At 44.4% G+C, this 71244-nt stretch overlaps 5 protein-coding genes across 8 annotated transcripts; 3 read left to right on the top strand and 2 right to left on the bottom strand.

Moving 5' to 3' along the window:
- Positions 1-287: 287 nt before the first annotated feature.
- On the top strand, positions 288-2477 carry LOC130380303 (E3 ubiquitin-protein ligase TRIM41-like). 2 transcript variants are annotated; one of them, XM_056587470.1, is made up of 2 exons: positions 288-499; positions 666-2477. In XM_056587470.1, the coding sequence occupies exon 2, from the start codon at positions 811-813 to the stop codon at positions 1909-1911; it is 1101 nt and encodes a 366-aa protein (XP_056443445.1). In that variant the 5' UTR covers positions 288-499; positions 666-810; the 3' UTR covers positions 1912-2477. The 2 variants fall into 2 exon arrangements, with proteins under 2 accessions (XP_056443445.1, XP_056443444.1); XM_056587469.1 differs by having other exon boundaries at positions 594-2477.
- A 13441-nt stretch (positions 2478-15918) lies between these two features.
- On the top strand, positions 15919-18207 carry LOC130380301 (E3 ubiquitin-protein ligase TRIM39-like). 2 transcript variants are annotated; one of them, XM_056587468.1, is made up of 2 exons: positions 15919-16102; positions 16210-18207. In XM_056587468.1, the coding sequence occupies exon 2, from the start codon at positions 16212-16214 to the stop codon at positions 17820-17822; it is 1611 nt and encodes a 536-aa protein (XP_056443443.1). In that variant the 5' UTR covers positions 15919-16102; positions 16210-16211; the 3' UTR covers positions 17823-18207. The 2 variants fall into 2 exon arrangements, with proteins under 2 accessions (XP_056443443.1, XP_056443442.1); XM_056587467.1 differs by having other exon boundaries at positions 16199-18207.
- Positions 18208-29059: 10852 nt separating this feature from the next.
- Positions 29060-31723, top strand: LOC130380299 (E3 ubiquitin-protein ligase TRIM39-like). The gene is made up of 2 exons (XM_056587465.1): positions 29060-29147; positions 29257-31723. The coding sequence occupies exon 2, from the start codon at positions 29259-29261 to the stop codon at positions 30882-30884; it is 1626 nt and encodes a 541-aa protein (XP_056443440.1). The 5' UTR covers positions 29060-29147; positions 29257-29258; the 3' UTR covers positions 30885-31723.
- A 10447-nt stretch (positions 31724-42170) lies between these two features.
- LOC130380974 (tripartite motif-containing protein 16-like) lies at positions 42171-45501 on the bottom strand. The gene is made up of 3 exons (XM_056588395.1): positions 45438-45501; positions 44374-45354; positions 42171-43451 (listed from the first exon to the last, which is right to left on the bottom strand). Exons 1-3 carry the CDS (start codon positions 45499-45501, stop codon positions 42892-42894), a joined length of 1605 nt encoding a protein of 534 aa, XP_056444370.1. The 3' UTR covers positions 42171-42891.
- A 3118-nt stretch (positions 45502-48619) lies between these two features.
- On the bottom strand, positions 48620-71000 carry LOC130380296 (uncharacterized). 2 transcript variants are annotated; one of them, XM_056587460.1, is made up of 18 exons: positions 70737-71000; positions 70510-70642; positions 70278-70349; positions 70102-70187; positions 69458-69597; positions 64069-64204; positions 61679-61811; positions 61427-61498; positions 61255-61340; positions 60668-60807; positions 60106-60241; positions 58260-58392; positions 58008-58079; positions 57836-57921; positions 57162-57301; positions 56598-56733; positions 50349-50441; positions 48620-49284 (listed from the first exon to the last, which is right to left on the bottom strand). In XM_056587460.1, exons 1-18 carry the CDS (start codon positions 70807-70809, stop codon positions 49253-49255), a joined length of 1899 nt encoding a protein of 632 aa, XP_056443435.1. In that variant the 5' UTR covers positions 70810-71000; the 3' UTR covers positions 48620-49252. The 2 variants fall into 2 exon arrangements, with proteins under 2 accessions (XP_056443435.1, XP_056443437.1); XM_056587462.1 differs by having other exon boundaries at positions 58260-58386.
- Between the last annotated feature and the right edge of the window lie 244 nt (positions 71001-71244).

The raw sequence follows: 71244 nt of genomic DNA, 5'->3' as shown, positions 1-71244 counted from the left end.
GGAAAAGTAAATAAAAGTCTATTTTTTTGCATAGCTCTTACTCAGTGTGACAGTGACGAATCACCATTTAATCACTACAATGTCTCTGATTTTGCCCCTGCTCTCGGCCTTTGTTATGTCTTTGAAATATTGAAAGTATTTGAACATATATGAAAACGGATCAGGACATTTGAAGTAGCCTACAAAGTAAGACACAGTGTAAAGATGTGAACGTCAGTGAACTGTTTACCCCTGGGGGCGGGGCCAGGTGTTAGGGGAGGACCCAGATGTTAGGGGAGGAACCGGGTGTTAGGGGAGGAACCAGGTGTTAGGGGAGGTACCAGGCGTTAGGGGAGGAACCAGGTGTTAGGGGAAGAGAGGAGAGGACGTATTGTTCAGGAAACTAAACTTAAGGTTCATAGAAACCAAACCAACCGACGTGCAGGCAGTTCTCCTGTTCAGGAGAAAAATAAAAACGCATTTTGGAACCAATAGTCTGAAAGACAGAAACAACAACAAGGTGAGTAAAACAGCACAACTTTGAGAGAATAATTCGGTAATAGAATAGTAACATAATAGAATTGCTTTTCTTAAACCAAGTCTTCTTTGTCTAGAATGGCCTCTGTTAAACGTTCCTGGTCTAAAGAGAACTTTTCATGTTCCATCTGTCTGGGTGTGTTCAGCAGCCCAGTTTCCACACCATGTGGACACAACTTCTGCAGAACCTGTATTAATAAGTTCTGGGATGGACAAGATCAGTACAAATGTCCAGTTTGCAACAAGATTTACCACACTAGACCTGATCTACAGGTCAATAACCTTTTATCAGGGATGGCTGCTCAGTTTAGACCGTCCATACGAATAAAAAAGCAGCGATGTGTTGAACCAGGAGAAGTTCCCTGTGACATCTGTACTGGGACCCAGCTAAAGTCTGTGAAGTCCTGCCTAGTGTGTTTCACCTCTTACTGCCAAACACACCTGGAGCCACATCAGAGAGTTGCACACCTGAAGAAACATCGGCTGGTCAAGCCTGTGGTCTGTCTGGAAGACAGGATGTGTAGGAAACACAATCAATTACTTGAGCTCTTCTGCAAGACTGACCAGGTGTGTGTGTGTCAGTTCTGCACAGAGGGTGACCACAGGTCCCATTCTGTTGTACCTCTAAAGGAGGAATATGAAGTGAAGATGGCCCAGCTGGGGAAGTTAGAGGCTGAAGTTCATCAGATGATCAAGGAGAGAAAACCTAAGATTAAGGAGATAAAAGAAACAGTCAAATTGAGCAAGGAAGACGCAAACAGAGAGGGAGCCGATGGTGTGCAGGTCCTCACTGCTTTTATGCATCGCGTTAAAAAGTGCAGAGATGATTTTAACCAAACAGTTAAAGAGAAACTGAAAACCACAGAGAAACAAGCTGAAGACCTCATCAAAGAGCTGGAGCAGGAGAGAGAAGATCTGACCAATAGAAGCTTAGAGATGAAGCAGCTCTCACAGACTAAAGACCCCCTCCACTTCCTCCAGGCCTTCAGATCCCTGAAGGATCCTCCAACCACCAGGGACTGGACGACGGTGGAGGTCCGTCCTCAGTCATACGTAGGGACCTTGAGGAGATCCCTGGATCAGCTGGAGGAGACACTGAACATGGAGATGAAGAAGCTGTGTGATGCTGCTGAACTGAAGAGGGTCCAGCAGTATGAAGTAAATGTGACTCTGGATCCTGATACAGCTCATCCCAACCTCATCCTGTCTGAGGATGGGAAACAAGTACATGATGGAGATGAAGAGAAGGAACTCCCGGACAACCCTAAGAGATTTACAGAGTATCTAGATGTCCTCACGAGGCAGAGCTTCTCCTCAGGGAGATTTTACTTTGAGGTCCAGGTTAAAGACAAGGCTGGATGGTGTTTCGGAGTGGCCAGAGAGTCCATCAACTGATACGGTGAGATCATAGGGACCCCTGAGAATGCAGGTTACTGGACTCTTTACTACGATAAGGATGGGTTGATATTTAATGATGACCCTGTTGTCCGTCTCCCTCTGAGAGCTGAGCTCCAGAAGGTGGGGGTGTTTGTTGATCATGATGAGGGTGTGGTCTCCTTCTATGATGTGGAAGCCAGGGTTCATATCTACTCTGCTACTGGCTGCACCTTTAGTGAGCCTCTCTATCCAATCCTCAATCCATTGTTACATGAAGAAGGTATAAACTCTGCCCCCCTGATCATCTCACCTGTCAATCAAACAGACTAGGACTTTGTTTGATAATATAATAATCAAACATCCAAAACAACTGTTGTTTCCTGAATTACAATCTCTACTATGTGAAATCTGAGAGAACTGTATTCGTATCGTACTTTTCACTGTAATTTAACAAGGACCAATACATTAAGCCACTAACACTGTGTACTATAAACAATATTACCCATTATGACTTCTAAGACTACAATATATTGTTTAATGTCTTTTTATCGGAATTGTTTTGATACTTTAAATGATAAAAATAATGTGTAAGTACATAATGTGAAATGTTAATTTTGATAAAATTATCAAGTCGTTTTTTTAACCAAATATATTCCTTTATTATTTTGAATCATGTTTGACAACACAATACAACGTTTGTAAACTTTTGAGATTTGAATAAAAATGTACTTAAAGCAGAATGGGGACATTTTCTGTGGAATAGGTACGTTCTCAGTACAATATGTATTCAGTGGAATAGGTACATTCTCAGTACAATATGTATTCAGTGGAATAGGTACATTCTCATTACAATATGTATTCAGTGGAATAGGTATATTCTCAGTACAATATGTATTCAGTGGAACAGGTATATTCTCAGTACAATATGTATTCAATGGAATAGATTCATTACTAGTACAATGTGTATTCAGTGGAATAGGTACATTCACAGTCAAATATGTATTCAGTGGAATAGGTATATTTTCAGTGGAATAGGTACAAACTCGGTACAATATGTACTGAGTGGAATAGGTACAGTTTCTGTAAAATATTGTGGGTTTTATGCTGATGTGTGGTTGAGGCATCCTCACCTGGCCGAGTCAGACTGATTGGACTCTGGGGCTGGGTGAGGCTGCACACTTGTTGTCCATTGAGTAATCAATGTCTCAACCACCAGGGGGTGCCCTTGTTCTGTAAATGCTGCAAACCTTTCAAAATAAAATCCCTGAAAAAGTCGCTGGCCAGAGGCGTACTCCTATTCACTCTGTCGGCCGGTTTATTTTAGTCTTTATAGCATATTTAGAAACATATATTTATGTTATAAGTAAAGGTATATATATATATATACGATAATTCAAAACATTTATTTCGAAAAATGTAAAAAAAAAATATATAGACTTCAAGCATAAGGATGGATGATAACGGCCTTCTGTACCTCCTTGGAGGTAAAGTAGGCCTCTACTAACCCATAGCTATGGGGCTGATAACATCCATTCAATCGAGTGAAAAAGTTGAACCCACACCTCTCTCTCTCTCTCTCTCTCTCTCTCTCTCTCTCTCTCTCTCTCTCTCTCTCTCTCTCTCTCTCTCTCTCTCTCTCTCTCTCTCTCTCTCATATATAACGTGAAGGTGTTAAATGAATGCAACGTGTATATGGCGTCGGCTCTGGCTGGTGTGTCGAGGATAGCCGCAGCAGACAGAGTGGGAGACGTCTTCCGCTGTCGCTCTCCAAGGTGCTGAACTTTGGTCCCCGATGGACATACTCCACTTAAAACGATAGTTACGAATGTAACTACGGTTCTATGAATCCTGGATGACCGGTGCTTAAAGCACTGGATCTCCACCTCGCGCATGCGCATTTCGAGTACCTAATACCAACATAGTCACCTGTGACCCCCACGTGACACCGGGAAGGCTATATCTTCCGGTGTCATTAGGGGATCTGTTCCTAGAATCTTCTTGCGAGAACACAAGGATTCTGAGTGACTGAACGCTCTGGCGGTCATCCAGGATTCATAGAACCGTAGTTACATTCGTAACTATCGTTCTATTTCATCCTTACTGACCGCCAGAGGCGGTGCTTAAAGCACTGGATGACCCATACCAAAAAGGTCACAAAGAATCCAACACCCACCTCACTCATTGGAGGTAGCAGAGCTTGGCAGAAGGACCACACTCATCGGGTGGGGACTGGCGACGTTGACGCGGTAAAACCTTGTAAAGGTGCCCGGTGACGTCCATGATGCCGCGGCACAGATCGACTCGAGGGGTACACCTCTTAGTGCGGCCCACGATGTCGACACGCTTCTGGTGGAGTGGCACCTCAACCCGGATGGCGGGGGGCGGCCACTGGCCACATAGGCGTGTTTAATGGTGTCGACGACCCAGTGGGACAGCCTCTGCTTAGACAAGGCAGAACCTCTGTTAGGGCCACTGTGACACACAAACAGTTGCTCGGACTGCCGTATACCGGCCGTAGCAGCAATGTAAGCCCTAAGCGCCCGTACCGGGCTCAGCATCTCGGACTCATTCCCCTCAGATGGGGAGTTAAAACGTGCCAGCTGGATAGACTGGTTAAAATAGGTGCGTGAAAGCACCTTGGGCAGGAACGCAACATTGGGCCATAAAACCACACCTGAGCCATCAGGGTTCCACCGCAGGCATGTATCTGCCACGGATAGGGCGTGCAACTCCCCGACCCGCTTCGCAGTGGTAATGGCGAGCAGAAAAGCCACCTTCATGGACAGCCACTTCAACCCTATCTGGGTCAGAGGCTCAAAAGGAGATGATGACATGGCCTCCAGCACCAGGGGCAGGTCCCAAGCTGGAATCCTCAGAGTCCTAGGGGGACGCAGCCTCAGGGCCCCCCTAAGGAAGAGGGACACCAACCTGTGGCAACCCATTGTGGCTCCGTCGACCATCTCATGTCGGGAAGAGATAGCAGCCAGATAGACCCTCAAGGTGGAATGAGAGCGACCATCATCCAGGAGGGACTGCAAAAACTCCAGAACGGTGGCCACGGAGCAACGTGCTGGGTCTACTGTCTTACCCCTACACCAGTCAGAGAATAACTTCCATCTGTTGGCATACTGTGCTCTGGTAGATGGTGCCATGGCACTCAGAATAGTATTCCTGACGGTCTCAGTGCAAACATTCAGCAGTGAGTCGGGCCCTGCAGCGGCCAGGCCCAGAGCTGGAGGCGACGGGGATCTGGGTGCCAAATCTGGCCCCCCAGCTGCGAAAGGAGGTCCTTCCTGCAGGGGAGGCGCCATGGAGAGCTGCAGCAGAGCCTGCGTAGCAGTGGAAACCAGAGTCTCCCTGGCCAGTAGGGGGCCACCAGAAGTAACCTGTGGCCCCGCAGAAACACCCTCTGTAGTGTGGGGAGAATCAGGGGCAGCGGTGGGAAGGCATACAGAGGACTCTGTGGCCAGTCGTGAGCTAAGGCATCCTGTCCGAGGGGGCCGGTCACCTCCGTCCAGGAGAACCAGAGGGGGCAATGTGCGGATTCCTCTGATGCAAAGAGGTCCACCTCCGCCCTGCCAAAGAGACCCCACATCGTCTCCACCACCTCCGGATGAAGCCGCCACTCCCCCGGTGGGGGCTTCTGCCGCGATAGAAAATCTGCGACCTGGTTCCGTTGCCCCGGTATGAAGACCGCCCGCACGCTTGCCAGGCGGGGATATGCCCAGGCCAACAAGTTCTGAGATACCCGGAGTAGCCGTGAAGACCGGGTCCCCCCTTGGTGGTTGATCTGGGCTACAGCTGACATGTTGTCGGATCGAACCAGCACACGCTTGCCTCTCAAATGAGGCAGAAAATGATTGAGTGCTAGCTGTACCGTCCTGAGCTCTAGCACATTGATGTGAGCGTGGTTCTGGGCCGGCCACTGCCCTTGGGCAGTCCTGCCCTGCCAAACCGCGCCCCATCCCGATAGGCAGGCGTCTGTCGTGACCAGCTCCCGACGGGATGGAATGGTGCCCATGGGTACACCCACAGACATATACGACCTCTTTCTCCATGGGGACAGAGAGAAGAGGCACTGCCGAGACACTCTGACCTTTCGGTGCCTGTGCCACTTGGGGTCCAAGTGGAGGCTGTTCAGCCACATCTGCATAGGGCGCAGAGACAGCAAGCCGAGGGGCACCACAGCTGAGGCAGCTGTCAGCTTGCCCAAGAGCTGCAGGCAAAGAATGAATGGTACCATCCTGCCATACCCGAAGCGGGGGAGGCAGAGGATGTCGGTCACACGCTGAGGTGACAGATAGGCCCTCATAGCGTCCGAGTCTAGGACCATCCCCAGGTATGCGACCCGTTGGGATGGGTCCAGGCGACTCTTCACAAAGTTCACCGTCAGGCCAAGCCGGGCCACGTGCAAGAGCAGCCGAGCCGTGTCCCGGGCCACCTGAGACTGGGAAGGTGCACAGATCAGCCAGTCGTCCAAATAAGGCAGGACCTTCGTGCCCTTCTTCTGCAGGGGTGCGAGAGCTGCCGCCACCACCCTGGTGAAAACCCTCGGAGAGAGGGAGAGATCAAAGGGAAGTACCCTGAATTGAAAGTGCCGGCCGCGAAAGGCGAACCGGAGGAAGTGCTGATGGCGGGGTGCAATTGGGACGTGGAAGTATGCGTCCCTTAGTGTGGCGCCCCTTGCGACCACCCGCAGCGTGTCGGATGCGGTGAGCATGTGGAATGGCAGGACCTTCAGGAACCTGTTGAGTCCCCTCAGGTCGAGAATTGGGCGAAATCTGCCATCTTTCTTTTTTACGAGAAAGGATCTCTAGTAGAATCCTCTGGGGTGCAGCAGAGGATCCACTGGCTCGATTGCCCCTTTGGCCAGGAGGGTGGACAACTCCTGGACCAGAGCTAAGGCCTCTGCCGGGTCGTTGAAGACAGTCATTTTGACCCGGCTGAAGGCTAGGGGCCGGCGTCGGAACTGTAACTCGTACCCTTGGGTCAAGGTGGAAACCACCCAAGGGTCTGAAGTACAGGCAGCCCAGTAACTGAGCTGCTGATGGGAAAAACTCCCGACGACCGGCCCCGAGGGCCTAGCGCCTACCCCCCCGGCCTCCTGAGGCTCTGGGGGGGCGTCGGTTGGGTTGTGGGGCACGGGGCTGCCAGGAGGGTAGGCGTTCGGGGGCCCGAAAGCCGCCACCACCCTGGTGAAAACCCTCGGAGAGAGGGAGAGATCAAAGGGAAGTACCCTGAATTGAAAGTGCTGGCCGCGAAAGGCGAACCGGAGGAAGTGCTGATGGCGGGGTGCAATTGGGACGTGGAAGTATGCGCCTCAGCGGGCTGTTGCGCAGCCCGCTGAGACCTTCGTAGGCCACCAGAGTAATCAGGTGGCTGAAAGCGCCGCTGGGGGACTGCCGAGGGGCCCCCAGGCCTGCTAGGAGCGGACACACTCCTATTTAGGCCTGACAGTTGCTGCCTGGTCTGCCTAGCTCGGGCAGCCCCCTCCAGTGCTTCCAGGGCAGCTGACTCAAAGAGCTCCCCTGGTTCCACCAGCACCGCACGAAGGACCCTCCTACATGTCTCCGTCAAGGGCGACTGCGCAAGCCACACCTGGCGGTGAGTCTGCACGAGGGTGGACATAGTGCGCCCTAACTCCCTCGACATGAGGGCAAAAGCCTGCAATGAGGCGTCACTCAGACTCCGCAGCGACGGCTCGACCTGGGCCTGCTGCAGAGAGGTCGAAAGACCCAGCAGCAGGGGGGAAAGGGAGTTCCCAATACGACCCATGCGCGCCGCTGCGTCGTAGGCCTTTGACAGGAGGTCGTCTGTGACCCTGCACTGTGGCCGAGGGCACCTGGCATTTGGCCTCAGAGCCTCATCAGGAGCCAGAATTAGGGAGGCGATGGCAGGCTCGACTGCTGGCATGCGGCCCAGCCCAACCTGTGCAGCATTCTGCTTGGCAGCCAAGGTCCGGGCGTCCGACGTCGAGTGGGATAGGGCCCTAGTGTCCCTCCAGCAAGCATGGAGCTCCTTCAGATACTCCTCTGAAGGAGGGACGGAGAATGTGGCCGGGACAGGGTTGCGCCTGAAGAAGGCGCTGGCCTGGGCTGACTCCGTCTGCGCCGCGTCAAGCTGCAGGCGAGCCAGAGCGGTCCGCAGGACGGCCGCCATGGAGGTGTCTGCTGCCCCCTGCCGAGGAGCAGGAGGCCTCATCCCACGTGTGGGAGGCATCGCCCTCGGTCATAGCCTCATTAAAGAGGTTAGCCGAAGCCGCCAGAGAGAGGGCGTCGCTTTCAAATTGGGAGGAGGGAGGGCCGGGCTGTAGCCCCGCCAGCCCCTGACCAGTCCCAGGCTGAAGGGCCAGGAGGAGGGACCGGATTTGCTCCATGTCGGACGCCAATCCGTCCACCCTAGCAGCAAGCCCGCCCCTTGCCTTCTTTTTGGGGGGGGCACCCATAGCCGCAGCCCCATCATTCCGCTGCCGCCCCGAACGACCGGGCTGATTGGGAGGGATGCTCATTAAAGCAGAGGGGTCGTTGGCTGCTGCCCGATTCTCCAGCTCTGCTAGCCTAGCCACTCTGAGCACCCAAGGCAGGAGGCTGCAGTTCATGCAGGCGCTGTCCGTGAGGCTCTCCCTCAGATGCTCGAGACCGAGGCAAGGAGGGCAACTGTCGTGGCCGTCCTCAGGCTCAAGAGGAGCCGCACAGGCGACACATAGGTGGGCCATTATAGAGGCAGCCACCGGCAGCGTACTGGGAGCGGAAGCGAGAGCACTTCCCTCGCCAGAAAAAATGAAAAACCGAAACGAATTAGCCTGAGCGTGATCGCTGCTACTAATTATCAACCAAACAAGGGCCAAATGCGGCGTTAACGGGAGCGGGAGCGAGAACACTGCCTTCACCAGAAAATTAAATCGACCGATATTAATTAGCTTGAGCGTAAGTGCTGCTGCTAAACAAGGGAGAAACCAAACAAAAACGTTACTGGGAGCGGGAGCGGGAGCGGGAGCGAGAGCACTGCCTTCACTGGTAAGTTGTAAGGGAAAAATAAATTGATGGTTAGAACAGAGCAAAGCTAACGGCTAACACAACAAACAATAACAGAGCAAGAGGCGAACGAGTGCTGGGAGCGGGAGCGAGCACACTGCCCTCCCAAACAAACGCCGGCCACTCTTCTTATAGTTACTTTCACTAAGTATCTGTATGAACTAGCCACAGCCTCTGGAGGACGGGTTACCCGCAGCTCCGGCCTTGGTCACGAGGCTGCACGTAGCCAGTTGTAACAGCTTCCTTCCTTTCTCAAACAAAGGTTCAATACGGTACCTGCGCAGCGAGAAGATGTAAGAAACAGATCCCCTAATGACACCGGAAGATATAGCCTTCCCGGTGTCACGTGGGGGTCACAGGTGACTATGTTGGTATTAGGTACTCGAAATCCGCATGCGCGAGGTGGAGATCCAGTGCTTTAAGCACCGCCTCTGGCAGTCAGTAAGGATGAAATAGAAAGAAGTACAAATGTGAAACACTTTGCAGGTAGTACTACCTGTCCAAAATGTGATGAGATAAGTAAGAGAAAGCTTAGAATTGTTGACAGATTTTTTGTGCCATACAAAACCTCAATAGTTTTAATGACAAGACTCGTATGTGGCAATTCTTTCCGGTTCCTAAACCACCTCTCACCTACAATTATAGAAGATAATGTTAGCCAAATTATAACTCACAATATGACCATTAGCAGGTGTTTGTATCCAGAGCGTCCAGTGAGATGAAGGCCCAGGTCTGGGCTGCTCAGGGAGGACATTGGGGATCCTTTGGACGAGGAGTCTAAACAAACCACCGATCTATAAATGGTGTAGAAAAGATGTCTGCTTGAATTATCGATTAAAAGCCCTAAATTAATTAATGAATTCAGTTCCTCCCTGCAGTACGGGCGTTCTGAGTTTCTTTGAGGGTGCGGCACCAACTGCCAAGCTCTACCGGTCGGGCCACCAGGGACTAGAGATTCAAATCACCCAAAGGATTCCTGGAATGGTTGAGTCACCGTTTATTAAAAGAAAAAACAAACAAAATCATAAGTAGCGTATCCAGCGCAGCACACCGCCAGCAGACATGGCCTTTTTAGTGAGCTCAAAGCGAAAAATAATAATGTTTGGGAGAATTTGGCAGGAGCGGCACCTAAAGGAAACCCACACAACCCATTAAGGAGCAACATCCTTGCTAACCATCTAACCCTCGTTTGAGTTAAATGTTGTGTCCTCTAAAGCGTTTTAACGTCCACTGAGGTATTTCATTATCGGTCGGTCCAGGGTTCCTTCCCTCTGGGCTTTTAGGGGTTGTTTTCTTGTCCTGTAGAGGGCTTAGGATCTAGAGGGCTTAAATACTAGCCTAGCTATTAATCTTAAAGGTCATGTCAATGATTTATCTGATTTGATTCATCTCTCCCTCTCTCTTTCTGTCTGTGTGTCCCTCTTTCTCTACATTTTTTGCTCCCACCACTTGTCGCAATATACTGTTCTGTTTAACATGTCATGTAAGGTTACACTCTTATCTTTATTAATAAATTAATAATCTATATTAATCAACAAAATAGAACATAAAGGCGCAATGCGTTTTAAGCACCCTTAAGACGCACTTCACGATCTCTCTCTCTCTCTCTCTCTCTCTCTCTCTCTCCCTCTTGCGCACGGAGCACTAGCACACGCTGTCTCCCAGCCATTATTTGCACTGACGTACTGCATTGTCCATTGCACTATATAGGCCTATGTTCAGAGACTAATTAATCAAACCTGTCAACGATTGTTAATTTGATGCGTCATGCCTACAACACTACACTATCAACACATGATTAACAATAAATCAGACAATCTGTAATATTAAACAGCTAATTTGTTAAGGGTAGGCCTATATCAAACATCATTGCCTATTTTAAATTTTTTGTCATATGGAATTATTTCAGGGGGGAAAATGCCGTGAAACGCACAGTGCATTCAGGATTAGGACTGATATATGTCGGCTTAAGCCTGATCAATTGTGTTTTAATGTCTTTAGCATTCATAAAATTGCAGTCTATTTTTTTCGTAGGCTACTCTGCTGTTGTCCTTGATGGGGAGATACTTTAACCCTTTTTAACACAATTTTCTTGCGACATTCCTGCGTCTCCCCCTCCTACGGAGCCCATTTCAGCACGGTGTCAGTAGACAGTTATAATCCTACGACGTCGTGAGTGCAGCGAATGCGCGTTCACGTTAAGAGGAGTGTCGGGAAACGCGACAAAGAAATTATCGATGGTTCGAAAGATCCATCGGGAGAATGATCTTACGAGCGAAGATCCATCGTTATCGGGAAACGGGGCCCTGACCTGTCTGACTTTTGTTTCATGCTGAGTTTTTGGGATGGTGACACCTGTTTGTGTGTGTGTATCCTGTGTTGTTGTGTGTATAACGGGGAAATAAAGAACCTTATGTGATGACCAGTTTTGGGAACGTTACTTTAAAAAAGTAATTATTAGTTATAGTTACTCACTACTTGTTTCAAAAAGTAACTGAGTTAGTAACTGAATTACTCTATAATAAAAGTAACTAGTTACCAGGGATGGTAACTATTTGCGTTACTGTAAAAAAAATAAGTTGCTAAACGTCAAAGAATTTGGATTTTGGATTTGGATTTTTTAAATGGTTGAACTGCCCATTCAAGGCCCTGATATACTTCCGACTGAATTCTAATTTGCTTGGCTGCAAAGGCTCTGGAACATCTGCCGAATACTACAGAAATTGCCAACTTTTCATCGGATTGCCCTGGACTCGCCATTTCTTAAGCTCGAGGGTCCCCATATTTGGGGACCCTCGATCACTCTCGAAGCAAAAGGCATACAACACTGCCCTTATTGTGTGGAAATAGTCATAGGCCTACTGCACATCAAATTAAACATGAGAAACTCCGCTACAAGCACATACAAGTCATTTTTATGCACACCAAACACAACTCAAACGCAAATGATCATCTCGAATGAAAGCTAAGACCATGACGAGTTCAACAGTACTACTGTCAAGTGCCTACGATAAAAACTCAGTGAACCAGCAGCCAAAGAACACAAAGGTATACAACCACTTATTTACAGCGACTAACATAAATTCTGTCTTACCTTTGCGATTTTTTGATGAAAAGTTGTACTTGAGAGCAATAAACACCGGTTTTAGTATGTCCAATATGTCTGCATTTGTTTACAACCAGTTTTAATGTGAACCTCACTTATTTTAAGTGTAAAATGGCTTCCTTTCATGACGCATGCATCGAAGTTGGTTTCGCGCTAGTTGTATTCGCTTCCTTACTGTTAGCCAATCATGTGTCTGTCACACATTTCGATACTGCCCCTAGAATATATTGGCTCTTACGGTTAAAACGAGGTGTCAATCATCTAAATCGACCAATCCCCGGCCGAATTATTAGCCTGCGTAACAGGATGTAGCACAGGAGAGCTACATCAGGAGAGTTACCTCCGGTAGTGGCCTCTTTACGCACGCATTCTGACGAGTAGGCCTACTGAGAAAAATTAAAAATCAAAAGAAAAATCTAAAACTGTTAAATGTATGTGATGATCACAGATTACGACATAAAAGTGAAATATATAGTTCAGTACATCAAAAACTTCAAATGGCAAAGATGGTGCCAAAATGTGCCAAAATGACCAATTTAGAGAGTCCGCCTAAATAGTCATTACTAAAACCTTTGTAATTTTGCTCTGCTTAACTTTATGATGATCAAACTTTGCAGAGATAATGTTGACACCTTGTGCTAGATTTGATTTTGAATTTTAGTAGTATGATTCTTTTTTGGGCGGAAATGAAATCTGTCATTCATGCTTGTGTGCCAACTTAATTTACTCTGAGCCAGTGACATAAATACAGATACTTAAATCTGAACACATTTCACAAGTGTTCCCTTTATAATGACACCATAATTATTCAAATAGACCTTGTAGATGCAGAGATATTCTCTTTTCATTTTGGGTATGTCATTTTCGAGCAGAAACCTAAAAAATAGGCTGGAGCTTAAAGGTACGGCCACACCAAACGCGTTACCCGTGTAAGACACGTATAAAATCGGCAATTTTTCCATAGGGAACCATTGGTTTACGCGCGTATGAGCTGCGTAGATGCGTTACATGCGCTAAAGCAACATTTTAGCCGCGTTAGCCGCGTATGAGCTGCGTATATACGCACCTACGCGCCTACGCCCGGAGTTCAAAAAATGTAACTTTCAACGCTCATACGCGTGATGCTTAGCCGCGATAGCCAATCAGCGTGGAGCTTGACCCGACGTCACTGGCAGAGAGTAGTGACACTTGCACAGAAGCATACGGCCGACATCTTTCTTTATTCTGGGTGGAAATAGTAACATAGTTACGCCATTAAATGCGTTTATGGAAACATTTTTAGCGAGAAATGTGCATTTTACTTTCATAATGTTCGCTCGGTGAATGTGAAGGGTGTTTGGTTTGATAGTTATGACGAAGAGTGAACGCTCCGTTCACTTGCATGGACAGAGTCTCTGGTTGCTAAGCAACCTCAACGTCTTGGCGGACTATTTCTCTGCTGATCAACACTACGAATGCTGGAAACACACCAGACACACCATGTGAAGTTATTTAACCCGATTATTGTTATTTATATCCGAGATTATTTAATCTAACCCGATCTAAACTCTATCATGCACCCAAACACGGCGGCGTTTGGGTTTCCTACCTCGGACTCCTAAATCCAGCCACAGGCGCGTAGCTGCGTAGGACCATTTTTGACACAAAATGGTCAAGCAACATTTTAGCTGCGTTACGCGCGTAAATCTTACGCGGGTTACGCGTTTGGTGTGGCCGCGGCTTAACAGGTTAATCGAATCAGTTTTGTGTGTGCGTGTGCGTTGCACGCATGTCCAGGCTTGTGTGTAAAAACACTGGATCCGATTGGCTACCATGAAACATGACTCTGCTTTAGCCAATCATAATCGCTTATCTCGTTGTTAACCCATCCGGTCTCCTCCCGAGCAGTTTGTGTGTGGAGCCAGGGGTGTGTTTGGATTACGCAGTTCAATTCAATCAATTCATAGGAACGCATCGCATTCAACGTACAGTAACGGTAACGGTGTTGTAACGACAGAAACAGTAATAAGTTCGATTACACCGTTACCGAGAAAATAACGGCGTTACCTAACCCCATTCTTTTAAACGGTGTTATTACAAACACTGATGATGACAAATCTAAAAACGCATGTAAATATGCCCTCAAATGGCCCTCTATTAAACACATGCTACTGTACTATGGAGCCAGTTTCCTGCCATAATTCAAACCTGAAAAAAAAAAAATTCAAACATCTGTAAACATGATTTTGTGTTCTATTTTATCTTCTTCATCATTTTCACCAACACATTTTCAAAGTTGAAACAATTTCACCAGCGCATTTGCAGAGTTTCAATCTGGCACTGTTCTAACCGTGTATTTCATTGTTTCCCGGTTTTGAAACCCTTGTAAATGTGATTGTGCAAACAGGTGTTCATACATTGAGAAATTAGTTTTGAAAGGTTGAATATTTAGTTTTAAAAACTTGTAAAGATGTACGTTTACGACATTGCAACGTATTTTTTCAGAACTGACTTTTCAGCACTGACTTTTCAGAGATTTGACCACACCGGCGCAAGCGCACAGCCCGGTGCCGTTCACCGGGCTGTGTGTGATTGACAGTGCTCTGCCGATGAAAAGAATGTGATTGGAATGAACGTCAGTACATTCCAAGGGGTCAGACAACTATCATACCGTCGCAGTCCACCGCCCAGACTCCCCCATCCGCCAACACCCGCATGGGGATAAGGGATGGACGAAGGATGTACACGTGCCGTTCACCGGGCTGTGCGTGATTGACAGTGCTCTGCCGATAACAAGAATGTGATTGGAATGTACGTCAGCCGAGAGCAACCAATAGGTTTAAAGCTAAATGGACCCGTTAAGCTAAACGTTTTTTTTTTTCTTCAGACTTGACTGTCAGGAGTTACAAAACATATGCGCGACAGAACACTGCCAATATTCACGTGACTCAAAGCTTGCGCCTGTGTGGTCAAATCTCTGAAAAGTCAATGCTGAAAAGTCAGTTCTGAAAAATACATTGCAATGGCGTAAACGTACACCTTTACAAGTTTTTAAAAATAAATATTCAACCTTGCAAAACTTATTTCTCAATGTATGAACACCTGTTTGCAGAATCCCATTTACAAGGTTTCAAAACCGGGAAACAATGAAATACACTGTTAGAACAGTGCCTGATTTGAAACTCTGCAAATGCGCTGGTGAAATTGTTTCAACTTTGAAAATGTGTTGGTGAAAATGATGAAGAAGATAAAATAGAACACAAAATCATGTTTACAGATATTTGAATTTTTGTTTGAATTTTTTTCAAAAAAAAAAGGTGTTCCAAAACCTTTTTTACAAGGTGTTGAGTTTTCAAACCCAGACTTACAAGCCGTTGAATTTTTTTTTTCAGGTTTTAATTATGGCAGGAAACTGGCTCCATACTGTACTTGTTAACATTTACCGACAATTCTGGGTTATCAGGTTACCTCAAGCAAATGTTCTGGCTGACCCCATAGTCGGTGAAAACCGGATCTGCAATCAAGCCCTGCCCATCGATGGAAAACCACCGTCTCCTCCAGACGTCAGCCAGAATGCATTTTTTACATTCTTACAGTGGGTTGGGACCAGCTCATACAGCATGCTGGGTTTCCCTTCAAAACTTTACTGCAAGTTACTTTATGACTGTAACCCTATTGTCTAAAATGTGATTCTTATTCTCTAATTTTTTCTCTGCAGGGTTATTGTGTTTAGAAAGGAACAAAAGGCCTTGCTCGAATAAGAGGTAATTTGATCTCAAGCAATTCTTTCGGTTAAATAAAGGTTAACAAATAAATAAATAAATAAAAATGATTCTGCTTGATTAAGTCGTGGATGGATGGGTCTTGACCGTGGAGTCGGAGCCAGGTGTTAGGGGAGGGGCCAGGTGTTAGGGGAGGAGCCAGGTGTTATGGGAGGAGAGCAGAGGATGTCTTTATCAGGAAAAAAACATAACATTCCCATAAAGCAAATCCATCCGACCGTTCCAACGTGGAAGCAGTTCTCTCTTTCAGGAGGAAAAAAAGAACGCATTTTGCAACAAATAGTCTGACAGACAGAAATAACAACAAGGTGAGTAAAGCAGCACAACTTTGAGAAAAGTTAAAACCTTTCTTCCTGTTATGGAATTAAAAACGAATGCACTTGCTAAATACATAACCCTTGTAGTCTGTGTCTAGGAATGGCCTCTGCTAACCCTTCCTGGTCCGAAGAGAACTTTTCATGTTCCATCTGTCTGGATTCATTCAGCAGTCCAGTCACCACACCATGTGGACACAACTTCTGCAGAACCTGTATTACAGAGTTCTGGAATGAACACGTCAAGTACAAATGTCCTCTTTGCAACATGCTTTTCAACACAAGACCTGATTTATGGATCAATACCCTCTTATCAGAGCTGGCCGCTCAGTTTCGAAAATCTGTACGAGTAAAAGAGCAGCCTTTTGTTAAACCAGGAGAAGTTCCATGTGACGTCTGTACTGGGACCCAGCTGAAGGCCGTGAAGTCCTGCCTAGTGTGTCTTATCTCTTACTGCCAAACCCACCTGGAGCCACATCAGAGAGTCGCAGGCCTGAAGAAACATCAGTTGGTCGAGCCTATGGACCGTCTGGAAGACAGAATGTGTAAGAAACACAATCAACTACTGGAGCTCTTTTGCATGATTGAACAGGTGTGTGTGTGTCAGTTCTGCACAGCGACCACCCACAGGTTCCATCCTGTTGTACCACTAAAAGAGGAATATGAAGTGAAGACAGCCCAGCTGGGGAAGATGGAGGCTGAAGTTCATCAGATGATCCAGGAGAGAAAACAAAAGATTAAGGAAATTAAAGACACAGCTAAACGCAGCAAAGCAGACGCAGACAGAGAGATAGCCGATGGTGTGCAGGTCCTCACTGCACTGAAGCGCTGCATTGAAAAGTGCCAGGATGATCTCAACCGGATGGTTAAAGAGAGACTGAAATCCACAGAGAAACAAGCTGAAGACCTCATCAAAGAGCTGGAGCAGGAAATAGAAGACCTGACCAATAGAAGCTCAGAGGTGAAGCAGCTCTCACAGACTAAAGACCACCTCCACTTCCTCGAAGCCTTCAAATCCCTGAAGGATCCTCCACACACCAGGGATTGGATGACGGTGGAGATCCGTCCTCCGTCTTATGTAGGGACCTTGAGGAGATCCCTGGATCAGCTGGAGGAGACACTGAACATGGAGATGGAGAAGCTGTGTGAGGATGCTGAACTGAAGAGGGTCCAGCAGTATGAAGTAGATGTGACTCTGGATCCTGATACAGCTCATCCCTGTCTCACCCTCTCTGAGGATGGGAAACAAGTACATGATGAAGATGAGGAGAAGGAACTCCCAGACAACCCGAAGAGATTTACACAGTGTGTATGTGTTCTCACGAGGCAGAGCTTCTCCTCAGGGAGATTTTACTTTGAGGTCCAGGTTAAAGACAAGACTAAATGGTCTTTCGGAGTTGCCAGAGAGTCCATCGACAGAAAAGATCGGATCATAGAGACCCCTGAGACGGGTTTATGGACACTTTACTACGACAATGATGGGTTGGTATTCAATGACGACCCTGATGTCTGTCTCCCTCTGAGAGCTGAGCTCCAGAAGGTGGGGGTGTTTGTTGATTATGATGAGGGTGTGGTCTCCTTCTACGATGTAGAAGCCAGGGTTCATATCTACTCTGCTACTGGCTACACCTTCAGCGAGCCTCTCTATCCATTCCTCTGTCCGTGTGACAACCCTGCGCCCCTGATCATCTCACCTGTCAATATAATAGACTAGGACCTTTGTTTCATGATAAAATGATCAAGCAACCAAAACAAATAATGTGGTTTCCTAAATAAGAATCTCTACTATCTTAGAAAAATGTATTTCTATTATAATGTACTGTTCATTTGACAAGGAGAATTCTATTAAGAGACTAACATAAAACAAAGTTAATGTAACTCATTATTAAATAACTTACTGTGGTTCAATGTCTGTTTTCTCCTGGATGATTATGACATGTTTATTGATGTAAAATGGTTAAAGGTTGCAGTCAAGAAAAAAATTGTAAGTGAAATGTTCATTTTGATCAAATAATCTATTTATTTTTAAGGAAACCATTCAAGAAGTTAATTTTCGTAGTCACACTTTTCCGATTTTAATAAAAATGTACAAAAGTGGAATGGGGACATTTTCTGTGAAATAGTTACATTCTCAGTAAACTATACATTCTTTAGGTATGTATTCAGTAGAATAGCTACATTCTCAGTACAATATATATTCCTGTCCTACTAAGAATGTAGCTACATTCTCAGTACAGTATATAGAATATATAAAGTATCTGTACAATATGTATTTAGTGGAATATGTTACGTGTTAAAATGGCAGCAAAGGCAGAGTCATGGATGAGTTTCGAAAATGTATCTACAACTTCAGCATCAAGGTTTGTTATTATTTACAAAGTTACACCATTTTCCCCCTCTTCCCTAAAAACAATGTCCATCGCGACCACGGAGCGTCGGAGAGCGTCCAAACGATAGGGCATCACGAGGGAGGAAGTGAAGAGCGTCCAAACGATCCAAAAAATATGGCGTCCACGAGAACGGAGGGAGTGAAGAGAGTGTGTGTGTGTGTGTGTGTGTGTGTGTGTGTGTGTGTGTGTGTGTGTGTGTGTGTGTGTGTGTGTGTGTGTGTGTGTGTGTGTGTGTGTGTGTGTGTGTGTGTTCGCAGACACTAGGTTATAACTGCTGCCATGTTGTTGGATGAGGGGGTGTTGTTTTTTGGTTTAACTCTCGCTACGACATGGGGAGTCTGGACATTGAGCTGTAACGTGGCTTGAAGACCTGGATTGTCATTGGTCGACTTTATCAGAGCGTGGTCTCTTTCGATTTATTGATATCTATATACAGTATATATAGATAATCTCTCTATCGATATCTTGTATCTTGTTTTATTTTGATCAGCAGTTCTCGTAAGAGTCGTCTGCAGACTTGTACTCAAACACATTAAGTCTTGGAGATAAGCCTCATATAACTACAGTGACTCAATATCAAATCACAAACCATAATAGCACCTAGAGAGAGGGTTGCTTTTATTAAGACTGTGGTGAAATATATCAGCCTCAGGTGATGGAGGATCCCTGTTCTGGGCTCTCCCCTTCTCTGTTTCAGGCTCTCCCCTTCTTTCTGCCTACCTGCCTGTCTGTCTGTCTCTCCGTCTGTCTATACATCTAATCTGAAAATATCATAGTTTATTTGTTTTTCTCTTTTCTTCTTGTCTTCTCTTAACGTGTTATGTTATTTTAAAGTGTGGTGACGCTTGTCGACCGTTGGAGTTTCAAGAAAAGCACGAGCCAAGAAAAAACAAAAAATTGACATAAGTGAAAGTTTCCAGGCAGGTAGGCAGGTAGATGAATAACATGAAGGTGTTAAATTAGTGCAACATGTATATGGCGTTGGCTTGGTGGCTTGTAAGGATAGCCGCAGCAGACAGACTGGAAGACGTCTTCCGCTGTCGCTCTACAAGGTGCTGAACTCCGGCTGAGAGATGACGTCACAAGCTTTGAACAAGCCTACCTTTACCGAATGAGACGAGATAAGAAAAATAAATTATAGAATTGTAGAAAGATTTTTGCGCAAAAAAAAAAGAAGAAAGAAAAAAAAAAATAGAATCGTTGTGTGAGGCTATTCTGTCAGGTTCCTAAACCATCTCTCATCCACAATTATAGAAGATAATGTTAGCCAAATTATAACTCGAAATATGACCAGTAGTAGGTGTTTGTATCCAGAGCGTCCAGTGAGATGAAGGCCCAGGTCTGGGCTGCTCAGGGAGGACATTGGGGATCCTTCGGACGAGGAGTCTAAACAAACCAACCAACGGGGTCCCCTGAGCCCCTCAACAGTCCTGGTTCATTGTGGGGCTGCAGGGCTGCCGGCTCCCCTGTGAACACCCCTTCAGTTCAGCTTCAATAAGAGGAGGACAGGTGTGTCGCATCAGCGTCTAATCAACAGGGGACCGGGATAACACCTAAATCAGCCAATCAGAGTTGATGTCTGCAACAGCAGGTGACCCGGTCATCCTATCAGCCAATCAGAGGTGCTGCCTGAACCAGCAGGTGTTTCACCTAGAGGGGGAGTCAGGGAATATAAATAATGGAAACCGATCTATAAATGGTGTAGAACATATGTCTTCTTGAATTATCGATTAAAAGCCCTGAATTCATTTATGAATTCAGTTCCTTCCCTGAACTACGGGCCGTGCTGTGGTTCTCTGAGGGCGCGGCAGCAACTGCCATGCTCTACCGGTCGGGCCACCAGGGACTAGAGATTCAAATCACCCAAAGGATTCCTGGAATCGTTGAGTCAACGTTTATTAAAACTGTTCATGAACCATTTATAAAAAAAGAGAGAGAGAGAGAGAGAGAGAGAGAGAGAGAGAGAGAGAGAGAGAGAGAGAGAGAGAGAGAGAGAGAGAGAGAGAGAGAGAGAGAGTTGGTTTCATGCCCACTTGTTGGTGTGGTTGGTATGTATGTGTGTGTGTGTGTGTGTGTGTGTCCTGTGTTTGTGTGTATAAGAGTAAAATAAAATACATTATATGATGACATCATACAGCCATCGTACCCAAAAAGTGCTCTCTTGTTTTTTGTTGTTTGTTTGATGAAAGGTGATGCAGTGGGTCACATAGTAGTGATGTGGATTCATCCAGGGCAAAATCTCAATTTAGTGAATAACATTATAAAAACGTAGGTAAATATGCACTCAAATGACCCTCTATTAAACACTTGCCACTGCACGCCTTAACCTGAACTGACAGTTCTTGGTTATCAGATTACGGCAATCAAAAGTTCTGGCTCCACCTCAGAGACGGCGAAAACCTGACCTGCAATCAAGCACCGCCCCTCAATGGAAAACTACTGTCAGACGTCAGCCAGAATGCACCATAAGGTGAGCGTTCAGTGATTGGTCACCTGCTTGGCTATGGAGCCTGGATGGAAACCAGACTCACCCATTCAGTTTGCTTGAAGGAATAGAAGGAAATCCATGGACTGAAACACATAAAACTGTTAATGGATAAATGTAACATAATTTTCAGATAATCAGTGCACACCTTGATAACCCTAAATAACAACTAGAACTAAACTACGATACCAGTTGTCCGTCATTTCAGATTTACACACTGTTTGTCCCTGACACGTAAAAGCTACCCATAAAATGCAAGTACATTTTAGGTTTGTTTTGCTGTCCCTGCCATGGCAATGACTGTGTTGTCTCTGAATAGTGAACTTGTTGGTCTGGTTTGTCTGCCCTACCCTGAGTCACATGATGCAGCTGTTTTATGAGGTTAGACTCTGGGAGGTGAGCTTTATGTGACTACCAGTGTTAAGTCAATGTAAAAGGTCCCATGGCATGCTACTTTATGGATGCTCTAATATAGATATTAGTGGACCCCTAACACAGTATTTGAAGACGTTCCCGAATTTCAGCCGTGGTGCAGAAATACAGCCACTACGAGCCAGTCGCACATTGAGCTTTCCCCAAACGCTCCGTTTCGGTGTCTGTAGCTTTGATGCAAATGAGGAGGAGAGAGGCGGGTCAATGAGGAGGGTGGGGGTGTGACCCTGAGCAGCTTGCGGCCACGGTACATGGCACAGTACCATGTGCTCTGTTTGCAGTCGATGTATCGCAATGGCGAGGCGCACACAGCCCTTGGCCGTGTTCCCGGAGTGTTCTAATATTTTAGAACACTCCGGGTGCTCCGCCTCGGCAACGGTCAGGCACCACCGCCCAGACCTCTCGCTTATAATGCTACAATGCTAACAATGCTACAGAAAGAGAATATTTCTTCATCCGGAACGTCATGCACTAGGGCGTGGCTAGGCTCCCATGATGCGGAAGAAAATCTCTCCTTGATGTTGCCCTGCGCCATTGAGCAGTTTTCATAGGAATGAGTGGGCGCCATTTTTTAATCTGCTGTCCTTTCTTTAATAGGTCCATGGCGTGTGGTGGGCCGTTCGGCCATCTTTCTAGTCCACACACTGACTTTAGGAACACACTCGTTAAGATGTGTTGTTACATGTCATTAAGGGTCTGGTGTCTCACCATTTCCAAATCATAGTAGATATTATTTATATAGTTTGATATGTTTTGATGTTGTATTATTTCTGCCCCCTGCATAACATGTTCGTTGTTAGTAGACTTATGGTGCAATCCATTTTTATGGTACGCCGGTAGGCCTGCCTGCTAGTGGTAAATTGTAAATCTCCCAGCTTTCTTACAGCATTTCTGTAAGAAAGGAAATGACGTCACGTTCTCGCTAGAGCAGGTTGTACGTACCAGCATACAAAAGGATTGCACCATAAGCCACATCTAGATCGTCTCAACCCCAGCCAACAACTTCACATGCACACTCACCCGCACCCGCACCCGCACCCGCACCCGCACCCGCACCCGCACCCGCACACCAGGGGTTTCCATCCTGTATCACTGTCTGCGACTCTCAGCTATGCTGCTCGTGTGTGCACTGTGCACGTGGACATCGGGGAGAGTTCCCGCAGCAGCATAGTGCCAAAAAACGGCTCTTTGCTCTCTGTCTGTGGTTGTTGAAGGTCGGATCGGGGTTGGATAGAAAGTATTCGGGGAAGCCCCGGAAACCCGGATCGATGAACACCGATAACTCCCAGTTACATTTGCAAATCACCACAAAATCACCACAATTTCTCTCGCTTAGCACCGGCTCTCTTTTAACTCAAGAAAGTAGAGAACACACATCAACTAATTTGAAGAGGCCACACAGTGGGCATTAATGCAGTGCACTCATGTGCCGTGGGGGCAGAGCCAGGCGTTAGGGGAGGAGCCAGGCGTTAGGGGAGGAGCCAGGAGTTAGGGGAGGGGGTGAGAGGACTTCATGTTGAGGAAACGAAACCTAAAAAATAGAGAAAAAAAAAAGCACCACGACATTGAACCAGTTCTTTCTTTCAGGAGAAAAATAACACGCATTAAATAGTCTTAAAGACAGAATCAACAACAAGGTGAGTAAAGCAGCACAACTTTGAGAGACGTTAAATGTCTTTTCCGGTTATGGAATTAGAACAATAATGGACTTGCTCAATACATAAACCTTGTCGTCTGCCTCTAGGAATGGCCTCTGCTAAGACTTCCTGGTCTGAGGAGAACTTTACATGTTCCATCTGGATGTGTTCAAGAGTCCAGTTTCCACACCATGTGGACACAACTTCTGCATGTATTACAAACTTCTGGGATGGACAAGTCAAGCACAAATGTCCTGTTTGCAACAAGCTTTTCCACAGAAGACATTTACCTTAACATTTAGGGCATTTAGCAGACACTTTTATCCAAAGCGACTTACAATAAGCACATTTGTCATAAGAAGTGCATCAATATATCGCTGTCGGTACAGAAAGGATGTTCATAGAACCAAGTGCAAGTACAACAATCGCTAGGCTAACCAATTCCCTGTGTTACATGAATGATAGCAGCTACTGCAGTTGCTACACAGTAGGGATGGGCACGAGTAGTAAATTCCAAACTCGAGTGATCGAAGGAATTCCTTGAGGATCAATCGAGTACTCGTTTGATCGAATCTATTTTTAGAATGCAACGCATCTGCAGCAGGAATGGGCCTAATGATGAACTGCAATATTACCAACCAAACATGTAAGGCTTATTCTCCATCAAAACAGTCAGAGTCATCAGAGTATTCATTATTTATTTTTGCAAACGTTCAAAACATATTTTCCTTACAAAAATAAATATGCGTCTCACAATTTAAATCACGTCGAACCAAGGCCTGTATCGGTTTAAAAAAAACGAAAACAAAACAAGTAGCCTTACCATTGCAAATAATTTAAATCTGCAAATAAAACGGCAGCAAATGGACTATGGAAATACTCAGCGTTGTGATCTTCTCTACACGGCCGGGATTACAGCTGCGTCTTGCGGCGGTGAAAATAGCCGACACACTTGGTTGCTGCGGGTCTGCTTTCCCGAACTCGCCAGTGTGTTTCAGGAGCATGTTGCCGCATAGTACTTGTAGTACTCTGGTAGCTCGATTTCGCTTGGCATATTTTACATTTCACCTTATGATCTCCTATTTCTTTAAAGTATTTCAATTCTTTGCTGCGCTTTGCTTTAACCGCCATCTCTTAACTTTTTGAATTCTGGCGCGCCTGCACACGGCACGGCACGCGCCGTGCATTTCATTTGCTTTGTGCCCACGGCATGCGTTAGTTGCGCCGCACAGAAAATTGATACATTTGCTTCAGAAAACTTTGTTTGTGTGTGTATATGCAAACTCGAGTTTGCTTGTCCACCCACCGCGCTGAAAAGGTTTAATCGCAGAGGCAGGAAGTCCATCCAGGAGTGAGTTGCAGTAGTCAAGGCGGGAGATGACCAGTGATTGGACTAGAAGCTGAGCTGCTTCCCTTGTGAGAAAGGGCCGGATTCTGCGGATGTTGTAAAGTGCAAATCTGCAGGATCGGGCCACCGCAGTGATGTTTGCGGTGCAGTATATCTGATTGTCCAATACCACACCGAGGTTTCTGGCAGTTGGGGAAGGAGATATAGTGATGTTCTCAACGGTGACCAGTAAGTCCATGTGTGGGCAATCTTTCCCTGGGATTAGGAGGAGCTCGGTTTTGTTGAGGTTAAGCCTCAAGTTGTCCAAATGCTGACGTCCGCCAGACATCCCGATATGCGTGTTGCAATCAGGGCTTTATCAGATGACGGGAAAGAGAGAAAAAGCTGAGTGTCGTCAGCATAGCAGTGATAGGAAAAGATGTGTGATGTAATTACAGAGTCCAGAGATCTGGTATAGAGGGAGAACAGAAGAGGCCCCAGTATAGAGCCTTGAGGGACACCAGTTTCAAGCGTGCAAGGTTTGGACAAGGAGCCATTCCATATAACATGATAGGTGCGGTTCATCAGGTAGGATGTGAACCAGGAAAGAGCAGATTCAGCAATGCCAAGTTCGGCAAGAGTGGCAAGGAGGATCTGGTGGTTCACTGTGTCAAATGCTGCGGACAGATCGAGGAGAATGAGAACCGTTGAGAGGGACGAGGCTCTGGCAGCAGTGCCTCAGTCACCGCGAGGCGAGCCGTCTCAGTGGTGTTGATATAATAAAATCAAATGATTCAATTGCTCTCGTGTGAGAGGTGGTTTTCGTGCTGCATTTACTGTTTCCCTCTGAATTCAACCATCATGGTTAAAATGTCCTCATATTGATCAATGACAGAAGACGTAGGCTACTAGACATAAATCATGCTGAGACCAGCGGGTGTCTGAGAATTTCTGCAGGCGTTTATTGATGCGATTGTTTGCATTAAGCACTGTAGGCGCTTCGGTGAGGCTGTGAGGAAGTTCACTATTTATTGTACCCTGTCTAGACAGTAACGAACATCCCTGACCATAGTTATTTGCGTTTGTAGTCTACACTCAGACGTGAACTCTTTATTGCATGCGGGTGTCTTCATAAAAAACATTCGGGAGTATGCGATAATACAAATTATTCTAAAGAGTACTAGACTCCTCTAGACCGCCTTCCCCAGTGAACCAAGAAAGCCCGCGCCGTGACGAACGGGGGATTTGACCCCCTCGGTTTTACACAGTTTTACGCCGGGGCAGTGGAAAAAGACCTATAGCCAGGGTTCGAGTAAGGTGGGAGCCAGTGGGAGCTGAGCTCCCATAGAGAGAGGTCTGGCTTCCATGAAAACAGCAAACTCAAATATCTGTGGGGGTCTCAGCAGCATAATATTGTAATTACAAATAAAGCTATTTTCCCTTCCACATGCAGAGTAATATTGACGTTAAGTGGCATAATAGAACACCGGTCATTATCGGGAAAATAAGCCCAGACAGGGCAAACCGGACACTGACGCGAAACGGAGGTGCTTCGACCTGAAGGGGGTTATTTTCAATTATGAGCGGCTACTTGCCAAACGAAAAAAATGACTTCACAAGGTGTCTTTTTACAATTTATTTGTTACCATTTGTAGTGTTGATCAGCAGAGAAATAGTTGGCCAAAGACGTTGAGGTCGCTAAGGAACCGAAGACGCTGGCGTGGTTGTGAAGGGCCCATGCAAGTGAACGGAGCATTCCACGGCATTGAGAAGAACCGTGTCATAATAGCCCATATTTCCCTCCTATACCCCCCCCCCACCCTGTCAAAATTCTGCGCAAGGCCGGAACGGTCTCCCCCCCCCCATTTTTAATGTCTACAAATATTCTATGCTAGAGAGCCAATCAATGAAACAATGCGGATCAGATAAAGTCGGCTCTTTGCTGCGAAAAGTATGTTTCAGAAATCAGCACATGCTATTTTGGATTTTTGTAATATCGAATTATTTCAGGGGGGGATATGCCATAAAAAGGAATGCACAGTGCGTTCAGGATTAGGACTGATATATATGTCGGCCTAGGCCTAATCAATTGTGTTTTAATATCTTTAGCATTCATATTATTGCAGTCCATTCTTTTCGTAGGCTACTCTGCTGTTGGCCTTGATGGGGAGATATTTTAACCATTTTTAACCCCATTTTCCTGCAACATACCTTCTTCTCCCCCTGCGTCATAGCCCGTTTCAGCACCGTGTCAGTGGACAGGTACAAGAACGTCGTGAGTGGAGTGAATGTGCGCTCATGTTTCGGGAAACAAGGCCCTGGTCTCCTTCTATGATGTGGAAGCCAGGGTTCATATCTACTCTGCTACTGGCAGCACCTTAATGAGCTTCTCTATCCATTCCTCAGCCCAGGTCCCCACAAATATGAAAGTGGAAACTCTGCCCCCCTGATCATCTCACCTGTCAATCAAATAGACTAGGACCTTTGTTTGATAATAAAATAATCAAACAATCAAAACAACTAATGTTGCATCATGAATTAGAATCTCTACTATGTGAGATCTGAGAGAACTCCATTAATGTTGTACTGCTGTCATTTAACAAGGAGAAATTCAGTACTGAAGCCTGACTATTATAAATGATTACCCATTGTAACCCACATTATATACCCAACATTATACTGCTATAAAATTGTTAATGGTTGCAGCTCCGTCTAACATGTTTTGAGGTGTATATGTGTATGTGTATATCATAATCATCTCAACATTACTAGTAGTTTATACTTCAGAATCATGAATGAAAACACAATCAAATGTAAAATTACTTTTTCATTTAAAAAAAATGGAAAACAGCTGATGTGGCATTTACTTTTAATGTCCACCCTACAACAACCCGACATGTGTTCCACACTAACACAAAGGTCACAGTGCCTACATGTAAAGATTCCCCCCATGTGTGTGAGTACCGTGACTTTGTCTCGTCATCTCTCCTCCTCTCCCTCCTCTCATCTTAGTTTCTCCTCTCTTTCCCTGTTCCTCCCTCCCTCACCACCTCCTCCCTCCCCCTCCCCATCCTTTATTTTTCCTTCACCCCTCCTTCTGCCTCCAACTCCACCCTTTTTCCTCCCCTTCCTCTTCCTACCCCTCCCGTCCCTCAATGCCTCCACTCACACCCTTCCTCTCCTCCTCCTCCCCTACATACCTCCTCCACCTCCTCCTCTTCCCCCTCCTCCTCTCACCTCCTCTACATTTTCCCCCTCCCTCTCCTCCCCCTCTTCTACCTCCTTCCCCTCTTCCTCTCTTCTCCTCCTCAGAAGCTGGCCCCCATGGTGCTCTCCAAGATGCCCAACAACGTGTGCTCGACCGGGGTCAACTACACCCCCGACCTCACCTGTCCTCCCCCCTCTTCACCTTTCCACACACACACACACACACACACACACACACACACACACACACACACACACACCAACACAAACACACACACACACCAACGCAAACACACACAGGTGCACGCGCGGGTACGCAGACACACACACACACCCACACACACACACACACACACCCAAAGTGCGCATACGTGTCCCTTTGTTAGTCTGTGTGCCCTGTGTGTTAGTATGTGAGTGTGTGTGTGTGTGTGTGTGTGTGTGTGTGTGTGTGTGTGTGTGTGTGTGTGTGTGTGTGTGTGTGTGTGTGTGTGTGTGTGTGTGTGTATGTGTGTGTGTGTGTCTGTGTCTAACAGTTATAGAGAGATGAGGGGGAGATAATGTGTCTTGTTTAACTAAAGCTAGCTCCCTGAAGGTGGAACCGAACAGTTTCTTTATTTAGTTCATGTTTTAGTTTTGTTCCTGTATGTTTTGTCCCTATTACGGGGAACAAGGCGCTGAACGGTGGTCCTCGTTCCTCTGTATACGGTGATTCGATTGGCTCATCTTCTCCTGGACCTTTCTGTTTGAAGGTCCAGGTTTTATTAAGTTGTTTTTTATTAAGTTGTGGCAAAAACATGTTGAACAACAAGGAATGTTGATTGAATACGTGTCAAAACTAATGCCCTGTGTGTGTGTGTGTGTGTGTGTGTGTGTGTGTGTGTGTGTGTGTGTGTGTGTGTGTGTGTGTGTGTGTGTGTGTGTGTGTGTGTGTGTGTGTGTGTGCGTGCGTGCGTGCGTGCGTGCGTGTGTGTGCGCGTGTGCGTGTGTGAGTAAGAAAAACACTAACCAACAGGGGGTGCACTAGTACTTCAAACGGGGCAAACTTTCCAAAAGCAAAAGGAAATCCCCCACTGACCAGACTGTCTAGTGCTCTCAGCTTTGCTGCTCGTGTGTGCAATGTGCGCGTGCACGTCGGGGAGAATTCCTAGCGCCATTAAACAGCTCTTTGCTCTCTGTCTGTTTCTGTCGAAAATCGGATCGGGGTTGGAGAAAAAGTATTGGGGGAAGCCCCGGAAACCCGAATAGCTCTACAAAGATTATCCCAGTTACAGTTTTACTTGCAAATAACCACTAAATCACCACAATGTCTGTCGTTCGGCACAGGCTCTCTTTTAACTCCAGAAAGAAGACAACGCACATCAACGCATTTGAAGAGGCTAACGCGGAGAATGAATGCAGTGCACTCACGTACCGTGGGGGGGAGCCAGGAGGGGAGCCAGGAGGGGAGAGGACGTCATGTTGAGGAAACGAAACCTAAAGCACCCCGACGTGGAAGCAGTTCTCTCTTTCAGGAGAATAATAACACGCATTAAATAGTCTGAAAGACAGAAACAACAACAAGGTGAGTAAAGCAGCAATAACTATGAAATAAGTTAAAACCGCTTTTGCCGTTATGGAATAACAAAAATAATGGGATTGTTCTATACATAAACCTTGTCGTCTGTGTTTAGGAATGGCCTCTGCTATCGCTTCCTGGTCTGGAGAGAACTTTTCATGTCCCATCTGTCTGGAGGTGTTCAGCAGTCCAGTCACCACACCATGTGGACACAACTTCTGCAGAACCTGTCTAACAAAGTTCTGGGATGAACAAGTCCAGTTCAAATGTCCTGTTTGCAATGAGCTTTTCGACGCAAGACCTGATCCACGGGTCAATACCCTGTTATCAGAGTTGGCCGCTCAGTTTAGAACTAATGTAAAAGTAAAAGAGCAGCCTTGTGTTGAACCAGCAGAAGTTCCCTGTGACGTCTGTACCGGGACCCAGCTGAAGGCGCTGAAGTCCTGCCTAGTGTGTCTTATCTCTTATTGCCAAACCCACCTGGAGCAACATCAGAGAGTCGCAGGCCTGAAGAAACATCGGCTGGTCGAGCCAATGGACCGTCTGGAAGACAGGATGTGTAAGAAACACAACCGACTTCTGGAGCTCTTCTGCAAGACTGAACAGGTGTGTGTGTGTCAGTTCTGCACAGAGACAGACCACAAGTTCCACCCTTTTGTACCTCTAAAGGAAGAATATGAAGTGAAGATGGCCCAGCTGGGGAAGATAGAGGCTGAAGTTCCGCAGATGATCCAGGAGAGACAACAAAAGATAACGGAGATCAAAGACACAGTAGAATTGAGCAAGAAAGATGCAAACAGAGACATTGCAGATGGTTTGCAGATCATCACTGCTCTGATGCGCTGCATTGAAAAGTGGCAGGATGATTTCAACGAAACGGTTAAAGAAAAACTGAAATCCAAAGAGAAACAAGCTGAAGATCTCATCAAAGAGCTGGAGCAGGAAATAGAAGATCTGACCAATAGAACCTTAAAGGTGAAGCCACTCTCACACACTAAAGACCACCTCCACTTCCTCCAGGCCTTCAGATCCCTGAAGAATCCTCCACACATCAGGGACTGGACGACGGTGGAGGTCCGTCCTTCGTCATACGTGACCTTGAGGAGATCTGTGGATCAGCTGGAGGAGACACTGAACATGGAGATGAAGAAGCTGTGTGATGCTGCTGAACTGAAGAGGGTCCAGCAGTATGAAGTAGATGTGACTCTGGATCCTGATACAGCTCATCCCAATCTCATCCTGTCTGAGGATGGGAAACAAGTACATGATGGAGGTGTAGGGAAGATACTCCCAGACAACCCTAAGAGATTTACAAAGTATATGTATGTTCTCACAAGGCAGAGCTTTTCCTCAGGGAGATTTTACTTTGAGGTCCAGGTTAAAGACAAGACGTCATGGTGGTTAGGAGTGGCCAGAGAGTCCATCAACAGAAAAGGTCAGAAAATATTGACCCCTGAGAATGCTTTATGGACTCTTCACTCATATAAGGATGGGTTTATATTCCAGGATGACCCTGTTGTCCGTCTCCCTCTGAGAGCTAAGCTCCAGAAGGTGGGGGTGTTTGTTGATTATGATGAGGGTCTGGTCTCCTTCTATGATGTGGAAGCCAGGGTTCATATCTACTCTGTTACTGGCTGCACCTTTACTGACCCTCTGTATCCAATCCTCTGCCCAGGTCTTAAGGATTATAACGGTAACAACTCTGCCCCCCTGATCATTTCACCTGTCAATCAAAGAGACTAGGACCTTTGTTTGAGAATAAAATAATCAAAATTCCAAAACAGCCAAGGTTGTTTCTTGAATTAGATTCTCTACTATGTGAGATCTGAGAGAACTGTATTCATATCATACTTTTCACCGTTTTAACAAGGATCAATACATTAAGCCACTAACACTGTGTACTTTAACAAATATATAACCCATTATATCATAAGACTACACTATAATTGTCATGTCACGCAAAGTTTGTTAATTCTGTTGAGCCAAGTTAATATCACTCATGTATTGTCATTCACTTTCTGTTTTATTTTGTAGTTCCCTTTTCCCTCTCGTTTCAGGCACTTGACTTTCTCAACTGTGATTGCCTCCCCGGTCTCTGATTCGTCTCACCTGTGTTCCCCTCCCTCATGTATAAATAGCCCTTGTTTTCCATTGTCTAATGTCAGTTCGTCTTGCGTCCCCAGCGTATTGTCAAGCCTCAGGATTTGTTAGTTTTTGACACTTGCAGATACTACTGTATTTAACTGTGTTTTGTATACTCCTAAGCGAGCACCTTTTGGTTATAGTTTTGTATCCTCCATGAGAGCGTTTTTTGTTACCTTTTTCTAGTAAAGCGTTTTTGGTTTAAACATACTGCCGTCCTGAGTCCTTGTCCCTGAGTCAAGTCGTGACAATAATGTTCCATGTTTTTCTATCAGAATGCTTTTTATATTTTTAATGAGAAAAAAAATGTCTAGGTAGATGTGAACATTTTTATAACATTATCAATAGGTTTTTTTTAACCAAATAGTTACATTCCTTTGTTATTTTCAATCATCAACTTTTGAGATTTTAATAAAAATTTAGAACGGGGACATCTTCTGTTGAATAGGTACATTCTCAGTGCAATATGTATTCAGTAAAATAGGTACATTCTCAGTACAATATGTATTCAGTAGAATAGGTACATTCTCAGTAAGAAATGAAAATGCAGACTTCACATTTAAGAAAGACTACTGGGGGCAGTACATTTCCACACCAACATAACTTTTTTTTCACATGTGAATTGGGAAAAACCTGATTGAAATCAATACGACAAGAACGCATGGATCGAAAGAGTGTGTTGCAAGTGAAGGTGCATAGAATAATACACGGAGTCGGGCTGTGTCTCCTAGTAACATGTATTAACGTGCTGGCACATAACTGACTCGTGTTGACTACCCGAGTCCATACACCCACGAGCCCACCAGAGGGAGCTGTCGGCTTGCATAACACTACCCTACAACAGAGCGTTTGTTGTAGTCCAACTTCGGATAACTGTAGTTCCACGCTAGAGACGCTAGCGGTCGAATTCATTTTAAACAGTGCTGTCTTTTCCTATGTTCGAAAGGAAGCACCTTTTCATCTCTCCTTGACCCGATGACGTTTTCCACAAAGGTTAATGAACGGAGGCATAAAGTTTAGGAGAATTGACTATTCGTTGAGGCCCTGGGGCTTTGTGAGGCTGCACACCTGTTGTGCATTGAGTAATTAATGGCTCAATGGAATCGTGTGTGTGTGTGTGTGTGTGTGTGTGTGTGTGTGTGTGTGTGTGTGTGTGTGTGTGTGTGTGTGTGTGTGTGTGTGTGTGTGTGTGTGTGTGTGTGTGAAAAAGCCGGAAGCGGGAGAGGTACTCCCATTCACTCCCTCGACTGGTTAATTTACTTTTAATTTGATTAGTCTTTACAACATAAATAGAGATATATAACTTTCGATTTTTCAACATGAATGTTTTGAATTGTCGTAAATATATATAAATGTCAAGCTTAAGGGTCGATGATAACGGCGTTCTGAACCTCCTGGGAGGTAGAGCAGCCTCTACTGATCCATAGTAATGGGGCTGTTAACCTCATAAAGTGTCCATTCAGTCAAGTGATTACGTTTTACCCGCACACCACTATCTTTCAATTCTCTCTCTCTCTCTCTCTCTCTCTCTCTCTCTCTCTCTCTCTCTCTCTCTCTCTCTCTGATAACATGAAGGTGTTAAATTAGTTCAATGTGTATATGGCGTTGGTTTGGTGTGTCGAGGATAACCGCAGCAGACAGAGTGGAAGACGTATTCCGCTGTCGCTCTCCAAGGTGCTGATCTCTGGCTGGGTGATGACGTCACACGCTTTGGCCAAGCCACCAACCACGTGGTTTAGGGAATCACCCCCGGCGATTTGGGAATCACTCCATTTTAAAAAGAAGTTCAAATGTGAAACACTTTTCACGAAGAAATACTTGCACCGATGAGATGGGATCAGAAACAACATTTAAAAAAACAGAATTGTTGACAGATTTTTGGTGTCAGAAAAAATCTAAATCGCATTAAAAACAAGACTCGTTGTATGTGGCAATTTTGTCTGGTTCCTGAACCTTCTCTCCCCTACAACAAAAGAAGATCATGTTAGCCAAACTATAACTCACAATATGACCATTAGCAGGTGTTTGTATCCAGAGCGTCCAGTGAGATGAAGGCCCAGGTCTGGGCTGCTCAGAGAGGACATTGGGGATCCTTTGGACGAGGAGTCTAAACAAACCAACCAACGGGGTCCCCTGAGCCCCTCAACAGTCCTGGTTCATTGTGGGGCTGCAGGGCTGCCGGCTCCCCTGTGAACGCCCCTTCAGTTCAGCTTCAATAAGCAGAGGACAGGTGTGTCGCATCAGCGCCTAATCAGCAAATCAGAGGTGATGCCTGCAACAGTGGGTGTTTCACCTGGAGAGGGAGTCAAATATAAATGATGCCAACTGATCTTGAATTTATGAATTCAGTTCCTTTCTGAACTACGGGCCATTCCACTGTGTGAATGGAAGACACAGGCCCAATGCTGTTGATATAGAAACACACATTGATGAATGTCTGCTTCACTGTAGTGGAGAGAGGGGGGGGAGGGGGATAGAGAGAGGGGAGGAGAGAGTGAAGATGGGAGAGAGGGGAGGAAGAGAAAAAGGGAGAGAGAGAGAGCGGAAGTGTGAGATAGAGAGAGGAGAGGGAAGGAGGCATAGGGAAGGAGCCGGAGGGAGAGGGAGAGAGAAGAGAGAGAGAATTTGGTTTCATGCCCAGTTGTAGGTGTGGGGACCCCTGTTTGTGTGTGTGAATGTGTGTTTCCCGTATTTCTGTGTGAATAACAGGGAAACAAAATACTGTATATACTGATATCATACAGCCATCGTCAGTGTTTGTAATAACACTTTTTTTTCTGTAACGGGGTAATCTAACTAATTACTGTTTTGGTCGTTACAATGCCGTTACCGTACGTTAAATGCGGTGCGTTACTATGGCTGTGTCTCAATTCAGGGGCCGCATCCTTTGTAGGATGCGTCCCCTGAATTGAGACCAGCGTTGGGGGTAACGCGTTACAAAGTAACACGTTACAGTAGCGATATACTTTTTTTGGGTAACGGAGTAAAGTAACGCATTACATTTAAAATATCAGTAGCTAGCTACACTACTTTACTAGACTATAGCAACGCGCTTTCGTGCGTTACCCAAGCCGTGTTTGCCTGCGTGTAAAGTTCTGATCTGTTGTGGTGCGTGTATGCGCGCTGCCTGTGTGTCTGCAGCGCCTGCTTGCTAGTGCTAGGTCGGCCGCAAACGAGCCACGGCTCTTTGAAGTGAACGATGGGAGTCGTCTTTTTTATATCTACAAAGTTTGCTGGGCAGAATGATATGAAGATCTCTCTACGTGCTCTACGTGTGCTCCGTGCATGCTATGCGTGTGTGCAGTGACTGACGGTCAGGTTCATGCTTGCAACCAATAAAGTGTGGATAGACAAGGATCATACCCAGGGCTCTAAATTAACTTTTTTGATCACCAGCCAATGTGGCTGGTAAGTTTCTGAAGTTACCAGCCAATCAGAATTTCCACTAGCCACATTTTTTCCGTGCAAAGAATCCTGACAGAACATTACGCTGTTTTCGTGATCATACACGAGCCACTCACGACCAGTTAGCCATTTACAGTTAAATTTCCTTCTTTTTTTTTCGCGAGGTCCAATATCCTCCTCCTCCCCTACCTCTTTGGTAGGAATATCCTTTCTCTTGATGGCCGGCTGTCCCAACCATCGCCACATCTTGTTTGTGTTTGCGTCTGTATTTGTATTTGTACCGGCGTCTATCGTTTTTTCCAACCCAAGAGTGACCTACGCCCCCTCCCCTAGTACGGCAGCCTCGACGGATGCGTTCCCATAGAAACCGTGCTCACGCGTCCCGCGAAATAGATGGTAAAGTTACTCATTTATCACCGGCCAAGCCGGCTAGTGAGTTTTTTTTAATACACGCCAAAAGGAATTTTCACCCGCATTTGGCGGTTGGCGGGTGTTAATTTAGAGCCCTGATCATACCATTAACAATCTCCTATTATACTACTTTTCTGGTCTTAATTTCTTATTAATGACTCCTATAGAGCTACCTGACACGAATCACAGCACAAAAAAATATGTAGATTTTCGTGAAACTCTTCCTCTCATCTGGCACTTTCAGCATTCTCTGTCAACACGACCTTCTCCACCCCCTCGCCCCCCTTCTGTCAACCCCACTCCGTTGTGATTGGTTACCTTCCGGAAGAGCATGTTGCAGCATTACCATACATGGAAAATCCGGATTGTTCTACGTAGGTAAATCCCGGAAATTTGAACAAGTGAATCGCGACCGGCGTCCCTAGTGTTTAGCGCTCTGCACAGCCACCCCAGACGGTCAGCAGGGAACACGTCTAAATGCATGTACGTCATTATTTGACACTTTAGTATGGTTAAACATGACTATAAATCATTATAACAACGTTTATAGGTCATAAAAGTCGAAAAAGCATAATAGGTGCTCTTTAAGCAAGCAGCGAGGGGTGGGGATGCGCGCTGCGCTCATATTCAATGAAAACAATCGGCTACAGCCATTCATTTATATTAGAAAATGTAATTTTTACTTTTGAATACCAATAGAATTTATTGATTGATAATTTAAGAGATATATAGGACTACATAGGTAACACTTTATAATAAGGTGCCATCAAAAATAGCAAACTAGTCATTCCCTAATTCTTTGTTAATATTTGTTAATTGTTACTCAAATATATATTTGGCAAGTTAATAGTTATTTTTCACTGACCACAGAGTGTCGCTGGTTAGGGTTAGGGTTAGGATTGTGTGTTAGGGTTAGGGCCGTGTGTTATGGTTAGGGTTAGGGCCGTGTGTTCGGGTTAGGGCTGTGTGTTAGGGTTAGGGTCGTGTGTTAGGGTTGGGTTGGGTTAGGGTTATGCAAACTAATATTTATTTAATGATGAAAAAACTATTAAATTGTGCCAAATAGATATTTTAGTAAAAATTAACAAATATTAACAAAGGGCTAGGTAATGACAAGTTTAAAATTGATTATGGCACCTAATTATAAATTGTTACCAATAACTTCACACGGTGTGTCTTTTTACAATTTATTTGTTACCAGCAGTGGCGTCTGGTGATCAAAAATGTTGATGGGGCACAGTAATAGACAAGGGGCCTGGGGTCCCCCCCCCCCCCCCCCCCCCATAATCTCTTTTTAATTTAATAGATTTGATTTCCTGTATTCTGGTGCATTTTGGGGATGGCCACTGTCTATTTACCTAGTATTCATGTTGTTGTTGTTGTTATTGTTGTTATTCTGATATTGAAACAAATCATGATCACTGTCCTATAGCGTCCATTTTTTCTCAAAGTCTCAATGTCTACCTCAAATGCAGTTAGAAATATGGGACAGTTGCTTCATTTTGTTTATATGCAACAGGCCGAAGACAAAATAAATATGTAACTTACTTGCTCCTTTTAAGTATAACATTGCTTGGGGAGTCCAATTCCTCCACTGAAAAGGGTGGAAAGTGCTTACAAGTTACAACTCTCTGCTAGTTAGCGATCTATCTCTTCTCATGTAGTTGTGTTGCGCGAATGCTGCGGGAGGTAGGCTATTTGATTGATTCGCTGAATTGTCCAATCATGTGGTGATAACAATAAAGAAAAGCGATACCATTGGCCTGGGGCGCACTGGTGCGAGCCGAGGGCAAATTTTCTTGCGCCAATGAAAAGCTGTCTCTGCTTGATAGACAGCAAAAAGTTAGCGAGCTTACATTGACTTCAACGTGGCCGGCGCCCCTGACTTGGTTGCTGGTAGTGACAAGTATGTCACAGTCACACAAATGCTATGTCTTTTTTGTTGATTTATTTCATATTGATAATAGTTGATTAATAGTTGGCAGATATATTCAAGTGAATATTTCACGGCCCACCGCCACTGGTTAGCAGCATTCGCAGTGTTGATCAGCAGAGAAATAGTCCACCAAAGACGTTGACGTCGCTTTGCAACTGAGGACCGATAAAACAACAAATACGTTTTGAAAAGCATTGGAAGTTTATTTACAACACTGCCTACATGGTTTTTAGTCAACATATAAGATATATTGGGCGGCAAATTGCATTGCGTATCCGACATCCCAACGGAGAGCTGCTGAGGGGTCTCCGCAAGTAGGGAGCGCCGGGTCGATTGAAATACTTTTCAGTTAATCGTCTTTTCAAAGATGACGTTACGCAGACAAATAATTTCAACCTGTGATCAACAACTCACATGTGCGTTATCTTAGTTACAAGTGTAATTTAATACATATGTTTGATCGAGCTATTTTTTTTTTAACTTTGAACGTAAGTTGACATCTGTTTCAAACGCCCCGCCTAGTCGGGACGTTTGAAACACACGTGCGGGACGAATGAAACAGCATATTTTAAAAATAAACTATTGACCGTACTCTTGTTTTTATGCAACATACCGGACAACATAGTAGTGTACTCGTCATTGCTAAAATTTCACATAATTCTGCATAATATAAATAGTGAAAATATATTTTTGGCCCGTGCGTAATTGTGCGTAATTGTCAAGATGCACATTTAGATTAAAACTCACCTTTCTTCTTTTGGACGACTACATTTGCATGTTTAGGGATACACAGTTGAACATCCTTTTATGTATTTTAAACAAAAACTACCACGTCAACCGGATAACATGACTCCTGTTGCGTTTGAAACAAGTGGTTCAATCGTCCCGACAGCGACTACTGACACACAACATTCACCTGTTGTATAGTCATATTATTATGGCATGAAACAAAAAACACAACTATTTATTGCAAAAAAACTACCGCAGGAAGGATTTTACTTAGCACTCTCGAAAACAGGTTCGGGGGATAACATTTGAACGGTGGGACGTCATTACACGCGGGGTTGGTCAGTCTTGCTTGCTGAACGTAGTGACGGAATTTGACGTGAAAGCCTTGCATGGTTTTTGAGGAAATCGCTGTGTTTCAATCGTCCCGTGTTTCAATCGCCCCGGCTCTCCCTACGGAGTCGGATTACAGAGTCGGAGTAGTAGACTTTGGCTAAACGGTCCGGGTGGAACTCCGACTTCAAGTTTACTTTAACATGTTCTAACTGTGTTAACACCCGAAATGAAATCAAATTTTGACAACCAAGCCTTACTTCAATAAACTACCATCATATGTGTATCGTAATGCAATGATTAAAATCGGATTAAGATTATTAAGATATGAATATTAAGTGTGCGCGTGTTTGTGTGTGCCTATGTGTGTGTGTGTGTGTGTGTGTGTGTGTGTGTGTGTGTGTGTGTGTGTGTGTGTGTGTGTGTGTGTGTGTGTGTGTGTGTGTGTGTGTGTGTGTGTGTGTGTGTGTGTGTGTGTGTGTGTGTGTGTGTCTGTGTGAGACCAACTTTTACCAACAGGGTGTGCAATAGTGCCTGAAACAGTGCAAGCTCTACTATAGCAAAGCCAGAGGTCTATATTTCCAATTCACTCCGCTTTGACTGGTTTATATCACAGACTGTGAAACTGTATGAAATTGTATATTTTCGTGTGTTTGAAAGTTCTTAATTGCCGTTGTCACTGATTCTGAAGTCGGCCTGCGTTTTTGGAACAACCTGTAAACTATAATACATGGGGCCGGCCCCGACCAATTTGGCGCCCTAGACAAGATCTTTGCTGGCGCCCCCTACCCCTTTGGATCGCACGATAAATTCGACTACCAATGTTCATAAACTCAGAGAAGCTACAAAGCTTTGTCTTTGAGACTCTTTGATTTTAGATAGAAAATTAAACACAAGAAACGTATTACAAACCAAGTAACAAGCAATGAATCATAAATACAATATGGTATGCACAAAATACTGCAGAGGTTAGAACTTTTAATAATTAAACACTTTGCCGTAAAAAAAAGTCTTGCCAAACAAGTGACAATGAATCACTCATACAATAAGGTATGCACAAAATACTGCAAAGAAATGCATGATGTTTACTAAAGGCATTCATAAGCAAAATAATAGAAAGAGTTCAGATTCAAATTATTGTAAATACAATTAAATGTAGTATGGTTTATCTAGTTTGGTTCTAACCAGAGATTAAACAAGCACTCAACTGAAGCTGTGCAGAGGTAGACAGGACAGCAGAACCTGATGCTGTGTCACTGGGGGTGGTACTGAAATATTTTAAAAGTGCATCTGAAGAGAGAAGAGAAGTATATGTGACGACTGCATGTTACATTTTAATTAAAAAACAGATTCTTGGTGTGCTATACATGAGACTAATATAGACTAATAATGAAAATGTGATGAGATTCATTCAACTTTATTGTCATTGCAATGCAATTCAGTCTAACCACAGTGCGAAAACCAGTAAAGTGCAGTGAAATGAATACATATGTATAGATAGCCTATGAATGATATGTGAAAGCTAAGGTATGCAATATTAACAGTAATACACTTTAACTGCACTTTAACACTGATGTAAACTTTAACAAACATAAACTGTGACACATAAAACCAAATGCTTACAACCACCCTATTACAAAGGGGATGGACAACTAAAAGCATTTTAACTGACACACAAGCAGGAAAGACACCTTTAAATAACACCTGAACAGGCCTAACGTTAAGTTTCCAAACGTCCCTGATGAATCGACTCGGTGGAGTAACATTAACACACGTCGACTCGGCTATTTATTGATCATTAAACAATGTTGCTATCGTCCGAAGTAAGCTAGAAAGCTAACACTCTGCTCCAACAACGGTAACTACGATACATTAAACTATTAATTTCATGCACTTCATCACATTGACATTACTGTACCTCTATCTTTTTCACGTTTTTCCTCCTCTTCTTTCCTTCTTTTCCTTCCTTGGGCGCCGGATGGCTTCAGTCTTTTGGACATAATTCCGATGCAGTGTCATTAATCTTTTTCTTCGTCTCGGGGTCCGGTCAGATTCAGGCGGCTGGCCTCTTGACCCCGCCCCCCTCCCAGAGGGCAGGTACAGAGCAACGAGCCAGCCAGGCACCCAGAAAAAAGGCTTCTCCATTATTTAATAGTCTTTGCTATGACTTTATGTTGCTCTGGGCTTAAAGGTTGCATAGGTGATTTGCCTTTTTGGCCATTTTTGCAAAATTACTTGAAATCCTTATCATAACCCGCTTACAGCCACTGAGTTAGAAGTACTGACATGAAAATTAAACTTGTCAATCATCTGTGGAACGTGCAGGGCTCGAAAAACTCCAGCCAATCATATCCATTGCCACCGAGTTTCATTGGACAGTAAGTACGTCAATCAAACGGTCGTACTGCACTCCCCCTCCCCCCCTCCCCCGCGCGCGACCCCTTCGTGCAGTACTCGTGACCCAGAGCTCGTGACCCAGAGCAAGCTCCTGTTTGTTGTTATCCTGCGGTATCTACTGGAACTAGTTAATCCACATTTGGACCTAGCAGTAGAAGACCATTTCCATGGCAGACAAGACGCCACAATCCCCACCACCACCACCACCACCAGCAAAGAGAAGGAAAACTCTTTTTCAGAGAGTAATTGATAATAAAAACGCTGAAAGAGAAAAACTGAAATCAAGAATAATCCTAGGCGCTGCTTTTGAACGTTGGCGGCAACTGAAGGACGAGAAGGGTCTAAACCGATGCTTGTGTGGCGGTTGACCTAGTTTCAAAGTTTATACCGTTTATACTCGGTAATACCGGTGTTGAGACGAGTGTAGGCTATTACTCGGTGTGAAAATGTCCACACCGCGGCAACCCTAGTGAAAACCAGGACTTCCAATACAATTATATGAAACAAACATACATTTTCTAAAAATAGTATTGATTTATGTGACCGTTTAATGTTTATAACATCTGGTGCAACCATAGCCGCGAGAACGTATTCTCAGCAGGGGGTGCTGGAAAAAAAAACCCGGCCTGCACTAGACTCGCAACTCGTCACATTGATAAAAAAAGATATATAGCAGCGCAGCTCAATTACACCAGTGCATGCGCGCACAGTTGAAAATCGATCGTTGTGTTCACTTCCTTCACACCATGGTTCACATCCAGCTGCTCACAGAACAAGTTTAGCGCACCACCGCTACCCTCACACTTTTTCATATAACCTTTTTTCAGCACTAGGACATATGAGCATTAAATAAATGCTGCGTCTCAACATGCCTTGGACAGCAGCGAGGATGACTCGCTTTGCCACGGGCCGAAACAGTTCGGAGCGACCACAGCCAGAGCGAACACAGCGGGGCAGAGGAGTGTCAGGAAGTCTTTGGTGTACACATCAGTACGGCCTATTTGCACTACTGTTTAGTGGCAATGCAGTGTTTTATTCTATGCCTTTTTATTTTCGTATATTATTTCAATTAATACAATTTATTTATTCATGAAATCAAGATCTGGGCTTCAAATCTTTTTTCCAAATATAGGTCGTATTACAATGGGGTTTGTGTTTATATTCGGACCAATACGGTACAGCGGATGCTCACATGACGTTAAGCATTTCCTGGTGCATAATGTGACGCTTCAGAACCTAAAATCCCGTTTCTCCCCGTTGATACGACAACACATAACCGGCGTTTTCAGAAATCTCCACTTTGGTTTTTAGAAATGATCGTTTTCTGTGATAAGACAGGGCCTCGGACAGGGGGTGTTGCAGCACCCCCAAAACCCCTACTTCCCGCGGTACTGGGTGCAATTTACAGCTGAATGTAGTGCCATGTTGTTAAACGAAAACCTACGCTAGCCTGGCTCGCTCTCGCGCATCTCTGTTCGCGCTCGTGCATGATTGCGCGTCCAGGTACTTGGAATGGGGGGAGTCAGAGTCAGCGTTGAAGGGGAGGGGGTAGGACCATTTGAGTTGTGTATTTTCAAAATCTGCTGGCGTTTCGCAAATCGCGTACCCAACCTTTAAGTACCAACCCATCAATATAATAGTAAAGAAAACACTAAACACTAAAAACTAAAATTCACTGGTGAATTATGAGTGTCTGAGTTATGTCTGTGCGAGTAATGAGTGTGTGAGTTATAAGTGTGTAAGTTATGGGAGAGATATCTTTTATTTTTTTTATCAAAGCAGGGCTGAGCGATCAGCCCTGCTTCAAGTCAAAATGTTGCAGGGTTATTGCAACACACATCGAAATATAAAGCTATTGTATGTCAATGGATATGTCTATGTTTTAGATACACATGTTTTAGGAACACAAATTATTTTTCAAACAGATTTTCTGTCTGCTTCTTATTTTGTTATTCACGTCCATAAAAATTCACTAGGATGCAGATTATCTTTTCACCGCCATCATCATTCAGTTCCCTGATTTTCTTCAACCTGTAGATCTCTTGGTCAGAGAAGACCCCTTTTCTTTAACCCCCATTAGGGGGTTTACTGACTTAACAATCAATTGTTTGTTTTAAAAATAGTCTTTGATTTTCAATTCCATGTTTTTGACAGACTGTTCTCTACCAAGGCACACGACCTCTGAGTTTGGTCATCTCTGTCATTGTGACCAAACAGAAATGCTGCCCAGCAATTGCTGTCTGGCGGCAAAGATCACAAAACCCTCCCTAGACCCACTGTATTTACACACTGACAAGGAAAAATACAGACACAAAGGATACAACCGTTTGAAAGTCACTCACTCAGTCTATAGAGACCACAATCCCACCATGCAGCAAGGAAGGTAGGGAGGGAAGGAGACTATAGCTGACACAGAGACACTGTGGAACCATAATCATACAACATAAACCCAGGGTAGAGGTCCTGAGTGAATGTAGGCTGGAAGGTGTGGATGTGTGTCAGTGTGTCTGAGGATCCTCCTACATCTGGGGACACTTCGTAGAAGGACAGAATGCCAGCAGGTTGGTCCAGATACACTCCTACTCTGTTATAGCAAGAGGCGAAAGGTATTTTTGTTTCACTACCATTGAAGTGGGCAGAGTAAAAATCACCACCATTATTTTCATCACAATGAAGACACCAAGACATGTTGTTCTCTCCAAGCAAGCTGTCATCCCCCCTTCCTCTCCTTGTGATTCCTCTGTATGTCACTCCTATATCCACCCTTTCCTCCCACTCTACCTCCCAGTAACAGCGGCCAGTCAGACCCTCTCTACACAACACCTGTCTACGGTAGTCAAATCTTTCTGGGTGACCAGGATACCCTTGATTGCATCCAAGCTGTGTCACCTCTCTGTCGTCCTCAGACAGAGAGAGATGTCTGTGGGCTGTGTTCGGGTCCAGTGTGAGTTCACAAGCATCTGACGGGAGAAAAGGACATGATTAGGCTGCTGAGCCACACAGAAATGCCTGCATGTATACAAAGTTTCATGAATATTGCACTTTCCTAGTGGAAATAGCAGCCATCCGTAACCCATTTTACCAGTACAAGTTTATTTTGATTTATTTATTATTTGACCATGTCGTTTTTGAGATATGGCCGAATTTGTCGGGAGATATAATAATTCTAAAGAATACAATAGGGTTCCTACGTTTTTCGTAGGACCTCTAATAATACTAACAAATACAATAGGGTTACTTTGTTTTTCGTAGGACCCCTAATAATACATTGTGGGAGTGTGTGGATGATGGCTGGTTTAAGCAGCCTCACCTGCAGAGTGACTCTGGGGCTTGGTGAGGCTGCACGTAACCAACCATCTCCACACTCACTCAGGAGTTATCCTTGAACAACATCACCAGGCCATGTGTCATCTATTTACTGCAAACTTGACGAACTAGATACATTTTATGTTACTATGATAGGAACATTATGTTATGTCAAATAAAATAATGTTATGAATAATCATAATTATATCATTTATAAACTAAAACAATGACAAATTGAATAATTATTTACAAACATTTATAATAGTCCTAGTAATAACAATTAAAATATGTGGGTTATTTTTAAATTAAAAAAACACATCACAGCTATTAATAATAATAATAGCACCATGTTTTTTGTTTGCTTGTTTCTTATAAGAATTTAAATATTAAAATAATGAAATGTTTAATATAAATAAAATAAGTAGGATTAATTGTGATTGTGATCGATAACAATATCAATATACCTAAGATAAAGGAAGTCGACTCACAGTAGGATTTAAATGACATCACCTACTGCTGTGTACATGGACTTTTCATCTAAATAGTTGTGTGTTGGCAAACAAAACAAACACTTACACTTCTTTATGCCTGGTTTCAGGTCAGGCACCTTCTTCATCTCCATGTTCAGTGTCTCCTCCAGCTGATCCAGGCATCTCCTCAAGGTCCCTACGTATGACGGAGGACGGACCTCCACCGTCTTCCAGTCCCTGGTGGGTGGAGTATTCTTCAGGGATCTGAAGGCCTGGAGGAAGTGGAGGTGGTCTTTAGTGTGTGAGAGCTGCTTCACCTCTGAGCTTCTATTAGTCAAGTCTTTTATTTCCTGTTCCAGCTCTTTGATGAAGTCTTCAGCTTGTTTCTCTGTGGAATTGAGTTTCTCTTTAACCGCTCGATGGAAATCATCCTGGCACTTTCCAATGCGACGCTTCAGAGCGGTGAGGACCTGCACACCATCGGCTATCTCTCTATCTGCGTCTTCTTTGCTCAATTCTACTGTGTCTTTAATCCCTTGAATCATTCGGATTCTGCTCTGGATCATCTGCTGAACTTCAGCCTCTATCTTCCCCAGCTGGGCCGTCTTCACGTCATACGCCTCCTTTAGAGGTACAACAGAATGGAACTTGTGGTCTGTCTCTGTGCAGGACTGACACACACACACCTGTTCAGTCTTGCAGAAGAGTTTCAGAAGTCGGTCATGTTTCTTACACATCCTATCTTCCAGAAGGTCCATAGGCTCGACCAGCTCATGTCTCTTCAGGCCTGCGACTCTATGATGTGGCTCCAGGTGAGTTTGGCAGTAAGAGGTTAAACACACTAGGCAGAACTTCACGGCCTTCAGCTGGATCCCAGTACAGACGTCACATGGAACTTCTGCTGATTCAACAAAAGGCTGCTCTTTTACTCGTACAGACTTTTTAATCTGAGCTGCCAGCTCTGATAAGAGTATATTGACACGTAGATCAGGTCTTGCATGGAAAAGCTCGTTGCAAACAGGACATTTGCACCGGACGTTTTCACCCCAGAACTTAGTAATACAGGTTCTGCAGAAGTTGTGTGAACCTTAAGTTTCGTTTCCGCATTCCACGACGTCCTCTCCTCTCCTCCCCTAACACCTGGCTCCTCCCCTAACACTAACAACCCACGGCACACGAGTGCACTGCATGCGCACTGTGTGGCCTCTTCAAATGCGTTGATGTGTGTTCTCATCTTTCTGGGGTTAAAAGAGAACCGGTGCAAAACGAAAGACATCGTTGATCGGTGATTTACTGGGGATTTGCGACTGTTTCATTTATTTGTATCCTTCATTTTACCATAGTTTTCACGTGACGTCACGCCCTTGTTGGAACGCCCACCTGGAGGGCAAAAGACACTATTTCAACTGCCTGTCCGCTGCCCCCCAGCTACTTTTTTTTTACTAGCTTTGGCTTAACTTTTGCCAAAATGCCAGATAGTTGTTGTGCAATTGGCTGCACAAATCGACGAGGAGACAAGCCTGGGTTGTGCTTTTACAGAATCCCGTCTGAGAAAGAAAACCCAGAGAGGAGGAGGTTGTGGATATGTGCTGTCGATTTATAGGAACTATTGCGTACGAGTCGACACACACCGCTCCGCAGAGCTGTGCGTGTGTCGCACGTACGCTCCCCGTGACCAACCTAGGTCAAGACCCACTTGTTTCCGTGGTTCGTCGGTTTCACGGAGGCGCTCGGCCCGGCTCGGCTCAGTCTTAACCCGGTCCGACCCAGGTCACTCTGTTAAGTCCCTTCACAACAGTTGCTTTAATACGAATTCAGACCTGACTCCCGTTTAGCGGGATCAAGGTCTCTCTTGGTCAACACGAAACGATGATGTATCTTTTTGCCTTGGGATTTAACAAAACCTCTTTTACGTCTCTGCCTTGTCACCCTCTATACACGTCAGTCACAATCAACCATTGCTTGTAATATGCGCCACTTACCGTGAGGGGATCAGCTGGCAGAGCGCGTCGTTCTGCTTTGCCTGTGTCGAGGAGTCGACAGGGAAAAGGACTCGAACGATTGAGTTAACCTACTACAAATGTAGTCAGGTAGATTTATTTTTAGGTCCAATAAACACAATAACTTTTACAACTGAGTATAGATTTAAAAAGAACAGACCGCAAAAGAAGAAGAGGATAGATGTGCGATGGACAAGATTAAATAAAGAGTAGATTTTAACCAAACTATACTGAATCTAAGAGGGGATCCTAATTGAGCCTTTCCCAAGGAAGGGTAGGCAGCGCTGTAAAGGGGGGGGGGGGGACATAAGGCTAAAGCGGATTCCTTCTCAAAACACCGACACTTTCCGAGCGGGTCGGGGAAGGGTTTCTCCGAGGATTCCTTCTCAAACCACCAACACTTTTCCGACTGTATCGGGGAAGGGGTTTCTCCGGGGTCCAATAAAGACTAAACTAAGGCTAAAGTGGATTCCTTCTCAAACCACCAACACTTTCTGACCGGGTCAGGGAAGGGGTTTCAGACTAAACTAATGCTAAAGTGGATTCCTTCTCAGACCACCGACGCTTTCTGACCGGGTCAGGGAAGGGTTTTTTCCGAGGACCACTACTAAAAAGAAAGGAGTCTGAACCGAGCGCGGCGGTATCAGAGTCCTTAAGATGAAAAACTATTGCTATGTAGGCCACCGTTTTTTAGAGCAGAAGAGCAGAGGAGAGCAGAGCACACGACACCACACCATCAGAAGAACACCCAAAAAAACAGACTGAGCTCTCCCTGCAGATCTCTCTGCTTAACTCTTTTGGTAACATAAGCTCTTTTGTTATACGTTTACAAGTAATTTACCTTATTTTGCCCGAGGGGCAACACAAGAAGCTTGAAATCATGCACTTGTTATCACATGCCGAGTGTTCCCATATCATGGGGTCTAAAGGGACACACGTTCTTTGTATCCCTCTAATGTTTCTCAACGAGGAGATATGTTTAAGCATTCAATTTACTACATAAAAAGGGTATATAAAGTAACCAGTTGGCTCTATAATAAGACATTTTAAGGTACACAATTTAACACATAAGAATATATAAAGTAAGCAATTTACTTTATCATACGATATATAAGGCACACAAAAAAGATATAAGGTAAGCAATTCACCTTATCGTAAGATATATAAGGCACATAAGAATTTATAAAGTAAACAATTTACTTTATCGTAATATATATAAGGCACACATGAAGTTATAAAGTAAACAATTTACTTTATCGTAATATATATAAGGCACACATGAAGTTATAAAGTAAGCAATTTACTTTATCGTAAGATATATAAGGCACACATGAAGTTATAAAGTAAGCAATTTACTTTATCGTAAGATATATAAGGCACACATGAAGTTATAAAGTATCAATTTACTTTATCGTAAGATATATAAGGCACACATGAAGTTATAAAGTAATTTACTTTATCATAATATATATAAGGCACACATGAAGTTATAAAGTAAACAATTTACTTTATCATAATATATATAAGGCACACATGAAGTTATAAAGTAAGCAATTTACTTTATCATAAGATATATAAGACACACATGTTCATGTACGGTGACCTTGTTGACAGCATGGTGTCACAGTATGATTCTGGAGTGATTTTGGAACGGCTAGGTGCATAGTGAGTCCTATCGGGACACACGTCAGTACTCACTCAACCCGGTGAACTACCCAGGCACCCACCTCATTCACCACTTAACCCATGTACAGTATGTATACATCTGATCACATCTCTCTCAGCCACTCACATCTAAAATGTTCGCTACATTTATCATTAAAATAAAAAAAGTGACCATGCTTTATTTTTTTTAAATGGTATTTACAAAAAAAGAAAAAAAATAGGAAGTTAAGATTTCTGATTCAGCCGTGAAATCTATGAAGAAAAATCATGAAACAATGCAACTCTAGCCGTTTACGGCTTTACTGAGATGAAACCAAATACAGAATGACTTAAGTTAATCGCAAACATCTTGTTTAAAATTCAGATGTGATGTCTCTCTATTCATTGTTTTAGCAGTGAGTACAATTATTTAAGCTGCCGTTTGGCTTAAAGGGGACATATTACACCACCAGGTGTGAGTGTGATTATCCGTTACAAGCCATTTGGAAAATCTGCATCTTCTGACATCACTAGTGGGCGTGTCCACCTAGATGTGTGCTGGATAGATCAGTCTACCAGCCTACCCAGTGGACTGTAGCAAGCGTTGCTCATCTATCCAGCACACATCTAGGTGGACACGCCCACTAGTGATGTCAGAAGACGCAGATTTTCTAAACAGCTTGTAAGGGCTGATCACACTCACACCTGTCCCCTTTAAAGGTTGCTTGCATTAAAAAAATCAACCTGTGTGTGGGGTTATCCTGTTCTGTCTTCTCTGCAATTTGATCCTTGATTTTTCACTTTGTCCCAACTCTCCTTCACAACTGCGTGGTAACTCAAATAACACTAGGCTTCACAGAGCAAGCAGTGGGGCACTTTTCATTGATTGTTGACATGAACTGGTGAAGAGCAAAGGCTATACAGGCTATAAATAACAGTAGCATTAGCTTGACGGAATGAGGAAGATTGAGGAAGCTAGCTTGCTCCACTTGATGCAGTTAGAACTAGACAGGACGACAAAACAATATAAAAACAGCAAGCTATATAAATACATAAAAAATTCCAAAGCATCGCAAATACGTTAATACGTAACAAAGGCCAATTCACCCAATGTCCACCATCAGCTAGGACCACGCGTGTGTCGCAGCAGACATCCATGTGTCTGATCTTTGTTGGCTAATTGACAGATGATTCTGCGAATGCAGCGACTTCATTGTCCTTGTTGAGAGAAACATGGAGTGGTCTGCAGTCCAATCAACGTGTTCCAGCTCTTGGACATTCAGAGGCGGCATGGTAGATGCGTAGACATCAACAATCACTTTGGGTGACTACTTTTTTTTATCATTCATTCCCCCAACTCCACATCCCTATGCCTGTGAAAGACACACAAATGTGTTATTACTTAATTTCCATGTTTAGATAATTCAACATCTTGTTTCTCAGCAAAGTATTTATTTTATATCCAAATCTGAATCTAAACAGACTTTTTATTTACTATACCACGGAAGGAAGGCATCTGAATCAACGTCTTCCAGCCAGGTAAAAATACCAAAAATCTATAAATATTACCCTATTGAATTATTCTACTTTAATCGATCCTGTGCATGTCATTCATACATCTTGATGCATTCTATTAGGTTACTAGGATGACTGACTGTTCTCGACTAGTTGCCCATTATGACAACAAAAAAAAAACGACAGAATAATATTGATACGATAATTCTGGCAAATACAACACAATCAGGGAAAAGACAGAGTTCTGAAAATCTAGCCATTTGTGACATCCATAGTAGGAGCGTCCAGCCCGTGCAAGGAGGTGATGTGTTTACTAAATCAAATTGTTGGGCTGGAGTTGATCCCTCTGTCATACATCTGAGTTGAACACACTCAGTTGTGAGGTCAGAAAAGGGTTTGTTTTGAAACAACCTGCATTGGCTCATCAACCTGGCAAGTTACCAGAGTGTGGCCTAGTTGTCTACGTGCCCGTGTCAACATAGCATGTTTTTCTTGTTGAAATAGGATGGCATGGTGAGAAAGGGAAGCATTCCAATGAAGAAAAATCCATTGGACAGCCAAGTTATTTTCTCTTTGCTATGTTCCAATCAGTATATATAATATACATACTGATTGGAACATAGCAATATATATATATAATAATAATATATAATATATATAGATACATAGATTTATACATCTATTTATAGAGTTATACATCTATTTATAGATTTATATATTATATAAATCTATAAATAGATGCATAACTCTATAAATAGATGTATAAATCTATATATGTATCTATATATATTATTATTATATATATATATGCATATAGCAATATGTAAAGCTATCGATAGATATATCTCTATATATCTTTCTTGTGAGACCTAGAGCTAAACGAGAGTGAGAGGGTGAAAAAGTTGACTGAATGGATACTTACGGCTCATCGCCAGAGAAATGACAGCGCTTACTGCAAATACAATCCATAATATGACAATACGCATTCCGAAAATATCCCCAAAAGTAAAACCATCTGCAAGGAGATAAAATGGAAATAAACATAAAGGTACCATCATGTCATCAACATGCTAACACACACAACGTTAATCCTTTGTCTCGTACTGATGCGTGTAACAACACACACTTGGAAAACAATCCCTCCACTTTGATCCGTAAGCCAGCAGCACGTAAATCAGGCTTCTTTGTGTTTCTTTACATGTGAAGAGCAGCCAGATATGACGGGTACAACTGGAAAAGGGCTATGCGGGCCCTTAACATATGGACCGGCCTAGTAACCACAACGCATTAAGAAGGCACCGGGACTAGAGGTGGTCAAAGAACGAATAGCTAACGTGATCCTCTCTGTTCAAAGCAGCTAGCTGGCCACTGTAGCCTTACGAAGAGTTAATAGTGCCCAATAGCCCATTTACTCCTATGTCTTTGGCCATGAAGTAAGACAAGTTAAATGGAAAAATCTTTTGTGCATTAATTTAGTGGAAAAACAGTCGAAATTTGTGAACTACGAATTTTGTAGAATCACATGAAATGCGAGTGAACCCGGCTGGACGCACCCAGAGTTCTATGTCGTATAATAATAATAATAATAGATTCAATTTGTATAGCACTTTTCTCACACTCAAAGCGCTTTACATAGGGGCACAACAATAGATAAACAAGAAAAAAGTTAGAGTTGATGGGGCTAGGGTTGGTGAGTGATCTAGGGGTAGGCAGAGGAGAAGAGATGAGTCTTGAGGCGGGACTGGAAGATGGTGAGGGACTCAGAGTCACGAATATGTTGGGGGAGGGAGTTCCAGAGCCTGGGAGCTGCCCTGGAGAAGGCTCTGTCACCAAGGCTGTGGAGTTTTGATGTGTGGGTGGAGAGGAGACCGGCTGAGGAGGATCTGAGGGCCCGGGGGGTTGGTAGAGGGAGAGAAGGTCAAAGAGATATGGGGGGGCCAAATGGTGGTGGGCTTTGTAGGTGAGGAACAGGAGTTTGTAGTGGATCCGGTGTGAGATGGGGAGCCAGTGGAGATTTTAGAGGACTGGGGTGATGTGGTGCCATGCTTTAGTGTGAGTGAGGAGACGGGCCTGGGAGGAGGGGGAGACCATGGTGCAGTCAATAGTGAGTGTGGGGGGGTTTGCAAGTTTACTGAGGGTGGATTTGGAGCCAATGAGGAGGAGTTCAGTTTTGTTGCTGTTAATCATAGATTACCCAGAGATCGACCAGCGCTTGTGGGCCTGGCCGCTGAACGTGAGCGCCTAGAGCATTGGTTCTCAAAGTGCGGCCCGCGGGCCAATGGCGGCCCGCGGAATCATTCCTGGCGGCCCGCAATGACAGACATAATTATGTAAGTTTAATCAATATTAATTTAAACAAATATAAATAAATATAAAGAGAAATTCGACTCTCTCTAGCTTTCAATTAAATCCTTTTACATTTTTTAGTTTTAATCCGGCTGTACATTACTTTGAAAGGGTGAACCTCAGTTTCATGATTTAGACCTCACTTGACCTCACTCCCAGAGGTCCACGGTGCGGGTGCAATGTTTTTTTTCACCACTGGGATGCTGACGGCGTTTCCCGCCAAAAAAAAAATTCCTTTGGCGGCCCTCAGTCAAATTTTGGGTTCCTAAATTGGCCCTCAGTTGTCAAAACTTTGAGAACCCCTGGCCTAGAGGGTCTCGGCCTCTCCCAGGAGGTCGTACGGACCATCCAGGGTGCCAGAGCTGACTCCACCAGAGCGTGTTACTCGGCTAAATGGGCGGCTTTCCAGAAATGGTGCACGGAGAGGGGTTGTGATCCCATCTCCTGCCCTTTGCCGCGTGTGCTCTTTTTCCTCCAGACACTGATGGAAAGAGGGCTGGCCTTTAGCACGGTTAAGACGTACGCGGCTGCTGTTTCATCATGCCACGAAGGCTTCGGGGATAAAACTGTTTTTAGTCACCCCTTAATGAAGTGCTTCCTAAAAGGTGTGAGGAGAGAGAGACCCGTGACGCGCTCTCTCACCCCATAATGGGATTTAACACTGGTGCTGCGCGCACTGGTTAAAGGTCCCATGACATGAAAATCTCACTTTATGAGGTTTTCTAACATAAATATGAGTTCCCCTAGCCTGCCTATGGTCCCCCAATGGCTAAAACTTGCGTTTGGTGTAAAACAAGCACTAGCTGTTCTGCTCGCCTTTGAAAAAACGGAGGCTCAAGTGCGCTGATTTGGAATGTCTGTATTCATGACGTCATCAGGAACCTCAGCTCCTCCCCTTACTCTGCCTGGCCCGCCCAGAGACGTTGGCCCGCCAATGAGACTCGACCGTGCTAGCGCCACATGTGTGTGCGTGTGTGTGTGTGTGTGTGTGTGTGTGTGTGTGTGTGTGTGTGTGTGTGTGTGTGTGTGTGTGTGTGTGTGTGTGTGTGTGTGTGAATACACACACTGTAACGCAAGTGTTTCTTGTCGATTCTTTGACGTGTCTTGTATTTCCACAACAAGACTGTTGTGGGGGTTATCTGAGCCATGGTTGAGAAGGAATTGGGGGAAAGGAACTTTGGCTTTGACTGGCTGAAGTACATGAACTGCGACATGCCGCCGGTTGCCGCGAGGCACCATCGCCCGGCAGCGGGCAGCCGGCAGCAGGCAGCGCCCGGTTCAGTCGACTTCAGGTTGATGTGAAAGTGGAAGAACCAGAGACATCGCAGAACCCGACAAAGTCGTTTGTGATTCATAATATCGTCTGGAGTCGCACACAGCTTTTGGCCGTGATAATATGTATTAAATGATATAGATTTCTATGTATTATATGATTTTATTTAGATATAGAGCTCCAGGACTGTAACGCAAGTGTTGTACACTTCCTTATTATTTGGATAACCGTTCTGCTTTTGGCGTTATGGCGCATAACACGTCGGACTCTCGTCTCTGGTATTTCTACAACCAGTCTCGTATTGGGGGTTATCTCAGCCAAGGTTGAGAAGGAATTGGGGGAAAGGAACTTTGGCTTTGACTCCCTCAAGAACATGAACCACGACATGGGGGGAAAGTGATTGTTGGCGGCGAATGTCTCCCGCTTGAGACCCGCTGAGGGACCACCGCCGGAGGCGGAGGTGCCTAAGCGCTGCCCGGCAACGATCCCTTTCTCCTCCTTGTCGCGGTTCAGTCTACTTCACATTGATGAGGACGTTGAAGAACCAGGAACGTCGGAGAACCCAACGCGGTCGTTTGAGATTCATAGTATCGGCTCACCCAGCTTTTGGCCGTTATAATATATATTATATGATATAGATATCTATGTAGGCTATATGATAATATTTAGATATAGAGCTCCAGGACTCCCGTGTGTTCTAGAATATTTACAGAACACGGCTAAAGGCTGTGTGTGCCTCGCCATTGCGATACATCCACTGTAAACAGAGCGCATGGTACCGTGGCTGCAAGCTGCTCAGGGCCACACCCCCACCCTCCTCCTTGACCCGCCTCGCTCCTCCTCATTTGCATTATAGCTACAGACACCAAAACAGCGCATTTGGGGGAAGCTCAATGTACGACTGGCTCGGAGTGGCTGTAACTCTGCACCACGGCTGAATTTCGGGAACGTCTTTGAATACTGTGTTAGTTGCCCACTAATCCCTATATTAAAGCATACATAAAATAGCATGTCATGGGACCTTTAAAGCCCCATTTGAGCCTCTTGACCGGGTGCCCCTCAAGTTTGTGTCAGCCAAGACAGCTTTTCTGCTGGCCCTGACGTCAGCTAAGAGAGTGAGCGACCTGTCTGCACTCTCTGTAGCCCCTTCTTGTCTTAGAAAACAATGGGACGGCAGTTCGGCCATATAACGCCCGAACCCGGCTTTTACACCTAAGAGTATTACTAGCTCGTTCAGATCGAGAGTAATAACACTCAATGGTTTCTCTCTCCCTCCTCATCAATCTGAGGAGGAGGCAACAGCCCATCTCTTGTGCTCCGTATGCGCGCTTGCCTGTTATGTGAAGCGCATGGAGGCTCTGCGGAAATCTCAACAGTTATTTGTGCATTACAGAGAACATTCCCAGGGCCTCCCCCTGACGATACAACGGCTGTCGCATTGGCTGTGTGATGCTATCAAACAGGCTTATGTGTCAGCGGGGGCAGAGCCGCCTGAGACTATCAGAGCTCACTCGACCAGAGGAATATCGTCCTCTGTCGCTCTGCAAAGAGGGATGCCTATGGAGGATATCTGCACAGCAGCCTCCTGGGCTTCCCCATGCTGTTTTATTAGGTTTTACCTAAGAGACATGTCGCGCCTCTCTATGACACACTCAGTTCTAGGTGCTTTGTCAGAGTGAGTGTGATTGTGTGACTATTCCCCTCGCATATTAAACAATGTGAGGTGGAGTCAAATATTCATGCTGAGAGCTCGTTTCTTATCAGACACATTAGAGCTGCTCGTTGATGACGTGCCGTTAGACACATGACGTATGTTATGCTACGTCTGACGCATGATACTAGCGCGTATGTAGCTGTGTTTCTGGTACTGATCGGGTCCAATGAGGCATAGACTATATCGTGCTTCGCTCTTTAACCCGATAGCGATAGCCTTAAAAGGCGAAGCCTATACGACATAGAACGATAGTTACGTATTGTAACTCTAGATTCTATGAGTATAGGCGCAGCCTTTTAAGGCTATCGCTATTGGGTTATCCCTAGGCGTGAGCCGTAGCACTGAAAAATGTGTAATCCCCGCCCACCAACAGTGTGGGCCTCAATCACGTCCGCGGGCCTCATTCACATCCGCAGTTCGCAGATATACGCGGGCGCCGGCGGATGTTCGGCTCCCAATAAACAGCTTTTCTTCAGCTATTTAAAGGACAATGAAGCCGACACTTAAAAGGCTGCGCCTATACTCATAGAATCTAGAGTTACAATACGTTACTATCGGTCGTGATACACACAACCAACACCCCAATGCTAACGCTCTTAGCCGCTTTCTGCTTCAAATGTGTAAGTTAGTAGGCCTCTATGCCTGCTTTTAAATCAGCCGTACTACGACTAAACCCTGTATTTAACATACGACATGACAACAAAACTGTCTCGACCCCTCGTATCCGTATGATCGCAACCGACATAATAACCTCTTAAAAGTTATTGTTGTATGATGACGTGAGGAATTGAGGAGTGGCTCAGGGTGCTGCCACAGCCGCCTACTAGATGGGGGTCCGACTCCCAGGACGGCTGAAGTCTGCTTACTAAAAGCAATGTATTCAACATTTAAAAAGGTACTAATATTAAAAACGACCCGAGCACCAGCGGTCAGCCTACGCCTCGCTCCTAAAAATGGAGCCTAATGGTGTGTTCCTAAATCCTCGGACGCCAGCCTTCCAAGTCGGCAGTCGGACGTCATTTCTGGTCTCGGAGCATTTATAGCGTTACCGTGTGACCTTGTAATTGTGTCATGAAATTGGCTAGTCGTTGTTTATTGTTAGCTACATTAGCCTCTTTAGAAAACCAGCTCGAAAACAAACAACACAACTTTACATTGTATTGCACGCACAGCAAGACCGTGCAATGCATAAATTGGTGACCGGAATAAAGTAGCAATGTAATCAAGTGTGCAAGAGCAATTCAAATCAACATTAAAATGAACAACGTGGTACAAATACAAAGAAAATAAATCACTTCACGGGGGCAGCCATTTTGTTGAGACCGTCATCACTGCTCTCTCTAAGTCTGGCGTCCGAGGATTCAGGGACACAACATAACTTTTTTTATCACGTGACACGCTGGGCGGATCGGGCATATTTCTTTCTTCCCTCCGATATCCGATCCAGCGTAATGGGCCAATATCGGACCGATGCCGTGGATCGGATCGGGAAATCCCTGATTAAGACGAATCATTGAAAATGGTATATGTATATATCATATATGAGAAAAACATCCAAGCCATTCCTAACACTAGTTTATACAATTTCTTCATTAACTGGTGGTCAATTTAATGCATTAATGTAGCTTGTTTGATACCAAGAATAGGATGCACAGATATATACAGTTTTTTGCAGATGCCATCCGATAATACCCAGTATCATCCGCTAGACTTGGTGTACGTACACCTGGATAGGCAGAGATAGAGAGGGATGGAACTGAGACCAGCAGGAGTTTTAGGTTACAGAGAAGACAGTAGCCTGATAGGTAGGGACCAGGGGTAGAGGGTTTAGATCTTACGGGTGGTGAATGTCAGGTCTCCACTTTTTTCACTGTAGAATGAAGAGTAGCTCTGCACGCTGACCAGGTACTCTGTCCTCGGCTCCAGGGACTTGCCCAAAATCGGATAAAACTCCATGAACGAAACGTCCACTTCCTGGAACAGAAAGACCACAGCTTCAACAGCATGGATCAGAAATAAATATCAGTCTGGGATTCATCTACACTCTACAGCCTATGTAAGGCTCCAGCCAACACTTTGTCTGACCAAGACAGGCAGCACGGAAGTAAATCTTTACACCACCAACAGAAGGATCCAAACCTTTACCAATTTTTCCAAATTCACCTGAATAGGCCAACAGCAACATTTCTACATATGTGGCAATTCCACAAATAGCAAATTATTACCAGACACATTTACATTACATTGAGTCATTCCTACTTTTGTACTGCTACTTTATACAGGACATCCTGCCTTTGTTTGGTTGAGTGTGTAGAGAGACCAGCTTAAGTGATGGAATTAGAAAGAGATGGACATGGAGGTGTAAATGGATGTACCGGGGTCTCTGGTGAAAATGGACATACCGTGCCGTTCTCTCCTCTTTTGCGGTAGTTCAGCAGCACTGTCAGAAAGAAGTTGGGGTCTTTGTATTTTGTGTCCCACGTCACCAGATAATTCCCACCTTCTCTTGTCACCGAAGTGAGTATTGGGGCTTTGGGTTTTACTGGGGTAAAGATTAGACAGTGAATATGGAGAAAGTTCATTAAGGAGCAGGTAGGGGTTAAACAGTGAATAGGCCTATGGTCATTAAAGGGGAGGTATGGGTAAGACAGTGAATACAGAGACAGGTCATTAAAGGGAAGGTATAGGTAAGACAGTGAATACAGAGACATGTCATTAAAGGGAAGGTAGGGGTAAAACAGTGAATACAGAGAAACTTATTTAAGGAGCAGGTGTTAGACAATGATTATAGATAGGTCATTAAGAAGCAGGTATAGGGGGTTAGACAGTGGCTGCAGACACAGGTCATTAAAGAGCAGGCACGGGTAAAACAGAGACAGGTCATTAAGATGAGGGGTTATTAGACAGTGAATACAGAGTGACAGGTCAGTCATGAGCAGAGGATTCCATAGACATATATATGTACAGGCCAATGCGGCGTCTATGTGTATATGTCACTTTGAGGACACGTACTGGTCATTATGGTGCAGGTATGAAATGACTTTATTCAGGTAAGAAACGGCTTGCTTAAACTCACCGTTGTCGACAGCTGAGATGTATTTGGACTGCACTAGAGCCCCAGCTTTCCACAGTGTTATTTTGTAAATCTCCCACGGAACAAACCTCATAAAAAAACATGTTAAAGTTAAAAACATATTCGATAATAATTATTCAACAGATATGTGTGATTTGTAAAATAAAACCTTTACCCATTGATGTCCAAGAAGCAACTGCACGTCCCCGTCCGAACTGGGTCCAGCGTTAAATTGCAATTCCTCTCACTGAAAAGTAAAATAAAAATAACTTCCAATAGCGTCATCACTATGAATCACAAACGAATGTGGATAGACGTAGGCCTACTGTGTTTCATTGCGTTTCATATCTTCAAATCGATGTATGATGACTGGCATTAATGTTTGGCATTAATGACTCATTATTGTCGGTCTTGCATTAATAATTACGTGTATTCGTTGATGAAATCCACTCCAGTGTCGAGTCTGTACTCGGCGCAGCTCGGCTTGTCGGGCGGGGGATTGAACCCACACAACATCAGCCTGTCATAGTCGTTGATGCAGTGAAGATTGAGCCCTGTATCTTCAAAACAATATAAATATTGTATTACAAGTAAGGAAAAATGAAAACACAGCCAATCCACGGTGTTTGCAGAGGCATTGATGTAAAAGTACAACTTATTACCGCTGTATCAGCTGTTCTTTCCCAAATAATTTAACCAACGTTATCATTTACCCTAAAACGAGATCTTGTTTTGGAAGGCTGGGATATACTTTCCTCGAGTTTATTATTGTTATTATTTTAACGCATGGCATAGCCTACTACAGTGTTCATTCATGCAGCCCCTATGGAATTTTTTTTTTTCAACAATCAACATGCTATTTCTATGCATTTTCACACATATGAACAATCTTTGACATGATATCATAACATTTAAATTAGGCTAATTGTTTGCATGTTTGTGCTGTGTATAGCCTACGTGTGTGTAAGCTTATGTTACAGTTCCGACCTGCCTAGGCACGTTAAAATAGCAACATCAACTGCGTATCCGCCAGGGCACTTACACCAGGAATTTTTCAGTCAGCTGCGCAATTGCAAAATCGATCTGAAAGATAGCACCATGTATCATTTGGGCCGGAACAGGCCTCTGCTTTTCACCAAAACGCCCCTCAGGGCGCAAGTGTATTAGCGCGAGTTTGCTGCGGGGGAAAATCAGCTTTGCGCCGGGTGCAAACTAGCAACGATACATAAGTTGGTGTAGAAAGTAAATTGCGCTGGGTGCAAGATAGGGCCCATAATGTCATCCGGGAAGCGCACACAGCTTTTGGCCGAGACATTACAAAGCTCGGGAAGTCCGCAGAACGAAGGCAACAATAACTTTCTCCACCGTGTTGCGGTTCGTTCTACACTTCAGGGAGTGGACGCCGGCTGTCAAGACACAGCTTTGAGTGAAAAAATTTGCGGAAAAGTTCGAATATTTCACGCAAGTCGTAATTTGTGAACTACGAATTTCATAGAATCACGGGAAATGCATGTGAACCCGGCAGGATGCACCCAGAGTTTGTGATACACACAACCACCCCAATGCTAAGGCTCTTAGCCACATTCTGCTTCAAATGTGTAAGTAATTAGGCCTCTATGCCTGCTTTTAAAACAGCCATACTACGACTAAACCCTGTATTTAACATATGACATGACAACAACACCGTCTCGACCCCTCGTATCCGTATGATCAACAACATAATCGACCTCTTAAAAGTTATAGAAAGCTTGGAGATTTTCCGACTACCGACTTGGAAGGCTGGCATCCGAGGATTCAGGACCACAACATAACTGTTGTTATCACGTGACCCGCTGCTCAGATCGGATCATATTTATTTTTCCCTCCGATATCCGATCCATCGTAATGGGCCAATATCGGACCGATACCGATACCGTGGATCGGATCGGGACATCCCTGATTAAGACGAATCATTGAAACCGGTATATGTATCATATATGAGAAAAACGTCAGCGCCATTCCTACCACTAGTTTATACAATTTCTTCATTAACTGGTGGTCAATTGAATGCATTTATGTAGCTTGTTTGATACCAAGAATAGGATGCACAGATATATACAGTTTTTTGCAGATGCCATCCGATAATACCCAGTATCATCCGCTAGACTTGGTGTACATACACCTGGATAGGCAGAGATAGAGAGGGATGGAACTGAGACCAGCAGGAGTTTTAGGTAGCAGAGAAGACAGTAGCCTGATAGGTAGGGATCAGGGGTAGAGGGTTTAGATCTTACGGGTGGAGAATGTCAGGTCTCCACTTTTTTCACTGTAGAACGAAAAGTAGCTCTGCACGCTGACCAGGTACTCTGTCCTCGGCTCCAGGGACTTGCCCAAAATCTGATAAGACTCCATGAACGAAACGTCCACTTCCTGGAACAGAAAGACCACAGCTTCAACAGCATGGCTCAGAAATAAATATCAGTCTGGGATTCATCTACAGCCTATGTAAGGCTCCAGCCAACACTTTGTCTGACCAAGACAGGCAGCACGGAAGTAAATCTTTACACCACCAACAGAAGGATACAAACCTTTACCAATTTTTCCAAATTCACCTGAATAGGCCAACAGCAACATTTCTACATATGTGGCAATTCCACAAATAGCAAATTATTACCAGACACATTTACATTACATTGAGTCATTCCTACTTTTGTACTGCTACTTTATACAGGACATTCTGCCTTTGTTTGGTTGAGTGTGTAGAGAGACCAGCTTAAGTGATGGAATTAGAAAGAGATGGACATGGAGGTGTAAATGGATGTACCGGGCCGGGGTCTCTGGTGAAAATGGACATACCGTGCCGCTCTCTCCTCTTTTGCGGTAGTTCAGCAGCACTGTCAGAAAGAAGTTGGGGTTTTTGTATTTTGTGTCCCACGTCACCAGATAATTCTCATTTTCTCTTGTCACCGAAGTGAGTATTGGGGCTTTGGGTTTTACTGGGGTAAAGATTAGACAAGGAATATAGAGAAAATTAGGGGAGCAGGTAGGGGTTAAACAGTGAATATAAAGACAGGTCATTAAAGGGAAGCTATGGGTAAGACAGTGAATACAGAGAAACTTAATTAAGGAGCAGGTAGATGTTAGACAATGATTATAGATTTGTAATTTAGAAGTAGGTATAGGGGGTTAGACAGTGGCTGCAGAGACAGGTCATTAAAGAGCAGGCACGGGTAAAACAGAGACAGGTCATTAAGATGAGGGGTTATTAGACAGTGAATACAGAGTGACAGGTCAGTCATGATGAGCAGAGGATTCCATAGACATATATGTACAGGCCAATGCAGCATCCATGTGTATATGTCACTTTGAGGACACATGCTGGTCATTATGGTGCAGGTATGAAATTACTTTTTTCAGGTAAGAAACGGCTTGCTTAAACTCACTGTTGTTGAAAACTGAGATGTATTTGGACTCTACTAGAGCCCCAGCTTTCCTCAGTGTTATTTTGTAATTGTCCCCCAGAGCAAACCTCATAAAAAAACATGTTAAAGTTAGAAACATATTCAATATTAATTATTCAACAGATATGTGCGATTTGTAAAATAAAACCTTTACCCATTGATGTCCAAGAAGCAACTGCACGTCCCCGTCCGAACTGGGTCCAGCGTTAAATTGCAATTCCTCTCACTGAAAAGTAAAATAAAAATAACTTCCAATTGCGTCATCACTATGAATCACAAACTAATGTGGATAGAAGTAGGCCTACTATGTTTCATTGCATTTCATATTTTCAAATCGATGTATGATGACTGCCATTAAAGTTTGGCATTAATGTTTCATTAATGTCGGTCTGGCATTAATAATTACGTGTATCTCTGGGAGCCAGGCACTCTAGCGTTGAGAGTCCACTCGGCGCAGCTCGGCTCGTCGAGCGGGGGATCGAACCCACACAACATCAGCCTGTCGTTGTCGTTGATGCAGTGAAGATTGAGCCCTGTGTCTTCAAAACAATATAAATATTGTATTACAAGTAAGGAAAAATGAAAACACCGCCAATGTACGGTGTTTGCAGATGCATTTATTTAAAAGTACAACTTATTACCGCTGTATCAGCTGTTCTTCCCCAAATGATTTAACCAACGTTATTATTTATCCTAAAACAAGATTTTGTTTTGGAAGGCTGGGATATACTTTGCTCGAGTTTATTATTGTTACTATTATTATTATTTTAACGCATGGCATAGCCTACTTCAGTGTTCATTCATGCAGAACATATGGAAAAAATAATATGTTTCCGCAATCCACATGCTATTTCTATGCTTTTTTTTTTTTAAGATAGCACCATGTATCATTTGCGCCGGAACACACCTCTGCTTTTTGCCGACACTTTTCTCAGGGTGCAAGTGTAGTGGCGCGAGTTTGCTGCAGGGGAAAATCAGCTTTGCGACCGGTGAAAACTAGCAACGATAAATGCGTCGGTGTAGAAAGTAAATTGCGCTGGGTGCAAGATAGGGCCCGTAATGTCATTTGGAGGCGCACACACCCTTTGGGCGTGACATTACAAAGCTTGGGAAGTCCGCGGAACGAAGGCAAAAATAACTTTCTCCACCGTGTAGCGGTTCAGTCTGCACTTCAGGGAGTGGACACCGGCTGTCAAGACACAGCAGCGTCGAGCGGAAAATTCACGGAAAAGTTCAAATATTTCGCACAAGTCGAAATTTATGAACTACGAATTTCGTAGAATCACGTGAAATGCGCGTGAACCCGGCTGGACGCACCCAGAGGTTGTGATACACACAACAACCCCAATGCTAATGCTCTTAGCCGATTTCTGCTTCAAATGTGTAAGTAAGTAGGCCTATATGCCTGCTTTTAAAACAGCCGTACTACGACTAAACCCTGTATTTAACATACGACATGACAACAACCCTTTCTCGACCCCTCGTATGCGTATGATCACCGACCCCTCGTATGCGTATGATCACCAACACCTCGCTCCTAAAAATGGAGCCTAATGGTGTGTTCCTGAATCCTCGAACGTCAGCCTTCCGAGTCGGGAGTCGGACGTCATTTAGAGTCTCGGAGCATTTATAGCGTTACCGTGTGACCTTGTAATTCTGTCATGAAATTGGCTAGTTGTTGTTTATTGTTAGCTACATAAGCCTCTTGAGCAAACCAGCTCAAAAACAAACAACACAACTTTACATTGTATTGCACGCACAGCCCGTGCAATGCATAAATTGGTGGCCGGAATAAAGTAGCAATGTAATAAAGTGTGCAAGAGCATTTAAAATCGACATTAAAATGAACAACGTGGTACAAATACAAAGAAAATAAATATCTTCATGGGGGCAGCCATTTGGTTGAGACTGTCATCACTGCTCTCATACTATTCTCAGAATTCCCAGAGATGAAGATAAAAAGGGTGCGTGCCTCCGAGAAGTTCCGCAAGAAAGCTGGGAGATTTTCCGAATTTCAACTTGGAAGGCTGGCGTCCGAGGATTCAGGAACACAACATAACTGTTGTTATCACATGACACGCTGTGCGGATCGGATCATATTTCTTTCTCCCCTCCGATATCCGATCCAGCGTAATGGGCCAATATGGGACCGATACCGATGGCGTGGATCGGAACATCCCTAATTAAAACGAATCATTGAAACCGGTATATGTATATATCATATATGAGAAAAACGTCAGAGCCATTCCTACCACTAGTTTATACAATTTCGTCATTAACTGGTGGTAAATTTAATGCATTTACTTGTTTGATACCAAGAATAGGATGCACAGATATATACCGTTTTTTGCAGATGCCATCCGATAATAAATGGACTGCATTTATATTGCGCTTTTCTAACCATTGGCCACTCAAAGCGCTTTACAATATTGCCTCACATTCACCATTCATGCACACATTCACACACCGACGGCGGAGTCAACCATGCAAGGCGACAGCCAGCTCGTCGGGAGCTAACAGTCAGGGTTAGGTGCCTTGCTCAAGGACACCTCGACACTCAGCTAGGAGGAGCCGAGGATCGAACCAACAACCTTCAGGTTACCAGCCAACCCGCTCTACCTCCTGAGCTACTGCCGCCCTGCCCTAATACCCAGTATCATCCGCTAGACTTGGTGTACGTACACCTGGATAGGCAGAGATAGAGAGGGATGGAACTGAGACCAGCAGGAGTTTTAGGTAGCAGAGAAGAAAGTAGCCTGATAGGTAGGGACCAGGGGTAGAGGGTTTAGATCTTACGGGTGGTGAATGTCAGGTCTCCACTTTTTTCACTGTAGAACGAAGAGTAGCTCTGCACGCTGACCAGGTACTCTGTCCTCGGCTCCAGGGACTTGCCCAAAATCCGATAAGACTCCATGGACGAAACGTCCACTTCCTGGAACAGAAAGACCACAGCTTCAACAGCATGGCTCAGAAATAAGTATCAGTCTGGGATTCATCTACAGCCTATGTAAGGCTTGAGTCCAGCCAACACTTTGTCTGACCAAGACAGGCAGCACGGAATTAAATCTTTACACCACCAACAGAAGGATCCAATCTTAATTTTTCCAAATTAACCTGAATAGGCCAACAGCAACATTTCTACATATGTGGCAATTCCACAAATAGCAAATTATTACCCGACACATTTACATTACATTGAGTCATTCCTACTTTTGTAATGCTACTTTTTACAGGACATTCTGCCTTTGTTTGGTTGAGTCTGTAGAGCAGGGGTCGGCAACTAAATTTGGCCTCGGGACAAATTCTTTTCCAGCCAGTAGGTGGCAGGCCAGAACATTATCAAAGGCTTGTTCAAGGAATTGATTAATGAAAGTGCATCTGGAACTGCGACGCAGCCCCGTCAGCTGGCTTAGTCATATGCCTACCAAGCACTAGATGACTCTTAAAAGACGTAGGTGTATGCCCTAATCCCGTAAATGTCATGCCTGATCACGTTGGGTAGAGGTGTTGCTGCACTGTCTCCACAGAGACAATGAATGCATCGATATCATGATGAGCCAGGGGCGGGGTGGCCTCGGCCAGCGAGGTCAGGTGGACCAGCCCACAATTATTGTGAGCGGCCTGCAAGGTCAGTTGGACGGGCCCACAGCCTCTGTGAGCGGCCGCGAGGCGTCTGCAAGCCGGCCCTGAGCATAATTTATTCCCCTTCAAGATGCCGTGAAAATCCCCGAAATATACAATATATGTCATAAAACATCCATCCGGTTTTTTTTTATATATATTTTTTTTACTTCATTTAATTCTTCATTATTCAGGCGTTACAGGACTTTCATGGCCATAAATAAATAATACGAACTACAGTTTACTTTAATTTCTTTGTTCTTGAATTGACGTAGAATGGAGCAAAGACTCCTGGGATTGGGAAATGCGTTTATCCAATAAACAGCTTGCAGGTCAAGTCCATTTTCGGAAATGTAGGGGGATATATGAGCGGCCCCACGTCTAATGACATGACCCTAAAGACACGTCAGACAGAGAAGGCGAGCAAGTTCGTAAATGTAAATGGACTTCATTTATATAGCGCTTTTTCTAACCATTGGCCACCAAAAGCTCTTTACAATATTGCCTCACATTCACCATTCACCACACATTCACACTCCGACGGTGGAGTCAACCATGCAAAGCGAGAGCTAACAATCAGGGTCGCGAGCTAACAATCAGGGTTAGGCAGGTGTGGACTGGGAGAAAAATTCAGCCCTGGCATTTTCTCTCCAGACCAGCCCACTACATTATTAGCACTAGGGGTGGGACGAGACGAACGGGAAGAACCCTGTATATCCGAATAATAGTACAGTTTTTTGTTTTTCAAGTTTGTGTTTCTTGTGCTGCTGACAAGAAAGGTGTGAAACCCGAACAGGAAGTTAACAGACATCCTGTGGTTGCTGCATCTCCACCCGCCATATCTACTACAAAACCCTTGTTAAATATCACACATGATCCAACGCTAAATCCTCTCTTGCAGTTATTAGTCTGTGACTGTGAAAATCGTTTGGTGTAAGCCCAGCATTAGTTAAAACCAGACTCGGACAATAATAACAAATGCTCCTGACAAATAATCTAAATAGAAACATATTACAGACAGTAACAGCATTAGAGCTGAAACCAATTTGTTTTAACGGTGACTCAGTCATTATGAAACTATAAATAGAGAATTGAATTTTTTTTCTCATATACTTCTCATATTCTCACACGTGTATGTGCACATGTATGTATACATGTGCACATACATGTATATGAGAATGCATATCTATTCAGACCTGTAATTCGGCCTACCTGCATAACTGTTAATTTAACTTAAAAGATATGCAAATGTTTGAAATTAAAATCAATGTGAAAATCTTCAACCAGGAAATAATCATAATCAAACCTTTTGTTTCAATCTGAGGCAAAACAAGTTGCATAATAAACTCACAAAGTCAAGAGAAGCTCTCTCTCTCTCTCTCTCTCTCTCTCTCTCTCTCTCTCTCTCTCTCTCTCTCTCTCTCTCTCTCTCTCTCTCTCTCTCTCTCTCTCTCTCTCTCTCTCTCTCTCTCTCTCTCTCTCTCTCTCTCTCTCTCTCTCTCTCTCTCTCTCTCATATCATAGAATAACTTCTAGCAGGTGAGGAAAACCTGTTTGACAGGAGATGATGGTAGCAGAGAATATAAAGTGAGAATATAAAAAATATAAATTTATGAATAACCAATTGTCATTTTATCACACATATAGTATGTTTCTTCACATAAACCTTTAAACATACACATATTGCATTCCTCTCGAAATAGTATTCACCTCAGTAAACAATAAATGAATTGAAAGATTACAATAAATTCAATGGCAAATATTGCAAATTAAACTAATTATTTCCAATAGGTTTACTTGTATTTTGTGCTAAAATTCAAAGTGTCACATCTGTATTTACAATACAGCTTGATTCTGCATCTCTAGTATTTACAGCTCATTAGTCCATGTCAATGTTTACTGTTGCTATGGCAACAAGAGACTGCTAACGTTAGCAGCTGTTAGCTAGCTTAGCCAAATCATCTGAACAATAATAACCCATAATATCACAATTCGGCCTATTTAAACAAAATCAACCACAGCTACCAACAGTCACAGCCCTTCAGATCTGGGATAAAATGTTGTCACAAGTATGCAGTTAATTAGGTCACATCACATTCAATGTAAAAACGTTTTCTACTTTGTTTTGGACATGTCTCAAAATGTAGCCTAGCTAGCCCCAGGCTAACGTTAGCTCTAATGCTGTTACTGTCTGTAATATGTTTCTATTTAGATTATTTGTCAGGAGAATTTGTTATTATTGTCTGAGTCTGGTTTTAACTAATGCTGGGCTTACACCAAACGATTTTCACAGTCACAGACTAATAACTGCAAGAGAGGATTTAGCGTTGGATCATGTGTGATATTTAACAAGGGTTTTGTAGTAGATATGGCGGGTGGAGATGCAGCAACCACAGGATGTCTGTTAACTTCCTGTTCGGGTTTCACACCTTTCTTGTCAGCAGCACAAGAAACACAAACTTGAAAAACAAAAAAATGTACTATTATTCGGATATACAGGGTTCTTCCCGTTCGTCTCGTCCCACCCCTAGTGCTAATAATGTAGTGGGCTGGTCTGGAGAGAAAATGCCAGGGCTGAATTTTTCTCCCAGTCCACCCCTGGGCTTAAGTCGCCGTTTTTCCGCACCACCCAGGCGTTTTCAGCTCCGTACCGGCTCCCGCGACTCCGGCCCATTCCATGAGGTCCCGCCCACCCTGGTTTGTGTTGTGATTGACAGCACTGTCAGGGCTCTCTGAACCTGTCAGCCCATGATTGATTGACAATGACAAACATAGACCTATAATATGCGCAATTCTAGCTCTCTGTAGCCTATTGGCCGGCCCAATTGGAGGGAATTTAGAGAGAGAGGAAAAAAGAAAACAAAGCGGACCGGACCGGCCCACATTGGGTCAACGACCCACCGGGACGATGCCCGGTATGCCAGAGGGCCAGTCCACCCCTGGGGTTAGGTGCCTTGCTCAAGGACACCTCGACACTCAGCTAGGAGGACCCGGGGATCAAACCTACAACCTTCAGTTTACCAGCCAACCCGCTCTACCTCCTGAGCTACTGCCGTCCTCCTGAGCTGCTGCCGCCTCGTGGTACCTTGCTTTTGCTTGTTGTGGCACTCATGGAAGGCAAGAAGAAAGGAGGGGCTGAAAAGGCCAGAATAAAGAAGAAGCGGATGCTGGAGGGGGATGCATCTAAGTGCTCAAAAATAACGGATTTATTCCGAAGTCAGGCATTAACGAGTTGTGCAGGTGAATTGACAGAAAACCGGGACCGGGGAGGATTCTCCCGGTGGCTATTAGTGCCCCACTCCACCCCTGTGATGAGCTGTTCTAACTGGAGAGGAAGTGAAATCCACGAGCTGCTGATCATGTGAGAGAAGGTGATGCAGTAATATTAAACAAAGACATTGAAAGATGGTGCGATCTACGAGAGAGACGCAGAGGAACTGCCCTTACGAGGCTTTTGTAAGGATAAAAAACCCTAACCGGTCCCTAACCCAAAAGTGGTCAGCTAAATAAAGAATATGTTGGCGTTTTTTTTTACACTTCATTCATAAAAAATAAAAACATTCGGGAATATACCAATTAGCCTATTTTAAAGAGGTCTAGACTCCGTGTGCAGCCCCGCCTCCTCCAGTGAACCAAGAAAGCCCGCACCTTGACGAACGGGGGATTTTACCCCCTCAGTTTTACACAGGAAACTTAGAACTCAAAAAAAGCAACCAACCACTCTTAAAACACTTCACACAACACAACTGACTGCACACACACACACACACACACACACACACACACACACACACACACACACACACACACACACACACACACACACACACACACACACACACACACACACACACACACACACACACCACGGCGGGTGCTGATTGACTGTGCGCACACACACGGCGCACACGCACATATACACACACCATGGCGGGTGCTGACTGACTGCGCACACACAAACCTCCATTCTACTCACCGTTAGAAGAGCTGTAGGCGAAGTAACCTCATCAGAGACTCTACTTGCGTTAAACAGCAAAGTCCCAGAGCTTGGCGTCTTAAATCTTGTATGGACTTTTGTCAACAGCTCCTGCCTTTCTCTACGTGCAGTATCACACAAAAATACGAAATGTCGGGTCGCCATGGTTGTTGTATATAGGCCTATAGAGGGGGGTTCCGTTTCATTAAATATAGCATAGTTTCCAATAATTCCCGCTCAGCGCTAGCCCCTCGCAGCTTACGTGTGACCGTGACGAGTGGGACTCTAACCTTCCGGGAGTAGTAGCAGGATTTGATGCAATTAAATTAAAAAACGGTAGTGAAAGAGAAAAAAGTTCACTGTATCCGGCCCTTTACACACGTATATACGATATTCTGAAAAAATCATATAACATATCTGGCGGTCCAGATATGTCTCGCGGGCCAGTTGTGGCCCGCAGGCCACAAGATGCCAACCCCTGCTTTAGAGAGACCGGCTTAAGTGATGGAATTAGAAAGAGATGGACATGTAGGTGTCAATGGATGTAATGTAGGCCTTCAACCGGGCTCTCTGGTGAAAATGGACATACCGTGCCGTTCTCTCCTCTTTTGCGGTAGTTCAGCAGCACTATCAGAAAGAAGTTGGGGTGTTCGTATTTTGAGTCCCACGTCACCAGATAATTCTCATCTTCTCTTGTCACCGATGTGAGTATTGGGGCTTTGGGTTTTACTGGGGTAAAGATTAGACAGTGAATATGGAGAAAGTTCATTAAGGAGCAAGTAGGGGTTAAACAGTGAATAGGCCTATGGTCATTAAAGGGGAGGTATGGGTAAGACAGTGAATACAGAGACAGGTCATTAAAGAGATAGGAAGACAGTGAATACGGAGAAACTTAATTAAGGAGCTTAATTAGGTGTTAGACAATTATTATAGATAGGTAATTAAGAAGCAGGTGTAGGGGGTTAGAGAGTGGCTGCAGAGACAGGTCATTAAAGAGCAGGCACGGGTAAAACAGAGACAGGTCATTAAGATGAGGGGTTATTAGACAGTGAATAGGCCTACAGAGTGACAGGTCAGTCATGAGCAGAGGATTCCATAGACATATATATGTACAGGCCAATGCGGCATCCATGTGTATATGTCACTTTGAGGACACGTAGGCCTACTGGTGGTCATTATGGAGCGGGTATGAAATTACTTTTTTCAGGAATGTAACGGCTTGCGTAAACTCACTGTTGTCGATAGCTGAGATGCTTTTGGACTCCACTAGATCCCCAGGTTTCCACATGGTTGTTTTGCAAATTTCCCAAGGAAGAAACCTAAAAAAAAAAAAAACATGTTAAAGTTGGAAACATATTCAATATTAGTTATTCAACAGATATGTGCGATTTGTAAAATAAAACCTTTACCCATTGATGTCCAACGAGCAACTGCACGACCCCGTCCGAACTGGGTCCGATGTTAAATTGCAATTTCTCTCACTGAAAGGTAAAATAAAAATAACTATAGCGTCATCACTTTTAATCAAAAACGAATGTGGATAGACGTAGGCCTATGTTTCTATGCGTTTCATATTTTCAAATCTATGTATGATGACTGGCATTAATGTCTCATTACTGTTGGTATGGCATTAATAATTACGTGTATCTCTTGGCGGAAAGCACTCTAGCGTTGAGAGTCCACTCGGCGCAGCTCGGCTCGTCGGGCGGGGAGTCGAACCCACACAACATCAGCCTGTCGTAGTCGTTGATGCAGTGAAGATTGAGCCCTGTGTCTTCAAAACAATATAAATATTGTATTACAAGTAAGGAAAAATTAAAACACAGCCAATCTCACTGAGTAGGTTTCAATGGAAGACTTTGTCTTACCGTTTGCTGCCATAGAAATACAGTTAAGAAGGAAAACGCCCAGGTAAAACCTAACTCCAATAGAGGAAAACATGTCGCACCATTATTGTTACACTGAATGCATTCACATAAATCTTAGTTTACCGTAAGGTATCCGCTCCATTAACCACTGAAATTGTTGTTTCCTGAAAACGAAACCGCTTCCGGACAGACTCAACTGGTGCGTCCTTTAGCTGTGATCGAAATCGTTCCCTATCACGGATATAGTGCACTATACTTCTTCAATAGGTCCATGGCACTAGCGTGCTCGCCATTTTGTAGTGGTGTTCGAATTCTCAGTGGTTAATTTCATTCACTGGGAGTTGACGTAGGCCTACAATTTGAGTGAAATTTCAAGTTTGACTCGCCGAACCTAAAATAATACTTGGTGTTCACATGTGTTAAATACACCAAGTAAAACACATGTACAGTACACGAGTGTGTGTAATTCCTGGCGTTCATAAGGCCAGGGTCGGTTCTAGGAATTTTT

The sequence above is a fragment of the Gadus chalcogrammus genome, chromosome 4 (assembly GCF_026213295.1).
Source record: "Gadus chalcogrammus isolate NIFS_2021 chromosome 4, NIFS_Gcha_1.0, whole genome shotgun sequence".
Classification (NCBI taxonomy): domain Eukaryota; kingdom Metazoa; phylum Chordata; class Actinopteri; order Gadiformes; family Gadidae; genus Gadus; species Gadus chalcogrammus.
Note: the sequence above shows the minus strand (reverse complement) of the source record. Positions and strands in the feature narration are given on the sequence as shown.

Bases quoted from the DNA above. Each gene is read 5' to 3' on its own strand.
- LOC130380303 (XM_056587469.1), top strand. From the start codon at position 595: ATGGCCTCTGTTAAACGTTCCTGGTCTAAAGAGAACTTTTCATGTTCC.
- LOC130380301 (XM_056587468.1), top strand. From the start codon at position 16,212: ATGGCCTCTGCTAACCCTTCCTGGTCCGAAGAGAACTTTTCATGTTCC.
- LOC130380299 (XM_056587465.1), top strand. From the start codon at position 29,259: ATGGCCTCTGCTATCGCTTCCTGGTCTGGAGAGAACTTTTCATGTCCC.
- LOC130380974 (XM_056588395.1), bottom strand. From the start codon at position 45,501: ATGAGAACACACATCAACGCATTTGAAGAGGCCACACAGTGCGCATGC. The intron at 45,355-45,437 runs GTGGGTTGTTAG...ACGAAACTTAAG, and splicing joins ATGCAGTGCACTCGTGTGCC to GTTCACACAACTTCTGCAGA. The intron at 43,452-44,373 runs GTAAGTGTTTGT...TTCTCCCGTCAG, and splicing joins GAAACCAGGCATAAAGAAGT to ATGCTTGTGAACTCACACTG.
- LOC130380296 (XM_056587460.1), bottom strand. From the start codon at position 70,809: ATGTTTTCCTCTATTGGAGTTAGGTTTTACCTGGGCGTTTTCCTTCTT. The intron at 57,922-58,007 runs GTAAAGGTTTTA...TTTTTTTATGAG, and splicing joins TGCTTCTTGGACATCAATGG to GTTTGTTCCGTGGGAGATTT. The intron at 49,285-50,348 runs GTAAGTATCCAT...TGTCTTTCACAG, and splicing joins CATTTCTCTGGCGATGAGCC to GCATAGGGATGTGGAGTTGG.